We start from the raw sequence: 63,327 nt of genomic DNA, 5'->3' as shown, positions 1-63,327 counted from the left end.
ATGAGGATGACCCAGCCAAGCAATTCCTACCTTGATCCTACCCTCGGGGCACATTCCTTAATGCCGGGGGTAGGTCTACTTAGAAAGCGGGGTGGGGGGTAACATAGGCAAAACTCTGGTCGATAGAGAGGAGATTACCAGTAACTTCTATAGAAAGTAGTTCTCGGTAAGTATGTTAGGAAAAATAAAAATTACTTAAAATTTTTGATTTTTGAAAATGTGATGAACACCAAAAGAAATATAGCAATGAAAAGTTAATTCTTTATGAGACTTTTGATATGGTTTTGCACTTATGTAAACAGATGATGAGGTTGTCATATTATATAGAATGTTGCTTTATAGGCTATAAACCAAAGAATTAGAAATTTAATGTTTATGGGGGTGACCTTTAAAGAATAACCTAAACATACTTAAGCAATTGTGTATGAGGAAGATATTAGGAATAAAATGGCACATATATAATGCGATTTAGAGAATGGACGTATTGGAGAGGTGGAAAAAAAATAAAATGACTTTACTTTAATTTGACGGATGTTTTCCGGTCCTATACAGTTATGTAACTCTCACTACAGGACCTCCACTGTCAATTTATCTTGTCCGTTCAGTTAAACTAGCTGCACAGGCAACGCTATTCACCAATTCGTGATTCCAATAACTCACTAAATGTTAAAGCATCAGAATTTTATGTGTCATCCTTCCAAAAATTGAAGTCTCCACAAATAACTCGTTAATTTTTCTCCATGATAATTATCTCAATGAGTTCACTGACTTCTTCAAAGATACTGGCATTTGTTCTCGGAGATTTATAAACTTACAGTGGATATTTTTCTATATTTTCCCCAAAAATTATTTCTGTATATTCAAAGCTTGTTACATTAGTTCTTTTTAACATTTTGAGACTTTTAGTAACTTTTATGAATGAAGAGCCCGACACCCCCACCAGACTTACATCTACCCTCTCTCGGAATGTGAAAGAAGGTGTGTGTGTGTGTGTGTCATTTCAGTGATCTTAGCCTTGTCAGTTATTTAACCATGTTTCAGATAATGCTAGTATGTCCAAATATTTTCCATTTATCAATTCTCGAATTTGAATAGTTTTGTTACCCACAGATTGTATATTTACATAGCCACAGTTTATGACGTCCTTCGTATCCATGGTCAGTATGTTCTGTTAGTCTTTTCAATTCCAAGTCAAAAGCTTTGCAATCTCCTTGTTCATTTTAAAAGCCAACTGGCCATGTGATAATATCACTTCCTATGTTCTGTTGGCAACCAGTTTCAACACGAATATCTTGAATATTAAGGTTAATGTTGGATTACACCAGGGGTCAGCATTAACCCGGTTTTATTTGTGTTGGTTGTGGATGTGTTAAGTGAAGGGGTAAGAAATGAAGAGTTGTGGGAGTTACTATATGCAGATGATTTGGTGATTGGCTGAAAATGGAGAAGAATTACAGAGAAGGATGGTAGTGTGGCAAGATACTTTGGAAAGGAGTGGATTGAGGGTAAATGCTGACAAGACTGAAGCTATGGTGACCAGTAAGGAAGGTAGGGATAGGATAGCCATACACGAAAGTAGAGGAGCAGTTATAAAACAGGTGGAACAGTTTAGGTACCTGGGTCTCTATAAATCAGGAGGATGTGAGGCTGAAGTTGAGAGTAGGATAAAATTAGCATGGGGAAAGTGGAGGGAGGTAAGAAAATGCCGGTATGAAATAAGAAGAATAGCAGGAGTAGTAAAGATTACAGAGGTGATTGGAGTGTCACGACTGAGATGGTGCGGGCATGTGTTGAGGATGGAAGGTGGGAGGGAGTGAAGAGGATTTGGGAAGAACCTGTTAAGAGAAGATCAAGAGGAAGACAGAGAATTAGATGGCGAGATAAGGTGAAGGATGATATGGAGAGAAGAGGTTTGGTGGGAGACGAAGCCTTTTGATAGAAGGGATTGGAGAGGACGCATCAGGCAACCGGCCCCTTAATGTAGGGATAATGGTGGGGAAGAAGAAGATTAACTTGCATGGATATGGAACGAAAGCGCCGTTGTAAAGGCAATGCCTCACCCCAGAACCTGAACCTGAACGAAATTGTATAGTTTGCATCACATATTCATGTATCATACTCCACTAAATTTCCGTACTTCGAATTATTCGGTTTTTTCAGTTTCATTTAACTTTCCTTTGCACAGTATCTTGTAGCTGTGTTTGTACTCATTTGCATTAAGGTAAGCAGAAAACATAATTACAGTATCTTAAATTGGATTAAGTTGGCGTCTCGTAAAGAGGCACTAATTGGAGAAGCGACAAATCTTATCGTACTGAGATAAAAGGTGAGAAAAATCCAATCTGTAGTTTGCTAGAGCATTATCTAACAACAACACTTTCAACCAAATATGATTGTGTGATGAAAAATGCTATACATTAACAATTTAACAGTCTCGTCTGACCATTAAAATGTAAAAACACGAACTAAGATTTTGACGAGCACGAAAAAAACAAAAAAAATTTAGATACGATTAGTACGAAATTAAATAATGTAAATTGGTATTCATAGCTGTATCCTAGATAAGAATGGATATTTAAAGCATTTCAGAAAAATATAAAACTATTTCATATTTTACTCTGACAAAGAAACATGCTTGCACGCTAAATTACCATCATTAACACCGATGTGTTTTTGCTTGGCATATTCTTGAGCAACGTACCCTATGACGCAATGAGTAAGGAGTTGAACGCTGCCAAACGCATTCTAATGTCATCTTTAAGTGCTCAGTACACAAGAGCTATTTTACCACACGCTTTTCCGGTAGGTTTCTGATAACTTATGTGAACGTGCTCTTTTCCAGCTGTCTGTGCACGAGAATGGCGCATGACAGCGCTGCAGACAGTGTTGCCAACTTAGCGCTGAATGCGCTAGATCTAGTGCATTGGCATCACAAACAGCTCATAGATTTTGTATTTTGCGCATAGCGTATTTTTTGGCGCAAATTTGATTGGTTCGGTGCATTTTCTAGTGCATTTCTAAAATGTGTGTATATATATATATATATATATATATATATATATATATATATATATATATATATATATATATATATATATATATATATATATATATATATATATCTATCTATCTATCTGTCTGTCTGTCTGTCTGTCTGTGTGTGTGTGTGTGGGGGGGGGGGTTTAAGGTTCAATCAATTCTTAATAAGGTGAAGTTGAGTATTCCAAGATGAACTTGTTCTGTACTCTCTCTCTCTCTCTCTCTCTCTCTCTCTCTCTCTCTCTCTCTCTCTCTCTCTCTCTCTCTCTCTCTCTCTCTCTCTCTCTCTCTCTCCTGTGAAATTTCTGAAACCATTGTTGTTACTCGAAATTGTAATTTTGGAGCTAATAGTATTATAATATCTACAAAAGTTTTACAGAATTTATAATTTTTATTTATATTTCATTACAAATTTTGATAAATTACATTCCTCAAGTCCGTAGTTAATAAAGTTTGAACCTATGACAATTCTATAAGGCAATAAGTGTACCAAAGACTATATACTGAACCTGATTGCACTGTATGTCAGCCGTATTATTCGTGTAATAAACCCATATCCAACATTCGCAATAGTTGCAAATTGTTGCCTTGACTTTGTTGTTGTCAGTTCATCTTTTATGTGAAGAACATCATCACCAAAATTCACACACAGGAAAAAAATCTCTTTCTAGCGCATTTCTAGCGCACTTCAGACCTCAATGGCTAAATCAAACTCATTTACGTCCAACACAGTTGGCAACAGTGGCTGCAGACGAGAAAGTCCTGTGGTCGAAGTAACATCTCCGTCTCTTTTTAAGTGAATTTTCGTCAACCCTCCACCAAAAGTATAGCAAATATGGCAGTCGGTGGCACTCGAACTTTGAATCTTATGCGGCAGAACTTGGGAGTTATCCAGAATGTGTCATCGAGGGCCAGGTGAATATTATTAAGGTTTTAAATGATGGAGGAAATTGTCCTGTTGGTACTGTTTTTTACGCAACCGGTTGTCAAGCACAAATGGTTCTTGTGTCAAGGACATATAAAGGTCGACTATTTATGATAACATGACAGGTAATGAGGCATACCGTCTCATAACAACGTTATTATTAGTAATACGAGATATGCAGACATTTAGATCATTTTATTTCGGTTATTGAAGTTGCAAGGCAGCTGTTACAGGTACCTTATGCCCGTCGTCTACACCGGTGTAGCAGGAAATTTTTCCCCCCTGGCTGAAATTCCCCCCGGGAAAATTAGCCTAGGATCGATTTCCCCCCCGGGATAAGCAGCCTGGGCTGTTATTCCCCCGGGGGGAATTTCAGCCCTAGGATATTTTTCCCCCCCTAGGCCATTTCTCCCCCACCCTCCCATACAGAGAAACCATTTTGATGAATTCAATAATCAACGGTAAGTTTGACAAAATATTAGGAAATATATATATATATATATGTATATATATATATATATATATATATATATATATATATATATATATATATATATATATATATATATAATGAAAACCTTACTCTTCTTTCATACTGTCCAGCATGAAATAAAAAAAGTACACTTGATGCTAAGAAGCACTATGGATGAGAAAGGAGATGATACCAATTCAGTTGTGTTACCAGAGATTATGGGGGAACCGAATGGGAAACCTGGGATTTTAGGGTGGGGAAATGTCATAAACGAGTGATTTATAGCAATAATAATGGTCAGAAATGCTAAATGAGAACAAGGTAACCAGCTGGTAAAACATATGGATCACGTAAGTGGCTGAACATAGGCCAAACATGATTATTTAACACATTTGAGATTTTTAAAATGGTACAGAACCTAACAAACCCACCTAACCTAACCTAGTAGTTCCCAGGTCACAACCCCTAGACGGGGGCAAGCCCCCGGACCCCCTTCCCAGGTCACAGCCCCTAGCCGGGGGCAAGCCCCCGGACCCCCCTTCCCAGGTCACAACCCCTTGGACTATCCCAATATCAGCCTTCATCATAAAATCTTTAAACAAACCGGCATTTTTTTTTCTTCTTGGCATTTGGAGGTTTATAGTTACGTCTGCACAAATTTCTTGAATTGAGGATATATATACTAAAGAATTTGATTGTTCCCTCACATCCTTCGAAATCAGCAAGTTTGTTTTCTAAGCAATATTGCATGGGGTTTGATACGGATTCACTAAGAAACTGAGCAGCACGTTTAAAATTCATTGTCCTTTTTTATCCAAGCAATATGTTGTGACCTCAATTTATTGCCTAAATGTAACCCTTCATAGTCTTGCAATTTGTGCAGCTTTTCTATGAAATCCCAATGAAATTCATTTCCATGGCAAACGAAAAAAAAAAATAATAATGGTTACCTCCACCAAGCAAAGGGGGAATCTTGGCCCAGAGGGGGGAAAATTATCCTGGGACAAAGTTCCCCCGGGGGGATATATATCCTGGGCCATATTTCCCCCGGGGGGAATTTCGGACGGGGGGAAAACCAGACCGTTACACCGGTAAAGCATGTAACCTGGTAGGGATAAATTACATGAGACCAAATTATTTCAGAGAACCTGGTTTTATGGATTAAAATTACGGCATTAAACTACGCGACATATTTCTCGCTCTATCGACTTTGCCATTTCTACCCGAAATCGTTACCGTGATTGGAATTTATTGGTAACGGCCTGGGACAGAGTAGGAGCCTTTGTAGTTCGTTGGGACCGACCAAAAAAACCACACGTTGAAAGGGAAACAGGCTCAATAATACCCTTAACTTATGGTTTCATACAACCCTACCTAGGTTGGCTAGAACACCAGCCACCCGTTGAGATACTACTGCTATTTTTATTATTATTATTATTATTATTATTATTAGCCAAGCTACAACCCTAGTTGGAAAAGCAAGATGCTATAAGCCCAAGGGCTCCAACAGGGAAAAATAGCCCAGTGAGGAAAGGAAATAAATAAATTAACAATATATCATTCTAAAAACAGTAACAGCGTCAAAACAGATGTCCTATATAAACTATTAACATCAAAAACAGATATGTCATATATAAACTATCAAAAGACTCATACTAGCCTGGTGAACATAAAAACATTTGCTCCAACTTTGAACTTTTGAAGTTCTACTGATTCAACTACCCGATTAGGAAGAACATTCCAAATCTTGGTTACAGCTGGAATAAAATTTTTAGAATACTGTGTAGTATTGAGCCTCATGATGGAGAATGTCTGGCTATTAGAATTAACTGCCTGCTTAGTATTACGAACAGGATAGAATTGTCCAGGGAGATCTGAATGTAAAGGATGGTCAGAGTTATGAAAAATCTTATGCAACATGCATAAAGAACTAATTGAACGACGGTGCCAAAGATTAATATCTAGATCAGGAATAAGAAATTTAATAGACCGTAAGTTTCTGGCCAACAAATCAAGATGAGAATCAGCTGCTGATCACCAGACAGGAGAACAATATTCAAAACAAGGTAGAATGAAAGAATTAAAACACTTCTTCAGAATAGATTGATCACGGAAAATCTTAAAAGACTTTCTCAACAAGCCAAATTTTTGTGCAATTGAAGAAGACACAGACCTAATGTGTTTTTCAAAAGTAAATTTGCAGTCGAGAATCACACCTAAAATTTTAAGTCATACAAATTTAAAGAAACTTTATCTATACTGAGAGTGTTAATTGGCCATTTGACTGGTCAGACAGTACTACATTGAATCCCTCTCTCTGGTCATGGCTCATTTTTCCTTAGCCTACACGTACACTGAATGGTCTGGCCCATTTTTCACACATTTTCCCCTTTCCTCATACACCTGACAAGTGAGATTACCAAATAATTCTTTTTCACTCAAAGGGTTAACTACTGTACTGTAATTGTTCATTGGCTGCTTTCCTCTTGATAAGGGTAGAAGAGTGTTATTAGCTGTGGTAAGCAGCTCTTCTAGGAGTGCACTTCAAAATCAAACCATTGTTCTCTAGTTTTGGATACAGCCATAGCCTCTGTATCATGAGCTTCCACTGTCTTGGGGTACTTATGTTTGAGAGTACACTTGAGCACTTTCTCATACTCTTTAGTTTATTTAGGAAAGATCCATTTTAATGTTAATGTTCTTAAAATATTTAATTCTAATTGTTCACTATTTTTCTTGTAGGTTATATATTTCATTATTTACTTTCCTCTCTGGGCTATTTTTTTGGCTTATGGCATCCTGCTTGTCCAACAAGGTTTGTGGCTTAGCTAGTGCTAATAATAATATCCTCCCCTACTGAGCCTTTATTCCCCCCCTTTAAACTACCATATTCATAGCTTACCCTGATCCAACGAACTACGTTCATCCCGTAGGGGAGAATAGTTTATTTTCTTTGCATATGTCTCTGAAAAGAATATTTGAGGAGTAGGCTTAATGTAGGAGGTTGATATACATGGCTGCAATGTTCATTATTGTATTTGATCTTAAGGCATAACTTAACCTGTATGCTATTCAGAGATACCTTGATGTTCGACACGTAAAATCATGACATTTTAGGTTAGTGTAAGTACAGGTGGGACATACTACCCTTACCCTTTAATGAGTAAGAACACAGCCTTTGGATAAGCTTGGGGTAGAAAAGTAGCTATAAATGGTTATTTGTGACTGTACTGTATGTCTAAAGATTTATGTAACCTAGGACTGTGTATATTGATACTGACCTTCAATAGTGATAGATATTAAACTTTTAATGGTAATTATAGCTGTTAGATTGGCCAAGACACCAGCCACTGGGTGAGATACTACTGCTAGAGTTATTGGGTCTTTTGACTGGCCACATGATGCTACATTGGATCCTTCTCCGGTTATGACTCATTTTTCTTTTGCCTATAAATGTACTGAATATTCTGGGTTATTCTATACACATTCTCCCCTTTCCTCATACACCTGACAACACTAGATAACCAAAATATTCGTCACTCAAGGGGTTAGCTACTGCACCATAATTATTCAATAGATACTTTCCACTTGGTAAAAATAAAGAGATTCTTTAGCTATGGTAAGCAGCTCATCTAGGAATGCTCTCCAAAATCAAATCATTGTTTTCCAGCCTTTGGTAGTGCCATAGCCTCTGTACCATCGTATTCCACTGTCTTGGGTTAGAATTCTCTTGCCTGAGGGTACACTCAGGCACACTATTCTATCTGTTTCCTTATCCTTTCATCCGTGGGCTATTTCCCTTGTTGGAGCCCCTGGGCCTATTGCATCCTGCTTTTCCAACTAGGGTTGTAGCTTAACTCGTAATAATGATAGTAATAGTAATCTCTGTAGGAGTCAAGTTTGAGTCATTGGGCTGGTAAATCTCATCCCTTTAATAATAACTGATAGTACTGCCTTTTCTTTTATGATGACCAATACTACACAGTATTCTTGAAGTTTCCTTCCAGAAGTGACCAAATTCTGGAACTACCATCCCAAGAAAATACTGTTGTTGAATAGGTAGAACTTCAGAAATTCTCAACTTGCTGAATTTTCTTGTGAAGGTTGACACTAGTCGTATTTCATAGTTTGTTACTTAGAAATTTGATGTTACTTAATGTATTTCATTATTTGTTTATTTCTCGTGTATAATTTTTTTTAGTATTTCTTTTCTACCGGACCCATTCGGGTTCTAGTATACTTTTCTAACGAAGGTTGCAACTTGGCTAGTAATGATTTTATGCAGCCAATACTTGATATTCATATTCCGTATAATTTCTTGTCCCAGTTTTTAATCTATCAAATGAAAAGTATTCTTTCCAGCCTTGCTCGATCTGGATCAGCAAGTAAATATCAAGCAATAAGTTTAAGTTTTATGTAAACAGGTGTGATGCAGCAAGAATCATGGGCTAGGGAAGAGAGTATTTATAGCCTATGATAAATCTATTTTTAGTGGGCTGAGCAAATGTGAATTAAGCTTGCCTGGTATTTTTCCTCATAGGTAGCAAGAGAGTTGTGGTCAGGGCAGTCGGCAAGCAATTCAGGTAGGGGGAGGATTGATGAGAAGTAGGATAATCAGCAGCATTTGTTTGAGAGCAGGCACAGGTGAATGTGCAGACGAATATGAAGAAATTAGCAACTTTGATTTTTTAACCCTTTTACTCCCAGGCTATTTGGAACTTTCCAACCCTTAACCCCCAGAGATTATTTTTTTGTCAATCAGATTTTGCAGTTTATATTTTTTAAGTTGCTCTAACAGTCTTAATTTTCGTCATAGAGAGGTCAGGTTGGTCTCGTTCTCTTGGAAAAGGCCTGAAATTTCTCAAAAAATTATCAAAAATATGCAAAAATAATTGTACATAGCAGTTTTTTGCAAGGATGTACCGGTACGTCCATGGGGGTAAAGGGATGTGTTTTGTGAAACGTACCAGTACGTCCTTTGGGGGTAAAAGGGTTAACATATCTCCTGTACATCCCCTTCTGAAAGTAGGGGGACTGCTAATGAGGCTACCAATTGCATTATGTCGTGCAAGTTGGAAGTGGTGAGCATATTAACTGCAACAATTGCAAAAGAGGCCAGGGTCCTCTCATTAGATGACATGAAAGCAGGTCAGGCTTAGGTTAGTGAATCGTGACAAGTAAGGCAAGTCTAAGTAAGAAAAACTATAAAAGCACATAAAAATGACTAAAAAATTGCAATAGCAAAGCAAAGCAGTTATGAGTTAGGAAAACTGCTGCTATACAAAATCTACAAAAACTACTTGGCAAAATGCTTTTACACTGAAAAAAGTTATTTGTAATTTATTGTACTGTAAATGGGGGAGTCTCACTGTAATGGGAAAACTTTGATACTGAACTGTGTGAAAATTAGATACAGATGAAGTATGGGCAGAAAAACTGCAAAAATTTATGGTTTGAGAAAATTATAATTCTTGGAAAATATGGCTTGAAAACAAGTTGTGCAATACAATACAGTATATTATATTGAGTAAATATCCCCCATAAAAATCTCCTGGAGAAAAGTGAACAATAACAAGCAAAGAATGCTTTTTCTCTGCATTTATTCACTCAATAAATGGGGTAAGGAGCTTGGGCAAACACTAGCAACAAACTCAGATTAAAACTTTCACCAAAATTTTTTATTTTGTTCTTCATTGGCAGCCTTTTAAGCATTAATAAAGGGTCTGCTATAACCCTGCCCTGTAACTGCACACTTTTAATTCTAAATAGTTTATGTTCAGATCTGAGAAGTCTTAAACTACATAAATGCTAATTCAGTGTTCAAAGGTCAACTGTTACTTAAAAATAGCTACATCTTTTGAAGCTTTTGATCCAAATGATATCTAGGTATCTGGAACCTTTATTACACACTAAATAAGAAGTAAAGGGAAAAAAGCTGAAGTAAATGATTAACGAAGATTATCCTAAAGAGTAAGTAAGGAATCCCTAGCTGTGAAACTGGGGTCTCTCTCTCTCTCTCTCTCTCTCTCTCTCTCTCTCTCTCTCTCTCTCTCTCTCTCTCTCTCTCTCTCTCTCTCTCTCTTCTCTCTCTCTTTTTTTTTTTAGTACAACAGAAAAGAGGGAGAGAGAGAGATATAGATAACTAGCATGATCAGTAACCAGTTCTTCACCCCTGGCTCCAATGTCCTTACATTGGGGTGTTTGGGATAAAAAAACTTTGGATTGTGATAGTATATCTACGAAAAGTATTATATTGAAAGATTAAAACCTCTCTCTCTCTCTCTCTCTCTCTCTCTCTCTCTCTCTCTCTCTCTCTCTCTCTCTCTCTCTCTCTCTCTCTCTCTCTCTCTCTCTCTCTCTCTCTCTCTCTCTCTCTCTTTTTTTTTTAGTACAACAGAAAAGAGGGAGAGAGAGAGATATAGATAACTAGCATGATCAGTAACCAGTTCTTCACCCCTGGCTCCAATGTCCTTACATTGGGGTGTTTGGGATAAAAAAACTTTGGATTGTGATAGTATATCTACGAAAAGTATTATATTGAAAGATTAAAACCTCTCTCTCTCTCTCTCTCTCTCTCTCTCTCTCTCTCTCTCTCTCTCCTCTCTCTCTCTCTCTCTCTCTCTTTGTACAGCAGAAAAGAGGGTGAGAGAGAGATAGATAACTAGCATATGATCAGTAACCAGTTCTTCACTCGTGGCTCCGATGTCCTTACTTTGGGGTGTTTGGGGGTAAAAAAAACTTTGGATTGTGATGGTATATCTACGAAAAGTATTATATTGAAATAATCAAACATTGAGTCAAAGGTTATAGCTGTCTGAATTGTGAATTTGAATATGAATAAAAGGAGTTAAATTGCAAAAGGGTGTCCAAGTATTCCTTCTCAGACATGCAGCTAAGTAGGTCTTGTGATATCTAGAAATATATAATTTGTGTTGCTTTTGTTAACTTTTAAATAAAGATGATTAAATCTTAATCTAACTTTCTGTGCAGTGTTATACATTGCAGAGGTTTTACTGAATGTTTTTTGTTTAAGGCTTTTGATATGTTTAGACTAACAATGGTATAATTTGCTTCTTTGTATAGCTCTTGGTGGAGTGGTGTTGAAATGGGTCCTCCTGATGCCATCTTGGGAGTCACAGAGGCCTTTAAAAGGGACACCAATCCCAAAAAGATGAACCTTGGTGTCGGGGCTTATCGTGATGACAACGGTAAACCTTTTGTCCTTCCATCAGTGAGAAAGGTTAGTCTTAAAAGCAGCTGTTAGAAAGTTTGTTTGCTATATTACTTTTATGTATATTCCTTCTCTTGAAGACATTTTTGTGATGCTGTATATTGACGTCCAGGTCACTATATATTTCTGCATACAAGATGTCCTTTAGATATGACGGGTAAAAAATTATGGTCAATTTTAATGTATTTAACTCCTGTGTGAAATATAAGATGATTTGTAAATTACAAAAACATCTGTGCATGAGCTAGCTTTTTCAACAGTTATCCTATTAATTATTGGCTATGCCAAGATAATTTTATCACAATTATGGTTTTACTATACAGTATCATTAGAAATTCAAAATAAACTGAATAACAAAGCTAATTCTATTTCATGTTTGTTCTTACATAAATACAAAACTGTCCTTTAATTAGGAGGTTGATTCAAGCGCAGCTGGAACTAGGCTGTTAAAACTTATAACGAGGTGTCAGTGATAGCCAGCAATTACTTACTGGTGGCAGAAACCCCTTGCTGGCACGTTGAACAGTCACTTTGATTCCTGCCGCTGAATAACACAGATGTGCCATTGACTTCCTTTCAAACTCTGCTTTTAAAATTTTCTTTCTATAACTCTTGTTTCCCTTAGTAAAACATGTGAGCCTCTTAAAGTTTCATGCTGTATCTTTTTACCGTTGATGATGATGTGTTATGCCTGTGTACTTGATTACTGGAAGAGGAATAAAACTTCAGCGCCTTGTGACATTTTTATTGGGTCTGAACTTGGGCGTCAGGCTATTGTTCCACCCTTGAATCATGCACGTTTGTAAATAAAACGATATTGGGACTAACAAGGTCTCGTTCCCGAAAGACAGACGATAAACATTCTATGTATGATACGTGCACTCATGAGTAATAGATCTTTTAGTCACTGAATCATCGCTAACCGATGAATGCATTACAGTACTGTACTTCGCGCAAGTAACCTTCTCCAAGTAGATTGGAAAACCATGTCTTGCCAGACCTTCAGATACATTTGCCCAACAACAGCTCACTCACACTAGCATACTTAACATTAGTAAGCCTGTGGCATGCACAACAACAGTGTGCTCCCACATTAGCGCACACAGTGACAGGGCTTCATGCGATCCCATGGATTAGCAAATGCCTCCTTTAGCGCACTCCCCAAGGGACAATGTTTATGTCCTGAACGCGGTATCCCGATTACCCGTGTTTTCGGTGATTGCAAAGCTATACAGTGATGACAAGCCTGTTCATTTGAAGCACTCACTTTGGCGCAGTAGTGCGTTCTCCAATTCCCTTACCAGCCAGGGTACAACTTCTGCATGCATTCAGCCTATATGATGATGGTCACTGAACAGAGGGAAACAACTTGTACAGTAGAAGTGTTAGTTCATACTCTGTGGTTGGTCTGGGCATGTAGTCAGCTGACTTTGTACGCACTGCCAGTCAGAAGAAAATGGGGCTGCTGTCCTTTCCTTTCCCCTTTTAGATGATTATTCCTTTACGTCCGATCAGTAGGAGTTTCATACGTCACTCCTACTGTTTCTCTTCTTTGTGGGAGTCAAATTATTCCCAAATACTTCTCCGAGGACGAAGAAAGAGATGGCAAGATTACGCGTTACTTTATTTTCACCTCGGCTGTTTGGGCTCGCACGCATCTAGGCAAGCACCACCAAACATGCTCGCGATTGTGCATCTTTTGGGGATCATTTGCTCACCCATTAGAGAGGTATTAGACATGCTACTAGGTGTATGCATGTTATGTAAGAGAGCACCATCTCGGCTGTTCTTGATCACATGCCGCAACATTAACTACTCTCCACATGCCACGTACCATCCAATTTGCCTGTGATGAATCGCACACCATCTTACCTGCTTGCTATTGATCTCTTGCCATCTCCCCTGCTCACAATCAACCCCACACCATCTCACCTGCTGGTGATCAACCGCTCACTATCTCACCTTCTTGCCAGAGCATGCTCCTGTGGGAGAACCTCCGCTAGTGCTCTCATTTTTATTTGTAGTCTTATATAAGGGGATGCGCCTATCTATTCTTACTCATTCATATTACACTACTTAAATCAGTCACTTGCTTATACTCTTCTGTCTATTTGTACACAAGGTTCTTTGTATTAATATGCTAGATTTAAAGGCAGATTATTATTATTACTACTACTACTACTACTACTACTACTACTACTACTACTAGCTAAGCTACAACCCTAGTAAGAAAAGTAAGATGCTATAAGCCCAAAGGCTCCAACAGGGTAAAATAGCCAGGTCAGGAAAGGAAATAAGGAAATAAATAAACGATATAAGAAGTAATGAACAATTTAATTTAAAAACATTAACAACATTAAAACAAATATTTCATATATAAACCATAAAAAGACTTGTGTCAGCCTGTTCAACATCAAAGCATTTGCTGCAAGTTTGAACTTTTGAGTTCTACCGATTCAACTACCTGATTAGGAAGATCATTCCGAAACTTGGTCAAAGCATGGAATGAAACTTCTAGAGTACTGTGTAGTATTGAGCCTCATAGTGGCGAAGGCCTGACTTTTAAAATTACCTGCATGCTTATTATTACGAACAGGATGGATCTGTCTGAGAAGATCTGAATGATAATTATGGTCAGAATTATAAGAAATCTTATACAACATGCATACTGAACTAATTGAACGTTGGTGCCAGAGATTGATAAATAGATCAGGAATAAGAAATTTAACAAAGTGTAAGTTCCTGTCCAACAAATTAAGATGAGAATTAGCAGCTGAAGTCCAGACAGGAGAACAATACTCAAAACAAGGTAGAATGAAAGAATTATAACACTTCAGAATAGATTGATCACCTAAAATTGTAAAAGACTTTCTCAATAAGTAAATTTTTTGTGCAATTGAAGAAAAGACAGACCTATGTTTCTCAAAAGTAAATTTGCTGTCGAGAATCACACCTAAAATTTTAAGTCATACAAAGTTAAAGAAACATTATCAATGATGAGATCTGGATGTTGAGGAGAGCCACTGTCCTTGACCTACTTACAATCATACTTTTAGTTTTATTTTTAGGATTCAACGTCATACCCAATAATTTTCACCATTCACTATTTTAGGTAAATCTCTATTAAGGGATTCGGCAATCCCAGATCTATATTCAAGAGATTAATTGATGCAAAGAGAGTAGCATCATCTGCATATGCAACAAGCTTGTTTTCTAGGCCAAACCACATGTCATGTGTATATAGAATGAAAAATAATGGGCCAAGAACACTACCCTGAGGAACACTATATATCACATTCCTATACTCACTATGGTGCCCATCAACAATTACTCTGCGATCCATTGCTTAGAAATTCAACAATGATGCTAAGAATCGACCCATCCACTCCCAGCTGTTTGAAAACAAGGACCACATGATTAACACGGTCAAAGCAGCATTAAAATCAAGGCCAGTCATATGAATTTCCTGATCACAATCAAGTGATTTAGTACAGCATTGGCGATTGTAAGAAGGACATCACATGCTCCAAGGCCTTTACAAATACCAAATTGCAAAATAGGGAACAGAGGATTATCTTTAGCAAACCTATTAAAATATTTTGCCATAAGACATTTAAAAACTGGCTCTTCAATATTTTCATCATCTAGTAGGTTACTCTACTCGGTTACGTGTATGAATGATAATGCAACCATGGTGACATGCGTTAACAAATATAGGCACAGTATCGCAGACACTACGTCAAGTAGCAGTGTCAGTGCATGAATGGGTAATCCATAATTCACTAAAACTTTTAGCCCAATCCATTTCCAGGAAGAAAAATGTCAAGGAGGACACGTTAAGTCTGTGGGGTCAGATTAGCCTTTTCATGCCCATGGAGAATTACAAAGCCTATGACTTATGTGGTTCCCTGATAATTAAAATTTTTTCTACAAGCCTCAAGAGGAAACTGCCAGGTTACTGCTCACCAGTCCAGACCCAATAACAGCACTTGAGGACACGTTCCAGCATTCATGGGCCGACCATGACGTCTATGCTTTTGCACCCTTGTCTCCAAAGGATGATAACAAGGAGCTTTCTTCCAAAGACAACTCTAATAACTGAAATGACTTCGAACAGAATGGTACCTAGGCTTTCTGCATCTATTTATGGAGGTTCTGGGAGAGCTTCCCATTGGCACAACCTGCTTTGTGAGCCCCACCTGCAGAGATTTCACAACTAGATGGAATCCCTATCATATCACAGCTGGAGGTTATTCAACTCCTCTTTCAGGAAGCAGACTTTTCAACTGAAACAGCACAAAACGTGTCGCGATGCCTTAGAAAATCCTCCATTGACGTGTATCTAGTGAAGTGGGCCATCTTTTGTGGTTGATGCTGTGCAAGGAATACTTCTCTTAGAGCTTCTATTCCACTAATGGCAGATTTTATAGCTTGCTTATGAAATGAAAGACCTCTCGATCTTTGCTTTAAAGGAGTATTGTTTGGCTTTGAGCCAGGAACAGAGATATAGTGGAGTGGATATTTCTCGATCATGGGAATTATCTGTACAGTACTTGTAAGGGGTATACTGTAAAGCAAACCTGTCTTCCAAGTTGGATTCGAGCAACTTCTAGGGATGTAACCAAGGTGCTGCAGTCGTTGAAGAGAGCTCATTACAAATTGATGAGGTGACCCTGAAAAAGTTTCTGCTTGGCCTGTTTTCAGCGAAGCAGGTCGGCAAATTACACGGGCTCTTATTCATTCCTTCATTCTGAACACTGGAGGCAGGTCTTTTTAGGCTTTTGTTCTGGATTTTGTTGTAAAAATGCAAAATCTGTCTGTCCTGGATTCCAAGTGTTCATCTTTTGCAGTATCTTCATGAAGGGAAGTAACCAATGATCTGGGGCTACCTCAAAAGAACCCAAGCTGCAAGCTCCAGGTTACAGAACCTGTTCATAAGTACTGATTTGAAGGTTTAAAGGTCGCTCATGAATGGCAGAGGCAAGGGACAATGACAGTACCCTAGAAACGGGCCGTATATACATATAATTAATGCCCAACACCCCCTCTCCACCCAAGCTGTGATTAGGCAGTGCCGGGCAGTGGCTGCTGATAACTCGGCATGTAGTCCTATGGGCTCCCACAAACCTGCAATTCTTAGCTCACAAGGAGGGTGAAGTTGCAGACACTACAGGGGACTATTGAGCTTGAGCTTGTCTTGAACCACAGTCCAGTACTGTAGATTGCCAGGCAACGACAGTTCCAACAGCCTACCACAACCCTATAGAGTAAGGAAGTCACCAAAATACAATATCCTTTTGCCAGCTGGAGACTTTTAACAGAGCATTACACCCTATATACCCCGGCACATTAGAACAAGTCAAGGTACGTGTCCATGAGCTCAGAGGAGTTGGTGCTATTCTCTCCTTTAAGAAAAATCTTTGTGATCCAAGGGTTAGTTCCTGAAGTATGGTATAGAAATGTCAAACTACCTTTATTGCATTTTTTGCAGTAATGCACTCAGGTCTTTAGATGTTCAGGCCTGTGATTACTACTCAGCTAGTGGTGTAGCAGCTCTAGCTCCTTTACAGGGCCAAAGGTATTAAGTTTAAGATATCGGTAAAAACATAATTCTAGCTCGAGATTTGCAGAAACCCTCTGCAATTGATCAAACTAAGAAGAATCCACATTTACAGTAGGGACCCAGATGGAATGAGGACACGATGTTACACCAAAGCTCGCTGTGCGCTACACTACAATATATGGTTTGTCAAAGCCCCAGTACAGTACAAGGAATTACACTGATTTGATCCCATCAAAATGGCAAGAACAAAGCATTCTTGATGCATCATTTAGATGCCCCATGGGCTTTTTGAAACCCAAGGAAATGGAATACGAGTGCCTCCCACTTCGCCAGACAAGGAAGTCATGATAGTTAAATACCTTACAGAATGCTCTGGTATGAGTTGCATCCTGGTTCTCACAGAGGGGACAACATCAAGGTGGTAATGGTGAAGGAAGGCACAAATAGGTCTATTCCACCGAATGGTTACCGATAAGGGCCCAGACCCTTCAGTGATAATTGTTCAAAAATCCCTTATCTAGCCTTTATCTAGCACTGAGAAAACTTGGCCCTCCAGATAGAGGGATAGAAGAAAATGCAGAAAGGATCACGGAATTCAGTTGCTTCTTCAGCTTCCATGAGTGAATACATGCTGATTAGTATGAAGAGTGACACAATGTTCCAGACCTGCTAGCCAATTTTGCTAATAATTTACCAAAACTTGCCCCTTAATGGCAAGAATGGAAGTGACATGAAGGCTGCTGAGAAGGTTCATGGACTTCTACAATCTACTCTTACGAATGGTATAGTGTACGGGGATTTGGTAGCCAGTCTTCATTCTTCATGTTCGGTTCCCCAGAACGTAATTCACACCGGCCTCGGCTGGCTGTGTATGGTCAATCATAAAAATGATGACAACTCCAGTCCTGTAGACTAGAAGGACACGTTATCTTCGGATCCATTTCCTGTTCTTAAAGGAGCATTACTAAACTTAGTCTTTGAGGAAAGTAGCTACCAATTGAAAGCCTGGTGCTTCGGACTAGTTACCACTTCTAAAGTGTTAACGCTAGTCTTTTGAGCACTTTCACTCAGCACCCTTCTACCCATAGATCTTGGTGATTGCTGACTTTTACTCCTACAAGGAAACCATGTTAGCATCGAGAGACACACTACCTCTAGGCTCAGTCTGTTGATTCAGACATTGAATAAGGTTCTTGGGACTCCCAAACAGTGGTTGAAATATCTGGGACAGCTTTAACATGAATCCTAGACACTAAAGCCTTTCTATGGCCAATTCTTTCCCTGTCACTGATAACTCAAGTCTGTACAGTTCAAGACAACAAGATTCAGAAAGACCCTGATTGCTCTCCAGCAGCCACAGATTGAATGGTACCCAGGTGAGCTGTTCATAACTTCTTTTATCGAGGAAAGTTCCCAATTTCCGCAGTAGAGATACCGCTCAGTTCTCGATCCAAGAGTTAAACTTCAATTCAGACCTGGAGAATCGACTAGACTCCTCTCTTTACTTTCTGAGAGCTAAAGCTGCTTTGAGCATTTCCAATAGTCCTCAGGTCTCTTAATTGGACCAACTCGAGCTCAGGTTAGCCCTCCAAAGCGAGTAGGGAAACAACAACAACTTTTCCTGTGTCATTAACAATTCAGAAGAAATGAGGATGATATCCATCTAATTGGTTCAGCAGTTCATATTCTCCTCCCTAAAAAGTTGACTAGCAGGGCAAGAATACCACCTTATTCTTGGAAGGAGGCGCCACAACTCTTCCTTCAATTTGGGAAGAAATGAGAGATCCTGAAATGCTGTTTTGTTCTGGCTTCATGGGAACAACTTAACACATGCTCTCACGACGGGACCACCCTGGACGCAATCGCACCAAGCCAGAATATTAGATCTACCCTAGCCTTGAGGAAGAACTTGTCAGAGATGCAAGTGCTAAAGGCCAGAGTCTGGAAGCATCAGGCAACCTTTAAAGCTAGCTATCCATTGGAGTATACCCATAAGTCTTAGGATATGTTTTCATTGTGACCTGTGATAGATACTCAGCAGGTTATGTAGCTTAGCTCCCTATGAGACAAGAAGCATCGCATCTAAGATAACTGTTGCAATGTTAGTCTACGATCAGAGATGGAGTGTCTGGCCCTCTTCATCTATCCCTTCCTCTCTCTCGGGGTCCAGCATTTGTTCCATTATTTGCTAGATTGGATGATACGGGTGAGCTTCCATATCATGCAGCTGTTCTATATGAGTCAGTTATAGAAGTATCTCCCCTATCATCCTTACGTGGGGGAGGATGGATAGAATGTAGGGTACATTACACCTAATTGGTCATATATTGTTACTTCATGTCCTTCCAAGGATATGGGTTTGTCCTTGACAGTCTGTCAGCAGACAGAAACCTATTCCAACCCATGAGAATCTATTCTCAAGTGCTGGAAAGTTGTAGAATAAGTTTTACTTCCTGCCTTAACCACCCCGCAAGCCCTAGATGAAGGTCAAACTGGCATCTGAGAGAACTGGCTGGGGGCCAGACGCTCCTGGCTACCCACCCTGCAAGCCCTAATTGAATTTCAAAGTGGTTTCTCAGTGAAATGTCTGGGGGCCGGGCCCTCCCCGCCACCCACCCCGCAAGCCCTAGTTGAAGGTCAAAGTGGCATCTCAGTGAATTGGCAGAGGGCTGGGCCCTCCCTGCCACCCACTTCGCAAGCCCTTGTTGAAGGTCAAAGTGGCTTCTCGGTGAACTGGGTGGGGGCCGAAGCCTCCCAGCTACCCACTAGTAACTACTGACACCTCGTTATGAATTTTAACAGCCAAAGTTCCCGCCAAGCTGAAAGCATACTCCTATTAATGGACTCGGGTTTGTATAGTTAGGAAAAATACAAATTATTTTTGAAATGTTTGATATTCAAAGGTTTTCTTATATTGTTTGATATTTAAAGGTTGTCTTATATACAGAAAATACGATGAATTAAATGGTTATTAAGTTTCAGTTATTATTGCTTGCTTTCAGGCTGAAGAGTTGATTGTAAGTCAAAAGTTGGACAAGGAGTACTTGCCTATTTCTGGTAATGCTGATTTTTGCAAGCTTTCTATTGGACTAGCTCTTGGAGATGACAACCCAGCTCTTAAAGATGGATTGGTAAGTGTGCTGTGTGAATTTGTTGAATGTGCTTTTCATAGAAATAAATATGAGGCTAATCCATGGGTAGTTTTTTTTTTTTTTTCACCAAAGCTTTGTTACTTATTTTTTCATTTGTTTTGACTGATATCATCCCTATCAACTCCGTGTTTGGATATCCATAGCTTTAAAAGTACTGATAAGGAACAAGTACAGTACCGTATACTTGACCTCAGTTGTTTCTTTTATGAATTAGCTAAAGTATATGATATACCTTAGTTGGTATTTTATGAATTAGCTAAAATATATGATACTGTATAATGTACCTTAGTTGGTATTTTATGAACAAGCTAAAATATATGCTATACCTTCGTTGGTATTTTATGAATACGCTAAAATATAAGCAAAGCAAAATGGTTAGTTTTTTTCAATATTAAACTTACCCGATAATCATGTAGCTATCAACTCCGTTGCCCGACAGAATTCTATGGAGGGATACGCCAGCTATCACAATACTAGAAGGGGGTGTACTTACCAGCGCCACCTGTGGCCAGGTACTCAAGTACTTCTTGTTGACACCTCCTCAATTATTCCTCTGTCGTGCTTCCGGCAAGACGTTCTGGGATACGCTTATGATCTTCGAGTTTGTTCACGGCTAATTGGTGAAGTATTCTCTCAGATTTCGGCTGTCGCATTACTGGAAACCTTCTTATATTAGCTAGATAGCTTTTATATAGTCCTGATTAACGGTTAACGATCTTTTGCTTGATTTTGGAAACCCCTTTGGCTAACTCTTTGGATTCAAGATGTCTGACATTTCGCAAGCCCCCTCCCATAGACGATGTAGGTCTTGCAATAGGCGTATTCCGAAGGCCTCGGTAGATCCTCACACCGCTTGTTCTGACTGTAGGGACAGGCCCTGTCAGTTAGAAAATCGATGTGAGGAATGCGCCGGACTTTCGGAACTGGAATTTGTCCGTCTTTTAAAATATTCATCTAAGTTATCGAGAGGTAGAGTTAGGAGGAGTTCTTCTCACTCTTCAATGTTTTCCTCACCTCATGATCCCCTACCTTTTCCTACCCCTGTAGTGGCTACCCCCGAACCTACTGTTTGCCCTCCGCCTGATATGTCTGTTGTTTTGCGTGCTATTCAGGCCTTAGGCGATAAAGTAGAGTCAGTGGTAAGTGACCATAAGTCTCTGATGGCCGAAGTTAAGGAACTTAAGGTCAAGAGTGCAGTGGGTGGAGTTAGTGCCAGTGCTGTGACGAGTGCTAGTGTCAGTGCAGTGCCAAGTGCTAGTGTCAGTGCCAGTTTGGTGCGTGAGGATTCTTCTGTGCGAGCCAGTCGTCCTCCCAGTCCGGGACCTCTTGCAAGCTCCCATGCCCAGGGGAGAAGCAATGTCGAAGGGCATAAGGGTTCGGCAGGCCTTGTTAGGCGCACAGAAGTTTCCTCGGTGGTTGCGGGCGTGTCTTCCAAAGACCGTCACTCCCACCCGCAGACGATTGAGCCCGTCTTTTTCTCGTCTGCTGATCATCTGTCAGGGAAGAAACGTTGGTCTCAGGTCTCGAGACCACTTAAACGCAGAGTCCAGTCCGCGAGTGCTCAGCCAGGTTGCAGTCATTGGCTCAGCTCTGACTCGCCGCAGTCATCTGTCGACTGCACTCCGCCCAAGAGGAGTAAGGTTCTGCCACAACAGAGCTCGACTGTCGACCCTAAGTGGACTCTACTACAGTCCATGCAAGCACAGCTTTCGGACTTGATGCGTGAGTGTCGGGCTGAGAGTGTTGCTCCTCCGCCTCCGCCTACACTCCCTCCGCCTGCGCTCGCTCCGCCTGCGCTCGCTCCGCCTGATCGCAGTACCACCTGCCAGGCGTACGATGTTGAGCCACGGTCTGAGTTTGCTGTTCCCAGTGGTGTTCAGCCTCCGCCTTCTTTAAGGCAACCTTTGCTATGGGATCAGGAGGATTATACCTCTCTTCCTCCGCCTCCCTTTGCTGCTCCACCAGTGGTGCAACTCTTGGCTGAGGTACAACAACCTCTCCCGTCCATGAGTCAGTCTCCTCAGCTCTCGCTGCAGCGAGCTCAACCATCCACAAGGCAAGCTCCACTACATCTTGGCCTTGCGCCTCAGGAGCCTCAGCTTGCGAGACATTTACCTTGTTCTGCGCAGCCTCAACCTCATCACGCTCCGCTCACACCACAGGAACAGGAACTTGCTACTCCGCTTCCACCAACCGCTCAGCAAGCGCAATCCTTGGGTTCAACCGCTCATGCTAGGAGTCAGCCTCCTCCACCCATGCGCCTTCCTTCTGCTTCGTCTGCTATTCAGCCTTTGCAGTCTGAGCCTCAGGTTCTCCCTCAACAGTTACTTGAAGAGGAAACCACTACTATTGTTCCTACTCGTTCTGACTCTGCTGTTCAGCATTCTTGTCCGATACCTTCGCTACACTCTGGTGATGAGGCGTCTGATGATGAGGAGGCACACCTGGATCCCTCATCAGACTTGGATGAATCCAAGCCTTCTCCACAGTCTATTGACTTTCGTAAGGTCTTGGTTCTGCTTAGGGAGGTTTACCCAGACCACTTTGTCTCTGCTATTCCCCGCTCTCCGCCATCTGAGTTTTCGCTGGGCTTACAACAAGCTAAGTCCTCCTATACTAAGCTAGTCCTAGCAAGGTCCTCTAAGAGAGCATTAAGGATCTTAGGGGAGTGGCTGCAGTCTAAGCAACACCTAGGCAAGACTTCTTTCATGTTCCCGCCGACCAAGCTCACTTCGAAAGCGAGCGTTTGGTATGCCACAGGAGAAGCACCAGGCTTGGGAGTACCTGCCTCTGCCCAGGCTGACTTCTCAAGTCTGGTGGACTCGCCTCGGAGAACTGCAATGAGGCGCTCTAAGGTTTGCTGGACCTTCTCAGACCTTGATCACTTACTGAAAGGACTGTTTAGAGCATTTGAGATGTTCAACTTTCTTGACTGGTGCCTGGGGGCCCTCAGCAAGAAGACCTCTCCTGCGGACAAGGATTCTGCCATGCTATTAATGTCCTGGATGGATAAGGCCATTAGGGATGGATCTGGTGAGCTTGCGTCGATGTTTGTATCAGGGGTTTTGAAGAAAAGGGAACAGCTGTGTACCTTCCTTTCCTCCAGCATTACACCTTGCCAAAGGTCACAACTCCTTTTTGCTCCGCTCTCGAAGTTCCTCTTCCCTGAAGAGCTGGTTAAGGACTTGTCTGCTGCCCTGATACAAAAGGACACACACGATCTTGTAGCCTCATCGGCTCGTAAGTCTAAGGTTACTACCTCAGTCCCCAAGACTTATCGCTCACCAGTGGCTGATACCCCTGCGACGAGGTTCATACCGCCCTTTCGTGGTAGAACCCCCAGCCGAGGAAGCTCCCGTCCAGACTCTTTCAGGAGCAAGTCCAGGAAAGGCTCCAGGACATCTAAAGGTAAACACTGACTCTCCGCATCTCCAGACAGCAGTAGGAGCCAGGCTCAAGATCTTCTGGCGAGCCTGGGAGAAGAGAGGTGCAGACGCCCAGTCTGTCAGTTGGCTGAGGAACGGTTACAGGATTCCATTCTGCCTCAAACCACCTCTGACCACATCACCCATCAACCTCTCTCCCAACTACAAAGAAGAGGACAAGAGGCTAGCATTGCACCAGGAGGTGTCGCTACTTGTGCAGAAGAAGGCAGTGGTTATAGTCCGGGACCATCAATCCCCGGGCTTCTACAACCGTCTCTTTCTTGTGGCCAAGAAGACAGGAGGTTGGAGACCGGTGCTGGACGTCAGCGCGCTCAACGCGTAAGTCACCAAGCAGACGTTCACGATGGAGACGACGAAGTCGGTCTTAGCAGCGGTCAGGCAGGAGGACTGGATGGTCTCGTTGGACTTGAAAGATGCCTACTTTCACGTTCCTATTCATCCAGACTCCCAACCTTTCCTGAGATTCGTTTTCGGAAAGGTTGTCTACCAATTCCAAGCCCTGTGTTTTGGCCTAAGCACAGCTCCTATGGTCTTTACTCATCTGATGAGGAATATAGCAAAATTCCTACACTTATCGGACATCAGAGCCTCCCTCTACTTGGACGACTGGCTGTTGAGAGCCTCCACGAGTCGTCGCTGTCTGGAGAATCTCAATTGGACTTTAGACTTAATCAGAGAACTGGGTCTATTAGTCAACATAGAAAAGTCTCAACTCATTCCCTCCCAATCCATTGTGTACCTGGGAATGGAGATTCGGAGTCAGGATTTTCGGGCTTTTCCTTCGGCCCCCAGGATAAGCCAAGCCCTAGAGTGCATCATGAGCATGCTGAAGAGGAGCAGTTGCTCGGTGAGACAGTGGATGAGTCTCACAGGGACCCTTTCATCACTGGCCCTGTTCGTCGAGCTAGGGAGACTCCACCTCCGCCCTCTTCAATTCCATCTTGCAGCTCATTGGGACAAGGGTTCGACTCTCGAAGCAGTCTCTATCCCAATCACCCAAGAGATGAAGACCACTCTCCTGTGGTGGAAGCACAACCTCCTTCTCAGGGAGGGTCTATCGTTGGCTATTCAGACCCCCAATCTTCATCTCTTCTCAGATGCATCGGACTCGGGCTGGGGTGCGACCTTGAACGGACGGGAATGCTCGGGAACGTGGAACGAAGAACAGGGATTACTCCACATCAACTGCAAGGAGCTACTAGCAGTTCATTTAGCCCTGTTGAACTTCAAGTCCCTCCTGCTAGGCAAAGTGGTGGAGGTGAACTCAGACAATACCACAGCCTTGGCTTACATCTCCAAGCAAGGAGGGACCCATTCGAGGAGCCTATACGAGATCGCAAGGGACCTCCTCATTTGGTCAAGAGGTCTAAACCTCACTCTGGTCACGAGGTTCATTCAGGGCGATATGAACGTCTCAGCAGATCGCCTAAGCAGAAGGAATCAGGTCATTCCCACGGAATGGACCCTCCACAAGAGTGTGTGCAACAGACTTTGGACCTTGTGGGGTCAACCTACCATAGATCTGTTTGCCACCTCCATAACCAAGAGACTTCCGCTGTACTGTTCCCCTGTTCCAGACCCTGCAGCAGTTCATGTGGATGCTTTTCTACTGAACTGGTCCCATCTCGACCTGTACGCATTCCCACCGTTCAAGATAATAAACAAAGTTCTGCAGAAATTCCTCTCGCACGAAGGGACACGGCTGACGCTGGTTGCTCCCCTTTGGCCTGCAAGAGAATGGTTCACAGAGGTACTTCAATGGCTAGTCGACATCCCCAGGACTCTACCTCTAAGAGTGGACCTTCTACGTCAACCTCACGTAGACAGGTTGCACCCAAACCTCCACGCTCTTCGGCTGACTGCCTTCAGACTGTCGAAAGATTCGCTAGAGCTAGAGGCTTTTCGAAGGAGGCAGCCAGTGCGATTGCCAGAGCGAGAAGGGTTTCCACTCGTAGAGTCTACCAGTCTAAGTGGGAGGTCTTCCGAAGCTGGTGTAGAGCCAATTCAATATCCTCTACCAATACCTCTGTGACCCAAATAGCTGACTTCCTTCTACATCTTAGGAATGAGAGATCCCTTTCAGCCCCTACGATTAAAGGATATAGGAGTATGTTGGCTTCAGTTCTCCGCCACAGAGGTTTGGACCTTTCTTCCAACAAGGACCTTCAAGACATTCTTAAGTCTTTTGAGACGTCTAAAGAGCGTCGTCTATCCACTCCAGGCTGGAACCTAGACGTAGTCTTAAGGTTCCTTATGTCTCCTAGGTTCGAACCTCTCCAGTCAGCTTCCTTCAAGGACCTTACCCTCAAGACTCTCTTTCTCGTCTGCCTTGCAACAGCTAAGAGAGTCAGTGAGGTTCATGCCTTCAGCAAGAACATTGGTTTCACGACCGAATCTGCAACATGTTCTTTTCAGCTTGGATTCCTAGCAAAGAACGAACTTCCTTCACGTCCTTGGCCTAGATCGTTTGAAATACCTAGCCTCTCCAACATGGTAGGTAACGAACTAGAGAGAGTTCTTTGCCCTGTCAGAGCTCTCAAATTTTATCTTAAGAGGTCTAAACCTCTTCGAGGACAGTCAGAAGCCTTATGGTGTGCCATCAAGAAACCTTCGAGGCCCATGTCCAAGAATGGGGTTTCATATTATATAAGGCTTCTGATTAGAGAAGCCCACTCTCACTTAAAGGAGGAAGACCTTGCATTGCTGAAGGTAAGGACCCACGAAGTAAGAGCCGTAGCTACTTCGATGGCCTTTAATAAAAACCGTTCTCTGCAGAGCATAATGGATGCAACCTATTGGAGGAGCAAGTCAGTGTTTGCATCATTTTATCTGAAAGATGTCCAGTCTCTTTACGAGAACTGCTACACCCTGGGACCATTCGTAGCAGCGAGTGCAGTAGTAGGTGAGGGCTCAGCCACTACATTCCCTTAATCCCATAACCTTTTTTAACCTTTCTCTTGAATGCTTTTATTGTTGTTTTTATGGTTGTTACGGTAGGCTAAGAAGCCTTCCGCATCCTTTTGATTTGGCGGGTGGTCTATTCATTCTTGAGAAGCGCCTGGGTTAGAGGTTTTGTAGAGGTCCTTTAGTAGGGGTTGCAACCCCATATACTTTGGCACCTTTGGGTTGATTCAGCCTCCAAGAGGAACGCTGCGCTCAGTAAGGAAGACGAACTTAAAAAAGAGGCAGAGTAACGGTTCAATTCGACTTCCTTACCAGGTACGTATTATTTCATTGTTATTTGAGATAACTGTTATATGAAATATGGGATACTTAGCTATCCTTTAATCTTGTACACTGGTTTTCACCCACCCCCCTGGGTGTGAATCAGCTACATGATTATCGGGTAAGTTTAATATTGAAAAATGTTATTTTTATTAGTAAAATAAATTTTTGAATATACTTACCCGATAATCATGATTTAATCGACCCTCCCTTCCTCCCCAGAGAGAACCAGTGGACCGAGGAATAATTGAGGAGGTGTCAACAAGAAGTACTTGAGTACCTGGCCACAGGTGGCGCTGGTAAGTACACCCCCTTCTAGTATTGTGATAGCTGGCGTATCCCTCCATAGAATTCTGTCGGGCAACGGAGTTGACAGCTACATGATTATCGGGTAAGTATATTCAAAAATTTATTTTACTAATAAAAATAACATTTTTATGAGATGAATTGCCACAAAATCTAAGGTCTTCACATCAAGATTTATGTCATCAATTACTTTTGGAAATGCCTTGGGTAGGAGAAAGCCTACTGTAAACAGGTAGTCGTTGACTTAAGACTGAGATAGGGAACGAGAGACGTGTCGTAAGTTGATTATATCAAATTTAAAAGAAGTTTCTGCAGATTTATTATGATACTGTACATCATGATTTGGCAATCATCTCTGTCATATTTTATCAATATTGTTTTACTGTATATCAATATGTTTATTTTCTTGTTTCATAGGATATCATATGCTCTATTAAAACATTTTGGTATTCTATTTTTCAAATTCGGAAGCATTTTATCAATCGAGAACTACTTCATATTTTGTGTACCTTTGGTTATGATCAGCTGATCTGAAGGTCCCTCTACTGTATCGAAAGATTGCACATACAGTATACGAATGGCGTAATTTCTATGTAATTTCTTAATTTATTCGAAATATCTTCACGATGAATATTACATCAGGACGAATATGTTACAGGATATCACAGTTTTCATACAGTTTGTTTATAGTCATTATTATTTGTAAATATGTGAATACGTTCTCGCTCTTTCTCTGAACATGTGTTTGTGCGCACAGGTAGTTCATTTTTAAAGCTTCATACAGTACAGTAGTTAATTTTTAGTTCATTTTGATAATGAACTAAAAATTAATTGGACATTGTTTAATTGTGGTTTATCAAAACATGTTTGTTTTATTTTTCAATTTCTTGAGCATTTTAACAATCAACAATTTCTTTCGATAAACTATCGGAAGGTATCAGCTGTTCTCAGGTCATGCTACCGTATTTCTATTATGCGCACATACAGAACAAATAACAGAGTTTTTTTATATAATTTTCTTAACATTCTAAATCTCTTCATAATGAATATTACATCAGCTGTATATTACCAATAAAACTAAATACTAACTTACCAAGATAAATCATTTCATTTTTATTAAAGAAAATAGATTATTTCCAAGGAAAAATTTTCCATATAGTCTACTATTTCCGACATACTTGTGATGTCATCACAGTGAAAAAAAATGGTCGTAAAGTCGAAGTCTTAAGTTGCATAGATCGTAAGTCAACGACTACCTGTACTGAACACCGTCGATCAAGTTTAAACATTATTGGTATGATAAATTTGTAAGCGAATATTTGCTAAATTAAGGTTGAAATTGCAAATGCTTGTTTAGAAGAGAGATAATGTAATATACTAGGAGTACTTTGGGGACCATGTGCCATAACTCCTATTCGAGGTATTTCCCGACATAACTATTGATGTGGAGACACCATAATTTGTACAGCTTAGAATTGCATAAGGATAAGGGTTAAAGTGGAGGGATTTTTTATTTTGTTGCAGCTTTTATACAGTTAATTATTTTTGTATTTAGTTCAGATTTTTAAAGGTGTGGAGTCTTTAGTGCAGTATCTCATCCACTTTGTGTACAGTCATTTTAGTATTATTTCAAGTAACCATATCCTTTTTTTTATGTGTTAGCAGAATTTCATACAATAATGTTAAAAGTTTTTTTTATCTGAAAAAATGCAAAGTTCTGATATTTTGGAATTAGCCAATATTTTATTATGAACAAGACTAGGTGACCTTTATACTAATCTAAAGTGAAAGTAAGTTTAGAACTGTTGTATGGTACAGCAAATTATATATCAAATAGTAACATTGATAACCTTAATCAGCTATGAAATGTTAAGTCATCCCAGAGATAAGACTATAATTTCCAACGAAAGGGATACACTGTTTTAATATTACTCTATTCAGCATTTGATTTAATGGTAAAATCTTACACAATGGCACATATTTGAAAATTCAATATTGTTACTTAATCACTTGATAATGTATTATAGCAGTTCATGTTCTAGTTTTTTATTTTCATTTTTTTTCTTTTTTTTTTATTTGGACAAAGCTATTGGGAGACCTCAGTCTTTCTGTCCCTAATATTTTTGTTGACTCATCTTGTCAGATGATAATTTTATTTTCAGATATTCATATCCTCCTTGTATCATAAACCTGAACATTAAATGATAGTAATGTTAGGGAAAATTTATATTTGGTATAATGTGTTATGAGATGGTTAAGGTTTTAGTTTTTTGATGATTATCATTTCATTAACAGGATTTTGTTCATCAATTAAAAGGAATCATTTGAGGTTCTGTCTACACATTTATTTTCTTCTGGTGACATAAGTCATTACTCAGGTAAATTTATGTATATAACCCAAAAATAAGAGATACAGTGGTACCTTGGAGATCGAACATAATTAGTTCCAAAACCGTATTTGAGCATAGAATGAATTTTTCCCATAGGAATGAATGGAAAAGCATCCAAAGATGCTCCTGTTATGGGCTGGTTTTACCTAAAGTTTACATTATAAAAATACAATACAGTTCTTAAAAACAGAAACAAGGAAAACTTTTAAGATAATAGAATAAATGAATGCTTTTAATATGTAATAAATGAACATGAAATTCACTTTACTTGTATTAAAGTGAGTGGTTTGCTTGAGCGGAAGCCGGTAGTGGTGTAAGGATTGCTTGAAAGGAGAGCCCTTTCTCTATAAATACATTGGGGTTCTTTTAGTTTACTTTTTTTCTGGAACTAACAGCAATTTACATGAAATTTTTACTGAAAGCTGGTCGATAGAGGAATGTTTTAAATGCTTCCAAAATTATTCAGTGCAATATTAGTATGAGAATTGCCTGCTTGCGGGCTACTCCCTTATCTAGATTTTTCTAAAGAAAATTAGTAATTCTGCCCATATTTTCCATCATTGTATAGGTGTTATTCGAGACTATTTTAATTGTAAATGTTTATTGTTATGTTTATTGTTATTGATTTATTGCAGAATGTGACAGTGCAGGGTATTTCTGGCACAGGTGCTTTGAGAATTGGTTCCACCTTCCTTTCAAAATTCTTCCCTGGACCTAAGGTAAAGTACTGTCTTATAGGTAATTCTATTTGCTATATATTTTTTTTATATTTAATTCTATTGCTGTCCTTCGCTTTTCTGCTGTCCTTCCCTTCAGAAAAGCAAGAAACCAACCAGTTTATTTTTCCTTGAAAGATATTTCTTACTAATAATGTGTGTTTTAGTCTTTATTTATCAACCATATTTTTAAAATTTATTTTTATAAGACTATGCTCTTGTACCTTTGGAGAAAATCAGAATGAATGGGGGAGAATTTTATGTTACAAATACAAGTAATACCTTGGTGTACAAATACAAGTAATACCTTGGTGTACAAATACAAGTAATACCTTGGTGTACATAATTAGTGTTAGAAGCCTTGACATAACCCGAATGTTTATGTACATCACATATATCTTATGAAGAAAGCTTAAAATGGCTTGTAAAAGAATTTCGCTACAGTATCAACAAACTGCAGAACTCCATATTTTAGTCCTATTTTCTAAAGTATAATGAATGCAATTATTATAATGATTTTTCTTGTGGTTTTCCCATAAAAGGGCTTATCATAACAAACTACTTATGAGTAGTGTGAACAACACAAATACAAGAATACTGCACATATTCTCTTTGCATAACTCTCATTCAGGCATTAAAGAATTTAGGATATTTTAAACTTACTTTGTGAAAATTATAAATTAAATCTGTTTTCAACCTTAAACTTGACATCTCTTCTGCATGCTTGATCCTGGGGTTGAGATTGTGAGAGAGAGAGAGAGAGAGGCTGGATGATGAGATAAGTTAGGTAGCTGGTCTCATTAAAAATCAAGCCTCTTTTCACATTTATGGCAACAGTTTTTCAGCGACAAGCATAAATAGATTCTCCATTAAAACCAATTGTTATTGTTGACCATGGCATCCCTAATACCAGTGCAGTCACAGACTCTTTTTCCCTTATTATATTTTACCTTTTTTTTTTTTCTTTTTTTTTTTCTTCCACATAATGCTTGGAATTGCTAATAAATTATGCTTGGGATCACTAGCACTATCCTTTTTAAGAACCATCGCTAAACCAAGATAGTAAAGGAATATCATAAAAGATATGCTGTGACAGCAATAAGAATGCAGGCACTTGAATGCAGTAAAGGTAAAATTGCAAATAGGTTCACTTATTTTGAATGAGAATCGCCAGCAATTCTGCCACATGATGAGAAAAAGACGTAAAGTTGGATGTTATTTAGTTCAGCTGTCTCATATGTACTCTAGAAAAGTAGCAATATTTGAAATTAACCCAGGGCAAAACAACATGAAGCACTGTACAGTATAACTGTAGTATAGGAGTGTTCTTTATTTTTTTTTTTTAATTACTGTACTTTGATGTTAGCATGTCTGATATGGCCTTATGATTTTATGAAGTTTGTATACATTGTGCATTTACATGCTGAGTTTTATTATATGCACTGTGATGAGACCTTATCATTAGCGGATTTGGAATTCACGAATTTGATTATATGTAGGAAGACCCTAACATTCCATAGTCTTTTTAGTATTCATCACGATTACACAGGGCTTAGACATTTATTCCATTAACAGTACTGTATAAGGTCAGTCTTAAATTACTCCTATTACAAGAGTTCACTGTGCTGATTTTGGCCTTTAATAACTTATGCTTGTATGTGTCATTAGTTAGGCACTCATGTAATTGTTAATGTGCTTTAACTGAGAAGACATAAGTGCATTGAGGTATATAATACTAAATAGCACAGTAGATTCTGTTATATCACGGGAGGTTGAAGTTGGTGCTGGTGCTGTAAATGGAAGTGAATTTTCAACCCTTTGTTAATAAAAGCATATCTTTTCTATCAAGGTACTTTTCTGTATTTAGTGTTAAATATTTATGAATGTTTTCCTCTATGTGGTGTTATATAACTAGATATTTTCCTGTATTTGGTGTTATATACCTGAAAGGTGTTCTGTATTTAGTGTTTTATAACTAGGAATGAGTGTATTATTTAGGGGAAGTCGGTAGTTTGGGAATATCATTAAGGGAGCAATAATTATTCTTGGATTTCCAACATTTGATATGTGTCAATTACCTAACAACATCTGATGCTAAGGTCTGAATATTTTCGTATTGAGGTATTTTCCATTTTTAATGAAGTAACTTAATTTTTGCATTTGAAACAGGTTGTCTGGCTGCCCAAACCCACATGGGGTAACCACGTCCCCATTTTTAAGCATGTCAACATGGATGTACAGCAGTATCGTTACTATGACCCCAAGACTTGCGGCTTTGACTTTGCTGGTGCTCTAGAGGATATTTCGGTAAGTGCTATGCTCAGATTTCACTTTTTCTATTAAAAGTAAATGTCATAGGAAAGATTTATGTTTCTTGTATTAGATCACAGTAAAACTGAAGATATACCTGCGCACTATTGATGGTCCACAACTAAAGGTTATTCAAGTTACTCTTGTTATACATGTCAGTTTCATTTAAAGATGGAATAAAAGTTTGTAATATATGAAATTGTTATTGATTCAAGAGTTGAAAAGGTAATGATACTTGTAAATTTTACTGATGATGGGAGATGTATTTTCATCACAGACCAGAAACAGTTTGTCAAGTACTGTATTGTTACTGTATTGTAGTTGTGAACTTTATAACTTCATAAAACTAGAGTTGGAGAGCAAGTCCTTATATGTGACAACATTAATGGTTCAAATCTTTTATTGCAGAAAGAAAGATTGATTTTGGCAGGGTTTTTGTAATTCCTTGACATTTAAACTATTTTAGGTTTTCATATTTTAATTGACATCTTGGAATTGCTACTTAATGTCTCCCAGTTGTAATAAAGTATTATGAGAATAAAAGATCTTCAAAATTTGAAGACATCTGTTAATTGAATACAGTACCTAATATTTTAAAAATATAAATTCCCTTATCAGTATCATAGATTTTCATCTTCATGTATTAATCAATTCTTGGCAATGTATAAGGGCTGATTTTTAGTTACTGCGGTGTCAAAGATTGTTTTCTATAAACAGTATTCCATTTTATAGTTTCAACAAAAATGGGATTTTTACACCATTAAATATATTTACTGTTGGAAATAGAGAAAAACTCCATGTACTTTTATATCTTGGACACTGCTTACATCAAATAACAAAAAGTAAAATGAAGATTTTTGCAGATACATCTGGAAGAGAAGAGAAACAAGGGAAATGAGAATGGTACAAGAGAATATTACATTTATTAAAGATCACAGTCTAATTCTTAAAACAAAATGAAACCCACACTGGAATTTAAGCAGTCCTAAGTAAATCTTGAATGCTTGTAGAGTTGTTCTGAAGTCCAAATATACCTAAATTCGTTATTTCCTCAACTGATTGGTGGATTAGGTTTTGTTGTATGTTTGCTGATTTCAGTTTTATTTTAAAGATATTTCATCTCTCCCAAACTTAGTTTCAAAATACATTGTTGGGTATAAAACAGTTTATATTTGTTCCAACTCCATAATACAAACCACTGTCCTTTACTATATAAAATAGAAAACGGAGAAAGCTTGTCCTAGCTTTCACTGTTTTCTATCTCCTATAATAAAGGACTCAGGTTTGCATAGTAAAGAAAAATTAAAATTATGATTTTTTATGACAGTATAAGTATTGTAATTCGTAGGTAATTGCCAATCTTCAAAGTAATTTCTAACACTGAAATGTGAGATTTTACTATTGCAATTTTTCAGAGACTGAAATAAATATTGGCAAAGTTTATTATTTTATTGTAAATGTCTACTTATAAAATATTCTCTTGCAGAACATTCCTGAGGGAAGCTTGATTATGCTTCATGCCTGTGCACACAACCCAACTGGTGTTGACCCCAAGCCTGAACAGTGGGATGAGATGAGCCAGCTTATAAAAAAGAAGAACCTTTTCCCATTCTTTGACATGGCATATCAGGTATGACCAAGTTGAATTTTTTTTTATCAGATTCATTAAAGTAACATTGAGGAATATCCTATTTATGCCTTTTACTCAGTAAGAGGGAGTTCTTCAGTGAAGTATATTTCATGTTACCCTTTTTGTTGTTGCTATTTACAGCATTTTAGAGCAAGGTTATTTTTCACAGTAAAACTCTCCTTGTTGATGACCAGATAATCTGGTAAAACTGTCAAAGCTTTAAACATTTGTGAAAGTCTATTGAGGACATCAGTAAATGGGTCGATAGACATGGTTGACATTTTTAACATCCAAAACTCGCTGAAAGGTGGAAGGTATTTTTCACTGTGAAAAGGAGCTGAAATGTTTAGACATGAAATTGTATTTAAAACTGGCATGGTCTCATTTCTTGATATTTTGTATGAAGATCCCAGCTTCAAGTAAGTCTGTCAAGGATATTCTTCTGCGTGTAAAAGAAATCTATTTTGTTTATAATATGAGCCTTGGAATATACTTACGAATTAAAAACCTACAGTACCTCTGTTGAGAAAAATTCTGTAGATGATAATGAATTACAGAGTAACTTAAAAAAGGAAGGTGGTATATGGTACTCTACGTGTAGATTTAAATATGCCACCAGTAACCCTTCTTTCATTGTCTGAAAAGAACCTGGTGATTTTAAGAGGTTCAGTGGGTCCAAGATAATCAAAGGTATTCCAGTTTTATTGAAATTATTGAATTGGGAAATATAGATGCAGAAGTCCAGAAAGGTTACCATCTTCACATGCACCCCTGGATCACACGAGTTTCCCTATCTAAACAAGACTCGCCCTATTTATAGGTTTCCTCCAGTTGCACCTGCTACTGATTGGCCTCCCAGGTCTCAGTATGGGGCCATATGACCCATGTTCATAAATCAATCGGTCCTTGTCAATAATAAAAGATTTAAAAGCACTAAGGCCCCTTGATTGCAAGTTTTGAGTGTTACCAAAAGGTTTAAGTTGTCAACTAGGCTTAAGGCCCAAGCATACCTACCTCGCTCTCTTTTTTATTATTATTAATGATATTATATGGGTATTTTTATTTTAACAGGTTATTGTAATTCAAGTTCATTTAGACTTGATATATAAAAAACCAAACTTTAGTAATGAAATTATTTCTATATTTGCCTGTTCATGTTCCTCTATCAAAGCTTGGTTTGATACTGACGTTTCCCCTAAACTAGAAATTTTCTGTTTTCTTTCCTCATAAAGGCTTAGGCTGCTAGTACAGTTTTTAGACAATCTGTCTATTAATGCTAATGATTCAGTTTAGATCCTTTGGGTTTTCAGTCTCGAAGTTGAAACTAATCTGTAACCTCTTGCCATAACAATTGAGTTGGAGCAACCCCCTGTGTATGAACATTGGTGAGCCCAGTATAGAAATTACATTATTATTAAAGTCTGAAAATAAACTTATCTAGCATGCGAGACTGTTAGTTTAATATCAAGGTAACCAATGTTGTCAAACTGTTCTATAACTTAAGCCTCAAATACAACCCCATTATCAAACTGTACACCAGGTTTCTCTTCAAATAATGCCTAGCAAAAACCAATTTGCTATTCAATTAAACCACTGCTAAGATTACAGTAATTAAATGTAGGAGTGCTTTTGATGTGTACTAAACTTCAAATCTTTAAACTGACTTGTGTCCAGTTTTCTGTGAGGCTCTGCAATTTAAATTTTTAACAAGGATGTAGGATTTTTTTTTTCTTTAAAGAAGACATGTCTAAATCCTAACCCCACAAAAGAAACCATTCTCAGTCTGGAATATAGGTCGAGATAAAATAATCAATTATTTTCTCCAGAACTTAGGTTATATGAAAGCTTTTAGTTCACTCATGTATTTAGCTGATGCTAAAGCTAACTGGAAGTCTTGGCTATGAGATCTTTCAAATGTTCAGAATCCAAACCATTTAAAATTGATAGTATTACCTCTAGATTCAAAATAATTGAACCAAAGGCTTCTCAATATTAAAAGGCCAAAATAATTCAGCAATAATAACAAAAGTGGATAATTTCAAACTAAATAGGTCTGAGTATGGTATTCAGCATGGATATATAGCCTTCAATAACTGACTGTCATTTCATTATAAAAGAAAACTTAAAAGTATAACAACATAATAATCCTGCCACTATTGTGGGTGTTATGTTCCAAAACTCCTGTGATAGGTTAACATCTGTGAATTAGAAATTTTATATATTTTACTTTTTATAAGCACTCCCCACTCATAAACCTTTTCTAATCTTGAAAACTTTTAGACATCCGTACGTATAAAAGAAAAAATTAAATATGATGTACTACACACCTGTGAAAATACTTTAACTTTGATGATGATGAATAGCTGCTGCTGTACTCAACAGTGAAGTTGTTGGTGACGATATAAATATGCTGCACAGCAAGAAGCATTACAGCTCTTCTGAAGGCACCACTTCTGTGGGCACTTCTTCAGGTAGTGCAGTATCTTTGCCGTCTTTATCGGTTTCTGTTAAGGCAGGAGTGCCCTTGTCCTCTTTTATGTTGCGGATGAGAAAGATAGTGATGGGTAGTTAGTTGCGCTGCCTTTCATCCTGCACAAATAATCTTGTCCACTACTCTAACCCTACTCTCCACTTATTCTATAACACCCGCACCATGCTAAATCCACCAACTGTCAACTCAAAATTGAGAGATGTCTTATCAGTTGTTTTATGCTTTACTATTACATGATTTTAGTGGCTGGTTTTGATACGATTGACCAAACAATAGGAACAGTTACCTTGGAGTTTATCTTTCATGAAGGAAAATTTATTCAATGTTTGAATGTTTTAATTAATATATATATAACGGATAATCATTTGGCGAGTGCTGTATTGAAATTTACTCAGAAAAGGTTTAAAAGTTTTACTAGGCACAAAAATTTTAGTTCTTGGTCACTTGGATTAAAAAAAAAAAAAAAGACTGAATATACTGCTATGGGTTAGCAGTTTTTCAAACGTTTTTTTTAATCACTACGTAATTTCAGGGCTTTGCATCTGGAGAGGTAGCGAGAGATGCGTATGCAGTTAGAAAATTTTTGGCAGATGGACACAAGATTTGTCTTTCGCAATCATTTTCTAAAAACATGGGATTGTATGGTGAGTTATGACTGATCTTTTTATTAAAGGGATAACATCTTATGGTTGCCTTACACTGTAACAATGATAGTCTTTTACAATTTTTATTTTGCCTTCCAGTAATATTTTTCTTAATTATCTCTCAAACTTGGTCCTATGTAGTTGCTCCAAATTGAATTGCCTTGCCTCCTCAAATTCCCTTGTTTTGTATTATCATACTTGACCTTTCTTTGGTTATTTATTCTGAATTTGAGGAAATCTGTTCATTGCAGTTTGATTTTAATAAGTAATGTAAACCCTAAAAATAAAAGGTGCTGTATTGAATTTTATTTAAAACTTTTCCATAGGTGAGAGAGCTGGTGTTTTCTCAATTATATGTAATGATAAAGATGAAGCTGCTCGTGTTATGTCCCAGGTGAAGATCCTTATTCGTCCATTGTATTCTAATCCTCCTCTTCATGGATCTCGCATTGTTGCTACTATTCTTAGCAACCCTGAATTACAGTAAGTACCTGCATTTCATTCTATACTTTTAGATTTTGATTTTTAGAATTTGGGATATGGCCTGACATGGGCTTAATGAAGTTATTTTAAAAGGTTAGTTATCTTTTGTAAATTATAATGCCTAAACAGTAGCTATAGCTACATGGTAAATTATTGATCCTAGTTTCTATTAAGAATAATTTATACATTTAAGAACAAAAAATGTACATTGAAGCTAATTTTGTGAAAAATGTAAATTCCAGTGCTATTTGGTTGGAGGATGTGAAGGGAATGGCAAATCGTATCATTACTATGCGTCAGAAACTTAAGGACAATCTTGCTAAAGAAGGATCCATCAGGAACTGGAGTCACATAACAGAACAGATAGGCATGTTCTGTTTCACTGGGATGACACCAGATCAGGTAAGAACAGTGTTTATTTATATTGGCACTTTATGAAGTTCTTGTTCAGTTTTATTTTATTGCCAATAGACAGTAGACTTTAGTAGGGAAAGTCAAAATTTATAGAAGGCTGTGATGTGGAAAAGGCAAGACTGTTAAAACTAACTATACCTAGTACTACGTACAGAATGGTGAATTTATTTTCACCCAGTACTTTCTTCTGGTGATAGTAAAAATTGCAAAAAAATCTACATACTATTTGCCATCAAGGGGAAATAATGATTAATGTTTTCATTAGTTTCTACTGTACTTGTCCATACTGGAAGAGTTCTCTTTATTGTCTTGTGTATGTTTTGACTGAATTCCATTTTAGTCTAGGTCTTTATTTTTGCTCCACGATTTTCTGGGCTATCCTTCTGGTTTTCATTTTGCTACTTCCACATAACTATTTTACCAACTATCTGCTTTCCCTTCTCATCACATGTACAAGATCTCACAAAACCTCATGAAATTAATCACTCATTTGTAATATGCTACTTTTTTTTTTAACCTCTAGCCATGATTATTAGCAAACTGCAGCACTCATTCGTAATATGCTAGTCTCTTTCTGACCTCTAGCCGATTATTAGCAACCTACAGCATTACATTTTCTGAAATCTCATAAATGTTTTGTTGATGGAATAAGTTTATTTTCCAGTTTCCTAGTAATCTTTTCTACCTCACTTAAGATGTTATGGAAGTTGTTACTGTCCTCTTAGTACCTGTTTCACAGAGAAGTATGTCAATAAGGTTAACAAAAGCATCTATTCTATCTGTCATGACACTTTCTCCAATTTTGCGAGGTAACCAACATGAAAAAAAGAAGGGACATTTTATTTCTTACCATTAATCTTTGCTTGAAGGACTTGCCTAGTTTGGTACTACTAGGGGTGCCACAGCCCACCCTCCTCCGTTTTCCCACCACATATGAAGCATCATATGCTGTTATCCCTACTGCTAGGTAGCAGCAGGGCCTATTTAACTCGATCACAATTGCTTGCCATTCATTTCTATTTCTAACACACACTTTTGCCTCTCGCATCCATCCTCCTGTCTCCTAGGGCTGTCTTCATCCATCCACCCTAACCTTAGCCTTCCCCTTACACTTCTCCCATCAACTCTTTGCATTCTTCACTTTCTTCAGGAGACAACAATTTTCCATCCCCTCTACATGGCCAAACCACCTCAACACATTCATATCCAGTATAGCTCCTAATTCATTTCTCACACCCATTACCTTATTCCTAACCCTATCATATCAAGATAAAGCAGCCATACTCCTCAGACACTTCATTTTGAATACATTCAATTTGTCTCTTCATCGCTTTCATTCCCCACAACTCAATTCGTACATCACAGTTGGTACAATAACTCTCTCATACAAAACTCCTTTTACATTCATTCCTAACTCTCTATTCTGTATCATTCCCCCCCATCAATTTACATTCTTCATTCACTCACTGACATACATCTGCCTCCACTCGACCATCTGCAACAACAGAACCCTAGTACTTCAACTGATCTAATTCCTCAAGTAACTCGCCATTCAACAGGACAGTCAATCTACCTCAAGTAACTCGCCATTCAACAGGACAGTCAATCTACCTCAAGTAACTCGCCATTCAACAGGACAGTCAATCTAGCACCACCCTCCTTTCTTGTGCTTCTCATAAACTTACTCTTACCCACATTAACTTGCAACGTCCTTCTCTCGCACACTTTGTTGTCACTAATCGACACAGCTTCTCTGAGTCTGTAACCAATGCAGTATCTGCAAACAACTGATTCACCTTCCACTCATAATCACTCTCATCTTACTAGTTTAAATCCTTGACCAAGCACTTCTTACAGCTCCATCAACAACCATGGCAACATCACACATCCCTGTCTTATCTCACTCTCACTGGAAATCACTCGCTCACTGCATTCCCTATCTCAACACATGCTTTACTGCCTATGTATAAACTCATCACTACTTGCAACAACCTTTAAACAATTCCATGTAACCTCCTCACATTCCACATGTGGCTGAAAAATTAAAAAAAAATTAGTGTTTCCATTTTGGCCCTAGAATCTTTCAACGAGTCATTCTAGTGGTATTTATGGCGACTGCACACATTCACTTCAATCCGTTATAATTATTGAGACTATTTGAGGAATTGAAGTTTTGCTTCCCTATCAACTATCGTGAGCTTTCTCCTGATCCATAAATGCAACATATATCTCCTTACCTTTTGCTAAATATTTCTCGCATATCTGCCAAACTTTAAAAATTGATCCATTCATTCCCTACCTCTTCTAAAGCTACCCTGCACTTCTAAGATTGCATCCTCTGTTTTATTCTTAATCCTAGTAATTAGCACTACCATACACTTTTCCAAAGAACCAAACCCAGCAAACTATTACCCCCAGAATTACAACGTAAAACCAACCTTTCCATTAGTCACATCACCTTCCCATAACATCTCAGCCCCCAAGCTATTTTTACCAGGTGCTCTTTTACTGCTTTTGTTTCATTTAGTGCTTTCTTCACTTCTCCTGTAATCTCATTTTCTCATCTCCCATCAATGGTACCACAACACATGCAACAGCAATTATATCTGCCTCCTTATTATTCTCAATATTCAGCAACCTTTCCTTGTCTCATTTCCTCTCAACAACCTTCCATTTTCATCTTTCTCTCTTCATTCCTCAATCCACCCTCTCTTACTATCTAAACTACTTCCTCTCTTCATATAAACTACCCAATCCATGAACCCACCTCCAGTGAGCCTCCCTCTTTGCCTCAACCACCTTCCATTTTACTTCATTATTTTTCTCTTTCATACTTCTCTATGCTGTTACTCTGCAGCCATTCTTCTAAAGCCCTTCTTTTATATTATTGTCACTGGGTATTCGATAAAATATTTTCCACATACTATGCCTGTAAATAATGTTACTTTCCCCTTTTTCCAGGTTGAAAAACTGACCAAAGATTACTCTGTGTATCTCACTAAAGATGGACGTATCTCTGTTGCAGGCATTGCATCAAGCAATGTTGAATACCTTGCTCATGCTATGCATCAAGCTACAAAATAAGCCGAATTCTTGTTATACTGTTTTTAAGGGAACAATATAATTTTTTCCTGGAGTTTTGCCACTATATATTTTGAAGACCTTACTCACTTTTTAGTAAGCGGGGCATTGTGATATGCTCACAGATTCCGTTATCTTAAGAATCTGTGAACTATTGTAGATAATAAATTATTGTATAAATTTATTGAATCATGACAAAAGTTGGACATTATATGAAATATAATACATACCAACTATTGAATGATTTGGGTGTTTTAGTTCATTACCTAAAGTTATGTAGAATTTCTGTAGAGATATATGATTTGATTTTCACCAATACTAAGATATTTGGATTTACAGGTTTAGATTTGAAACTTTCTTGTTAATCAATGCAAACCTCAATATGCTTACCTGTAATCCCCATTCTTTGCATTGTCAGATTATTTTAAGTCACCAGAAGTAATTTTCTGAGGCAAATCAAGGAACCAGAACTGGCATCAATTTTGAAACCCTATGCTAAGGAACAAATGTGTGGCTGTTAATTATTTGTAAATTTTGAAGAAATTTGACAGATACCTTTAGTGTGTCCCTTCACAAAATAAAAACCTGTTGTCCTTTGATATAAGATAACTTTTGGCAGATACTGGAACAATTGTTGAAGCTTTGAAGAGGTGGCATTTGTTGGCAATTGAAAGTGGTTTGCCTTACACTCATGATGCAGGTTCTTCAATATTTGATCCACTGTCAATACAAATGTGATTGCTGGCTGTAAAAATGTTTTTGTGTGTGGTTTTAATAACTTTTTAGTAGAAAATTCTATACTAGTGAGGATACATACTGTGCTGTATGATCTTTCACATCATCTTAGTGTTCTTATGGAATATCACATTTTATAAGTAACCGTATTTTTTTAACAACAAACCAGTCCTTAAATAGGAGAATGATTTCGGTAAAGCCGGAAACAGCCGTTTAAACTTTTAACAAGGGAGTTGTAGTTAGCAAGCAGAGGGTAGGCCCAACCCACTTGACAGACACTGCAATCTTCACTTTAACCTTAGACCAAGGACTGTATAGTTGGGAAAAATACACATTGAGATTTGTTCCTACACTACTAGAAAATACCTTACTTTTAATAGCAGGGTTATCCGTAGGAGGAAAGAAGTTCCTATTATCAAACTGGCTGATTTATTAACCTGGAAAATATTAAGGCACTTTGGTCCTGTACTGGAGTGAAAAAGGTGACTACTGTCGACCTAATAACCCAAGCATTGAAATGTTGCAGGTATTAGGCCATGTCCCTACCAAGTGACTGGTCGTCGGCGCCCGCTCGTGTCCGAGTATTGGATTCTGTCGTTAGCCATCAGCCTCCTATCTTTGGGGTGGGTGCTTATGTCTGATGTGGCTGTTAAGTCCTAGTCTGTGGTGGAAGAGTTGCGGACAGTGTTCACAGGGGAGGGTAGGTGGTGGGCGGGGCTGTTCTAATCGCTCTCTCCTTCTCCTCCTAGCCTCGTCATTTTGTCTCCTCTTCTCCTCAAAGTCCACGGTGCCATGGTATACTGTACTCCTCCAGGTTTTCCTGTCCCTGGCTGTTTCTTCCCATGAGGAAGGATCGATGTCAGTTAGAGCCAGGGTGCGCTTTAGTTGATCTTTATAGCGCATTTTCGGGGCTCCTCGTGGTCTGGTTCCCTGGGTCAGTTCTCCGTAGAATATCTTCTTTGGGAGCCTAGATGGATCCATCCCATGCACGTGTCCTGTCCAGCGGAGGCGGGGGTGGATGATGGTGGCCTCCACGCTGGTCAGCGAGGCACGTTCTAAGACTTCAATGTTGGTGGTGTGGCTCTCCCAGGGGATTTTCAAGATCTGCCTCAGTTTCATTTGTTGGAAGCGTTCTAGGTTTTTAATATCGCTTCTATATAGTGTCCATGTTTCACATGCATACATGAGCGTGGCGAGGACTACTGCCCTGAACACCATTATTTTGGTGGTCATTGTCAGTGCGTGGTTGTTAAATACGCGGCAGTTGAGTCGGCCAAAGGCGGAGTGGGCTGCCCTGATCCTGTTCTCCACATTCTTTTTGCTTGTGGGAGCTGATGTTAGGATGCTCCCTAGGTAGGAGAACTGGTCCACCTGTTCTAACGGTTGGTCATTCACTGAGGTATTGAGGTTTGGGAGCATCAGTCCTGGTGGATGTTGGACGAGGGTCTTGGTTTTGTCTATGTTGACTTGCATCCCAAAACGTTCGTAGGCAGAGTTGTATGCATCGGCTAACGATTGCAGGTCCTCTGCCGTCTGACCTGGGGTGGCATTGTCGTCAGCATACTGCAGTTCTCGCACTGCACACAAGGTGGTCTTGGTTCTGGAGCGGAGTCTAGCGAGGTTGAAAACGCCTCCATCCATGCGGAAACGTAGGTCGACTGAGGGTGTCTCTGGGGGAATCTCGTTGAGCATTGCTGCGGTGTATAGCGAGAAACACGTTGGGGCCAGAACACAGCCCTGCTTCAGGCCGCTGTTGATGAAGAATGGGCCGGAAAGAGAGTTCTGGTGGCAGACTCTCCCAACCATTCCGTCATGGAGGGCACGCACCAGCTTGACAAAATCGGGTGGGCAGCCATATCTTGTGAGGACAGCCCACATGGCAGGTCGAGGTACTTTGTCGAAGGCCTTTTTCAAATCCCAGAAGATGAACATTATGGGCTGTTGTTGTTCGAGGCTCTTCTATTGTAGTTGTCGCGCACAGAAGATCATGTCTATGGTCCCGCGGAAAGGTCGAAAGCCGCACTGGGACTGGCAGGACATCTTCTGCGAGAATAAGGAGGCGGTCAAGGCCGCCTTCGCCGTAAGGATCATCGTCCGCTTCGCCGCAAGGGCCTCCCGTCTCCCTATAAGGGTGTCAAGAGGCGCCTTTTCGAGTCTTCTCCTCCTCCGTCCTCCGATGGGGACTCTCCTCGCCGGGAGCAGACTGTAGCAGCCGCGTCCTTAGACCTCTCCGGGGATCGTTCACGTTCTCCCACGCCTTCCAGACCTTCTACTTCCTGTGCAGATGGCCAGCAGTCTTCTGATCTCGTCAGCCGACGGGCACCGGTCCCTTCGGGGCAAAGGGATCCCTTGCGCGTCAGGGTTCTCCTGCGCGCCCTCTGCGCGTTCACGCGTAGTAGCGCACCAACGCTCTCCTGCTCGTCAGCGCTCTCCTGATCGCCAGCGCTCTCCTGTTCGCCAGCTATCTTCTGATGATCAACGCCCTACTGCTCGCCAGAGCTCTCCTATGGACAACGAACATCCTTCTGTTCCTGCTGCGCGCCCAGCGCGCCAACGGTCTCCTGAGCGCACTAGATCTCCTGCTCGTGAACGCGCTTCCAGTTCCTGACACGCGCCCTGTGCGCCCACGCGCCCTAGAACTCCGTTTCAGGACATGGGCAAGGACTCAACTTCTCCTCGCCCTCGCAATCCTGCTCGTCAGCTTTCTCCTGCGCAGCAACACGCGCGGTCTCCTGCGCGTACATCCAGAGTTCCTGCACGCCCACGCGCCTCCTCTTCCTGAGCCCACTCGCGAGCGTTCGCCTTTGCGCGTCGCGCCGATAGCTCCTGCACAGTCTTCTACGCGCCGTCTTCCTGCTCGCCAGCGTTCTCCAGTGCGCCGCGATCTCCGAAGCGTCAACGTTCTCCTGCTCATCAGCGATCTCCTGCGCGTCAACGATCACCAGCGCGTCACCGCTCCCTTGAGCGCCGGCGATCTCCAGATCCCCCACGTGATCCATCGCCTGCGCGCAAGCGCTCTCCTACGCATCAGCGCCCAGCAGATCCGGAGAAACATAGGTCCCCTGCGATCAGCTCGCCCACGCGCGGTTGCTCACCTGCGCGTTCTGCTGGCCAACGCGCCACCACGCTATCGCTCGCCTGCGCGCCATCGATCGCCGACTCGCCATCGCGTCACAGGTCTCCAGGACACTATGGGTCCCCTGGCCCTCAGCGGTCTCCTGAGCGCTCTCGTTCGCCCACGCGCTCACTCGCCAGCTCGCCCACGCGTTCACTCGCCCACGCGCTCACTCGCTCACTCGCCTACGCGCACGATCGCCCCCGTGCGATTGCACGCCCGCGCACCAACAGCCCCTTGCGCGCGACCCTTTTGTATCACCCTCGCGCGAGTGTCAGCATGACCCCCGTTCGCGTCGGGTTCCGTAGCTCGCGGCAGCAGCAGGGACGCGTGTCGCCAGGTCGCAGTCGGGATTGCCTCCGCCCAAGCGCAGGACTCTTTTGCAGGACAAGGAAGGACCTTCGGGAGGTCAAAGCAACTTTCTTGCAACTTTCTTCCCCTTTTTTTTTGCAGGCAGGTCCAGTGGTGTCCACTCCGAAGGATCGCCTGATCCCCTTCCCTCCAGCGGGAATTTCGGACTCTGTGTCCGTGTCTCGGCAGTCTTGGTTTGGTCCTCTGATGCGGGCGTTAGTGAAGGCTATGAAGCCGGCACTCGCCGATCTAGGACACAAGCCAACGACAGCCTCGCCCCCGCTGAAGAGAAGGAGAGGAGTGGACTTCGTGGTGACTTCTCCCAGGGAGAAGTTGGTTCCTAAGAGGTCCGTCAGGAAGGCTCCGTCCCCTTTGCAGTCGTTTTCTCCTTCTCCCGTAGACGAGGCCTTTCCGTCCTCGGGAGAGTCCAGTGAGGCGGCGGTCTCCCCCTCGGCACCAAGGGGGGAGTCACCTCCTCCTGGAGGAGAATAGTCTCGCGCGGAAGGTGCCTACCAGACCTCTTTGCTGGAGTCTTGTATCCCGCCCAGGAGGGAACCCAAGGACTCCAAGACGATGCCGAAGTCTTCTTCACGTATTCGTCAGGAACCAGCCAGACCCCAGGAGAACGTCCACGTGTCTCCCCAGGAAGAGCTTCCGGGGACAGGAGACTTAGCTGCCAGTCCGCAGGGAGGAGAGCAGCAAGAGTCTGAGCATGCCTTCTGGCAGGTCTTGGGCCTGATGAGACAGCTCAACGGGTTCATGGACCCTGTGATTGCACCCCGTGAAGGCAAGGGCACGGTCCTGGATCAGGTTTATGGAACTCAGAAGCCCCCAAAGGCCAGCGCGGCTCTGCCCTGGTCCCAGGGGCTGAAGAGTGCCAGAGCCAGGGCCAACGCTCAGCTCGCAGTACTCGCTTCCTCCAGTCGTTCCTCTGCCGGGAACAAACTCCTCCCACCTCCTCGTCTCCAGCAGAGGAGGTATTTTGAGATCATGGGGGAGTCTAGCCTCGCTCTTCCCCTCCACCATTCGGTGGAAGAGCTTACTAGTTCCTCTTGAGAAGTTCTCCGCCCGGCAGGTGACGTTCTCGGCGTCGGAGATCCTGAGACATGAGAAGGTCGCTAAGTGTGCCATGCAGGCCATTTCGTGGCTGGATGTCTGGCTAGGTTCTCTGGGCATCCTATTGCACTCCGAGGATCTGTCTAAGGAGAGCAATAGGAAGGCCCTGGAGACCTTCCTCCTCTCGGGCACTCGCTCCATCGAGTTCCTGGCACATCAGGTTACCAACCTGTGGGCCAACTCGGTGCTGAAGCGTCGTGATGCGGTGACCGAGAAGATCCATCCGAAGGTCCCCGCCGTGGATGTCTGCAGGCTCAGACACGCCTCCCTCCTTGGGGGGAATTTGTTTGAGCCCCAAGATATGGAACGAACAGCTGAGAGGTGGAGGAAGTCTAGCCAGGACTCCCTCCTCCAAAGGGCCCTTGCATCTCGGCCCTACAAGCCTCCAGCTCCGCAAGCAACATCAGCAGCAGCCTCGCAAGACACCGAAGCAGGTGCCGGCAGCTAAGAAAGTGGTGTCTAAGCCCCAGCCCTTTCCTGCCAAGGACAAGAGGGGCGGTAAGTCCTCCAGGGGAGGCAAGACTCCTAGAGGGAGCGGCCGAGGCCGTAAACGCTAGGAGTGGCAGTCCCCCCGCGTGTCCATCTGTGGGGGGATGCCTTCAAAGTTGCGTGCACAGGTGGCAGCAACATGGGGCCGATGCTTGGACAGTCTCCGTGATCGGCCAAGGGTATCGCGTCCCATTCACGACATCTCAACCTCCCGACAGCGAATCCAGTGTCGTTGAGCTCCTATGCCATGGGATCAGTAAAGGGGCTAGCCCTTCGGGCGGAAGTCGAGACCATGCTCAAGAAGGATGCTCTCCAGGAGGTCGTCGACGGCTCCCCAGGCTTCTTCAGTCGACTCTTTCTTGTAAAGAAGGCGTCTGGAGGCTGGAGACCCGTCATCGACCTCTCAGCTCTGAACAAGTTTGTCAAGCAAACTCCGTTCAGCATGGAGACAGCAGACACGGTCAGACTTGCGGTGAGACTTCATGTGCACGCTGGATCTGAAGGACGCGTATTTCCAGATCCCAATCCATGCGTCTTCCAGGAAGTACTTGAGATTGAGCCTAGACAGCAAGACCTACCAGTTCAAGGTGCTGTGCTTCGGTCTCTCCACAGCACCTCAGGTGTTCACCAGAGTGTTTACCCTGATTTCGTCTTGGGCGCACAGGAACGGCATCCGTCTCCTCCGTTATCTGGACGACTGGCTGATCCTAGCAGACTCGGAGTCGACCCTTCTTTGACACCGAGACAGGCTTCTGGGACTTTGCCAGGATCTGGGGATCGTGGTAAATCTCGAGAAATCCTCTCTGCAGCCGTCCCAACGACTGGTTTATCTAGGCATGTTGTTAGACACCAATCTCCACAAAGCCTTTCCATCAGACAACAGGATAGCAAGGCTGAGGAGGGTGGCGGAACCCTTCCTCAGGCGGGAAGAGCTTCCTGCCCAATCGTGGTTGCGTCTCTTAGGCCACCTGGCCTCCCTGGCTCGTCTGGTTCCAAACGGCCGTCTCAGGATGAGATCCCTGCAGTGGCGGCTTAAGTCCCGGTGGAATCAAGGATCCGATTCCCTGGACTTCCTGGTCCCGATAGGACCTTCGGAACAGGCGGACCTGCGGTGGTGGCTGGTCGACGAAAACCTGCGAAAGGGAGTAGATCTTCTCGTCCTCCCCCCGGAATTGACAGTTTTCGGACGCGTCAAAAGAAGGGTGGGGGGCGCACATTCTGAACCAGAGGACCTCGGGCCTTTGGTCAGAATCAGAAAAGTACCTGCACATCAACCTGCTAGAAATGTAGGCCGTTTTCCTGGCTCTTCAACGGTTCCAACGGACCCTGGCGGGTCACTCTGTGGTGGTGATGAGCGACAACACCACGGTAGTGGCTTATATCAATAAGCAGGGAGGTACTTTTTCGTAGCAGCTATCCCATCTTGCAGTAGAGATTCTGAGGTGGACCGAAGTCCACTCGATAACACTATCAGCTCGCTCCATTCCTGGCAAGAGGAATGTGCTCGCCGACAGTCTGAGCAGGGCTTCGCAGATAGTGAGTACAGAGTGGTCTTTGGATCCTCAGATAGCCAACAAAGTCCTGACTTTGTGGGGTTCCCCGACGGTGGATCTGTTCGCGACAGCTTTGAATTTCAAACTGCCCCTGTACTGCTCCCCAGTCCCGGACCCCAAGGCACTCTGGCAAGATGCTTTCCAACAACGGTGGGACAACATCGACGTGTACGCCTTCCCACCATACTGTCTGATGAGAAGGGTGCTCAACAGGACCAGACTATCGGTCAACTTGTCAATGACTCTGATAGCTCCGCTATGGCATCACGCGGAATGGTTCCCGGACCTTCTGCAGTTCCTGACGGAGCTACCGAGAGAGCTTCCCCCACGACACGAGCTACTCAGACAGCCACATTGCAACATCTTCCACAAAGCCGTAGCCTCGCTTCGGCTTCACGCCTGGAGACTGTCCAGCGTCTCCTCACGGAGAGAGGCTTTTCGCAACAGGTTGTAGAGAGAATGTCTCAGCACCTGCGAAAGTCCTCTGAGGGAGTCTACCAGGCGTAGTGGAGTGTCTTCTGTGGTTGGTGTCGTGGGAGGGGTATCTCTCCACTCGATGCCACTAGTCCAGCAATAGCGGAGTTTGTTTATTTGCGGGAGGAAATGCGCCTTTCGGTCTCAGCGGTGATAGGCTATCGCTCAGCCTTGAGCTTGGCTTTTAGGCTGAAAGGAGTGGACATTTCTTCCTCGCTGGAACTCTCTCTACTCATACGTAGCTATGAACTTACCTGCCCTCAGTCGGAAGTGAGACCTCCTCCATGGAACGTGGTTCGGGTTCTCAGGGCTCTTAAGAGACCTCCCTTCGAACCATTACGCCAGGCCTCTGATCGCCACCTGTCTTGGAAGACGGCTTTCCTGCTCGCTTTGTCCTCTGCCAAACGAGTTAGTGAACTTCATGGTCTCTCGTACGACGTCGCCCATTCAAAGGGATGGGGGGAGGTAACGTTCAGGTTCGTCCCTGAGTTTGTTGCCAAGACTCAGAACCCTGGAGTGCCGGACCCACGGTTCGACTCTTTCAGGGTCACTAGTCTCCGTTCTGTAACAAGCGACCCAGACCAACTGCTATTATGTCCAGTGAGGAGTCTGAGGTGTTACTTGAAGAGAACAGCTGCAGTTCGTCCTCAGGTGCAAGCATTGTTTGTTAGCACAGGCAGGACGAAGAAGAGGGTCACCAAGAACACCATCTCGGCTTGGATTCGAAGGGTTATCCATCACGCCTTGAATCCGGACCCTCCTCCGTCACGTCGCCCTAGGGCACACGACGTCAGGGGCATCGCTACGTCCCTGGCCTTCAAGAGAAACTTCTCTGTGACGCAGGTACTTCAAGCTGAGGTCTGGAAGCATCAGACGACCTTCACAGCCCACTACCTGCAGGACGTGACCCACAGGATCCTCGATACTTTTTCTATCGGCCCTGTGGTGGCTGCACAACAGCTGGTCTAGCCTCAGGCTCCTTTATGGACAAGTAGCAGTAGGTTGAGGGCGTTGTTACCCGGTTTTAGTCTGCGTGAATGAAAGAGTATGTCTGGCCCTTACTTCTTTCTTCATCCTCCCCCTCTTGGGGAAGCAGGTAAACCATGCTTCCTTGTGCTCCTAGTTTTAAGCTTAATACTGTCGCGTCCCCCTTACCCTGACGTGGGAGGTGTTATTGGGAACGTCCTATCCTGGATTCCTATCTAAAGGTCTCAAGGTCAACTTCATAGGACGAGTCACGCTCTTTCCTCCACACACAACTTATGTAGGCCACACGTTCCTTGCGAAGCGCGGAACTTGTGAGGTGCAGGGACTCCTTTTCTCGAGTGCTACTTACTTGGAGTCGGAGTCCCCGGGTAAAGCCAAAGTCAGTAAGGCTGGGGACTTTCCACCCTTCCTAAGGGGTAAGTCACCCAATGTAAATAGCGTGGTTTGTATTTGGGTTACAGAACAAATGACAAATTCGGAGATAATTTGTATTTTTCCTAACCATACAAACCTTAGCTATTTACACATATTTGCCTGCCAGCCCTGTCCCCCAAGTCAAGTCCTACCTTTAAGTGAAGTGAAGCAAATCACCGGTGTATGGGGTGGGGGAGGGGTAGCAAGCTACCCCTTCCCCTACCCCCGTTAACTAGCGCGGGGGTAGTTAACCCTCGTTAAAATCTATTGGCTCGTCAATTTCAGCTACGCCGAAAGTAAACCCAATGTAAATAGCTAAGGTTTGTATGGTTAGGAAAAATACAAATTATCTCCGAATTTGTCATTTGTTCCAACACGAATACTTACCTCGAACTACTTTCTTAGGAGTTACCTGTAACCTCCTCTCTACCGACCAGAGTTTTTGTGTAGTTTACCCCCCCACCCCGTTTTCTAAGGAGGCCTACCCCCGGCATTAAGGAATGTGCCCCGAGGGTAGGCTTATCGTAGGTTGATGTCCGCCCGGGTCAGCATCTTCAGTAAGTTCTCTGGTCGCGACGTGTAAACACGTCGCCCTCGTTCTCTATCGATCCTTTGTGTGCGTTCTAAGTGCCCCACGTGTTCCCCGCGTGGTAACTTGTGTTTTCCTGTGTACTTTTCCCAGGTGTTCCTGTGTGTTCACCTTCCACCCGGGTGCTTACCCAGTGTATTCCTTGATTCCCTTCGTGCTTGTGTCTTGCGTGTGTGCATTATGGAGCAAATCCGACGTTGTCCGGGGCCTAGGGCCGGTAAATCGTGTGGAGTGTTCCTCTCCAAGCCTGAAGTGGACCCTCACTCCCTTTGCTCCTCCTGTAGGGGAAGGGTTTGTTCGTCAGCAGATACGTGCCCCGAGTGTATAGACTGGAGTGATATCCAGTGGGTACGTTACGGTACGAAAAAGAGAAAATCGGCTAAACGTTCCCCCAGAAAAGCTAGTGTTACTTCGCCGCTACCATCACCCAGCGAGAGGTCCGACGGGGCCTCTGTTTCGCCGTCCCCTACGCAGAGTAGGGGACGAGGTAAGTCTGGCGTAGAGAAGGAACAAGGCGACCTTCCCCAAGAACCTAGTGAAAGTGCAGTGCCGATTGCGGGCCCTTCTAGGGCTAGTGAAGAACCCAGTAGTGCGTCCGGAGAGTCGGCCCTTGTGCTCGGGGGGCACGTGTCCTCCGATGACCCCTTGTGGAGTAGTAACGCGGTGTCTGTGTCTTCGCCGCCCTCGTGGGCCTGTGCTTCAGGGTCTTCGGTAGGCGGAGACAACCAGAAGAAGTTACGATCTTCGGGTAATGATGCCTTCGGTTGGAGGCTTTTGAAGACGCCGGGTAGGTCACCCTTAAGGATGGGAGTGGGCCTGGACCCCTGGCTCCCTAGCATGGAGCGCCTTGAATCGTTCCCGGCCCCCCTCACGTAAGTCCCCGAAGATTTCCTTCAGCCGTCGACCTCGGGCACTCAACGCGTGAAGAAGTGCCCCGCGGTTCCCGCTACCGGCCGACATACAATAAGTACAGTGTCGTCGGGTTCGTCGGATGATTATTTCTCGTCGGGTGAGGAAGTCAGGAGAAAACACCGTCGTCGGAGGGAGCGGTCCAGGAGCAAGCGTTCCCGTTCTAGGTCGCGCTCCAGGTACAGTAGCAAGCGCTCCCGCTCCCCAGGACGTAAGTATAGGAGGAGTAGGTCTCCTGATGGCGACTGGGTCTTCGTACCCCGGGACTCAAGGGTGCTTTGTTCCCCGGACCGCCGGTCCAGAGAGTGTTTGCCAAGGATGCCATCCTCAAAACACGACCTTGACCCTCGCAACCAAGCTCGCAGAAAGGACTCTACAGGAAGGCATAAGTCCTCGAAGCCTTCGGTTCACCCCGCCCAGCGGGGGGAAACGCGCTTCTTGTCGGGCGGCCTGGCCGAACCAGCCCAGCTGGTGCAGCCTTCGGGTCGGAAGGAACGGTTCCCGCTGCCGGGTCAGCCCACGGGAACCGCGTCCTCGGCACCCAGAGCCCTTGAGCGGACGAGAGTCCCCGCTGAATCAGCGATGCCTGCGTTAACCCAGGCCCCTGGTGCGGACGTCCCCGCAGATGAAATCCAGTACCTCGGTAGGACGGCACCCCTGGCCCCAAGAGCTAGACGTCCAGTCGGTGTGCCCGGTAACCCAGCTCCCCGACCCCAAGCCGAGACCTCGGCTGACGGAAGGGAGGGTTCATCAACGGAGGACTCGGCCTATAGGAGGGTGGTTGGTCTTATCAGAAGACACCACAAAATTGAGGAACCTACAGCTACGAACAAGGATTACTGGAGGTCAAGCCTGTTAAGGATTATGCAGACCCCTACCCAACCTAAGACATCTCTAGCGCTTCCTCTAGCCCGAGATCTGGTCCTAGGGCAGGAGTATGTAGACAAGGTGGTGGCTAGTAATGCCGAAGCCCCCAAAACCCAAAGTTCCTCAAAATTGCTCCAGGGCCTCAAAACTCAGGGCAAAGTATATGTGCCGGAGGGGCGTCGCCCAGGCCCCTGTAAGGTGGAGTCATCCATCGACATCCTTAACAAGGGCCTCTCAGACGATAGGGCCTCTTCGGCCCCGGTCTGTTTCTCGCCAGCAGAGGCCTCCATGATGGAGGAAATGTTGAGAGATTTAGTGAACGTCTCCTCTTGGCTGGACTGGTGGGCTTCCACCTTAGTAGGGGTACAAGCCTCGTTCGACCCCGCGGACCCTGACCAGCAAGGCCTCCTGAGAGACCTTATTACCTCCGGGGGTAAAACCCTAAAATTTATAACTTGCCAGTCGCTCGCCCTAACGGCTAACTGGGTACTCTGTAAGAGAGACACCGTACTGGCGAAGGTGTCCCGGAAGGTACCAGACAGGGAAGCGCGGGCCATACGGAGCTTACCCTTGTGGGGAGAGTCCTTGTTTCCCCTGAAGGAACTAGAGACCATCATGGAGAAGGTCTCGAAGAAGAAGGAGTCTAACAACCCCAGGCCTACACCTTCTAGGAGACCGCTCTACAAGAGGTCCGTCTCGGATAGTGCCGCGACGTCCCAAGCCTCTCCCAGCACTACGAGGAGAGAGGCTCCCTCTTCCATCTGGTCCTCAACACCTCAGCCCCCCCGTAGGGGAGCTCCTTCAGGTCGGGTTACTCTGCCTCTAGTAGAGGCCGATCAGGCCGCTCCTCCAGAAGAAGATAGAGTGGGAGGCCCACTATCCCCACACAAGCCTGGGGTGGGGGAATGCCTCAGACTTCATTGGCAAGCATGGAAGGCTCACGGAGCAGAGCCTTGGACAGTGTCCGTACTAAAGGAGGGCTACAGACTACCGTTCTTAACGGAACCATCCCCTCTTATCCCGGCCAGCCGGGCGGAATGGCTAGCTCCCAGAGACCCGTTGAAGAAGACCGCCCTTCAAGAGGTGTCCTCCATGTTAGAGAAGGGCGCCATGGAAGAAGTTCTTCTCCCAGGACCGGGTTTCTACAGTCGTCTGTTCCTGGTAGAAAAAGCGACGGGGGGGTGGAGACCGGTTATAGATCTGTCGGCTCTCAACAAATTCATCAAGAAGACGGACCTCAAAATGGACACTCCGAAGTCAGTCCTGCTGTCCTTGAGGGAGAAAGATTACATGATGACCATAGACCTCAAGGACGCATACTTCCAAATTCCGGTCCACCCCTCGAGTTGAAAGTTTCTCCGGGTGAAATGGGGTTCCCAGATCCTGCAATTCAAGACCCTTTGCTTCGGATTGTCAACAGCGCCCCAGGTGTTCACGAGAGTCTTCACGACTGTCTCAGTGTGGGCTCACGAACGAGGCATTCGCCTCATCCGATACCTGGACGACTGGTTGCTTCTTTCCGCCTCAAAGGACCTCTTGGAGGAACAAGGGATGAAATTCCTCCAGTTTTGCAAGGATCTGGGCATCGTAATCAACCCGGAGAAGTCAAACCTATCCCCATCCACCAGAATGAACTACTTGGGAATGACATTAGATACCATTCTGGGAAAAGCCTTCCCTTCGGAGGACAGAATAAACAACCTCATGAATATCATTCAGCCGTTCCTGTCAAGAGCGTCCCAGGAGAGCGAAAGACTGGCAGAAACTGATAGGTCACCTGGTCTCATTGGAGAAACTAGTTCCCCAAGGGAGGGTAAGGCTCAAAGCCGTACAATGGAACCTGAAGAACCTCTGGTGCCAACTGGACTCACAACAAGTTCTAATCCCAGTCCTACCAAACACGAGACCCTCCCTGGAATGGTGGCATTGCCGGTCGAACTCACTCAAGGGGATGCCCTTCGGGAGCGACCCCCCCCGAGTTACTACTGTTCACAGACGCCTCCAACCAAGGGTGGGGAGTCCATCTCCTCGACGAAACAGCACGAGGGACCTGGTTGGACGGGGAAAAGGAATTCCACATCAATGTCCTGGAGTTGAAGGCAGTCCAGAAGGCTTGCCTACACTTCGCGAGTCTGCTAAAGGGAAACACCGTGGCGTTGATGTGCGACAACGCCACGGTAGTGGCAGACATAAAGAAACAAGGAGGCTTGAAGTCGAAGGAGTTGTGCGATCTCACCATAAAAATTCTAGATTGGGCAGAAGAGAACCAAGTGGTGTTGTTAGCAAGGTTCATTCCCGGGAAGAAAAACGTACTGGCCGACGGCCTCAGCAGAGTAGGCCAGATAGTAGGGACAGAATGGTCCCTTCTTCCGGAAGTAGACAAGCTCATCATCCAACGTTGGGGTTCCCCGGTGATGGACCTCTTTGCAACAAAACTGTACCAGACCCGAAAGCAGCCTTAGAAGACGCCTTTCAGCACAAGTGGGACAATCTAGATGTGTACGCTTTTCCCCCTTTCACGTTGATAAGGCAAGTGCTCAACAGAGTAAGGACAGCCCAAAACCTAAAGATGACTTTGGTAGCGCCCTGGTGGCCGGAGAGAGAGTGGTTCGCGGACCTAAAAGACCTGGCGAGTCAACCACCGTGGCCTCTGCCCGACAGGTCAGACCTTCTGCATCAACCTCATTTTCTCAGGCTCCACGACAACCCACTCTCCCTACGTCTTCACGCCTGGAGACTATCGAGCGGCTCCTGAAGAAAGAAGGATATTCTTCATCCACGGCTAAGAGAATGTCGCTATACCTGAGAAAGTCGTCAGCCGCGGTCTACCAGGCTAAGTGGGCCTCCTTCACGAAGTGGTGCTCTGAGAAACGCATTAAACCTCTTAAGGCCTCTGTCCCAGACATAGCAGATTTTCTGGTGTTTCTTAGAGACAAGGTGGGAATGTCAATCCCAGCCATAAAAGGGGTTCGGGCCGCCTTAGGCCAAGTCTTCCTCCTGAAGGGCATCGACCTAGGGGCCTCGAGGCACATAGCGATGCTTGTCAAGAGTTTCGAGCAGTCCTGCCCCCCACAGGCGAGTAGGGTGCCCCAGTGGGACTTAGCCAAGGTCCTGAAGAGGTTGTGTGGTCCCCCCTTTGAACCTTTGAAGGATATCGTGGACAGAGATCTCACCCTCAAGGCCGTCTTCCTGCTGGCCTTGGCGTCCGCTAAGAGAGTGGGTGAGATCCATGGTCTGTCATATGACGTTTCTCATTCGGAGGGGTGGAAAGAAGTATCCTTCAAGTTCGTGCCTTCTTTTGTGGCTAAGACTCAGAACCCAGCAGTCTGGGATCCGAAGTTCGAAGGTTTTTCAATACCTGCCATCCCTAGGACGAGTAATGCAGAAGATTTGAAATTATGCCCTGTACGGACAATTAGAAAATACCTGGAAAGAACAGCTCATCTCCGCCCAGGCATCAAGAGCCTCTTCGTATCCACAGGTATTAATAAGAAACAAGTGCCCAAGAACACCATTTCCTTCTGGTTGAGACAAGTTATTGCCAGAGCCTACAAGGAAGAAGGCATAGCAGTGCCAGGCACCCCCCGACCTCATGACATCAGGGGCCTGAGCACCTCCTTAGCCTTTGAGAAAAACATGGCAGTGGGTCAGATCCTGCGAGCAGGTACTTGGTCGAACCAGTCAACCTTTACTGCCCATTACCTCAAGGACTACTCGAGGAAGTCCTTAGACGGGTTCTCCATTGGAACAGTCATCTCCGCCCTCCAAGCGGTGTAACGGTAAAAGCCCCAGGCGCAATCACGGCTAGCAACCGGAAGGCACAAGTGCGGTTTCCTTCCATCCTACCCAGTTGCTTCCTAGCCTCATCGGGGAGTACCAACTGGTACCATTGGATAACACATTCTTCACGACTACGCTACTGGAAGAAGCATCAGAAGAAGTTTTTCAAAGGGTGAGTACTTAGACACTAACGTGAACTCTTATGTAGTTACCCTTGCATCCGTTTTCTAGTAGGTACCGTTATCCCTGGGCCTCTTGGCCTCCGCTTCCCGGGTCAGGGGGTCAGAATAGCACTCCCGCCTCCTAAAGTGTAAGTCTCCTAAGAAAGTAGTTCGAGGTAAGTATTCGTGTTGGAACAAATAAAAAATTTTAAGTAATTTTTATTTTTCTTAACATACTTACCGAGAACTACTTTCGGGTAATGGCCCTCCCTTCCTTCCCCGAGTGCCTCTCTTCCCTTGCAAGCATTGTGCTAATCCAATAGAACTTACTGAAGATGCTGACCCGGGCGGACATCGACCTACGATAAGCCTACCCTCGGGGCACATTCCTTAATGCCGGGGGTAGGCCTCCTTAGAAAACGGGGTGGGGGGTACACTACACAAAAACTCTGGTCGGTAGAGAGGAGGTTACAGGTAACTCCTAAGAAAGTAGGGTCAGCATCTTCAGTAAGTTCTATTGGATTAGCACAATGCTTGCAAGGGAAGAGAGGCACTCGGGGAAGGAAGGGAGGGCCATTACCCGAAAGTAGTTCTCGGTAAGTATGTTAGGAAAAATAAAAATTACTTAAAATTTTTTATATTTCTGCAGCTTTTCTTTGCCACCAGGTGTTCTGGGCTTCACGAATCCCTCTTTGGCAATCAGCTTCAGCCACCTTGTGAGCACATTTGTTAGCTGCTGTTGGTTGGTTTTCTAAAGTCAGGCGTGCTTGTCGTTTGGTTTCAATGAGAAGAGAGATGGTAGCATCATTCTCATCGAACCAATCCTACAGTTTCTTGGTGGTGTAACTCTGTTTCCTCCGTGGCACGGGCCATGGCGTTTCTGAGGGTGGTCCAGTGGTGCTCAACAGTGGCCTGACCCGCGGGGTCTGCGAGGTGACGTTCGCAGGCCTCCTTGTAGTTCTGTGCCACCTTTGGGTTGCGGAGCTTGCTACAATCAAAGCGTTGGTGTGGTACGCTGTCAGGTGCCCTTCTGGGTGGTCGCAGGGTCGTCAGGGAGAGTCGGGAGATGAGGAGTCTGTGGTCCGCCCAGCAGTCGTCCGATCCGGGCATGGATCGGGTGATGCGGACGTCTCCTCGGTCTCTGGCTCTGGTCAGGACGTAGTCCAGGGTGTGCCAGTGTTTAAACCGTGGGTGTCTCCATGTGGTCTTTTGTCGCATTGGTAACTGGAAGATGGTGTTGGTTACCACAAGTTGGTGTTCTGCACACAGACCCAGTAGGAGTTGGCCATTGGCATTGCAATTTCCAATGCCATGGCGGCCAATGATTCCCTCCCACAGGTGATGGTCTTTGCCTACTCGGGCATTAAAGTCGCCAAGCACAACGAGCTTGTCGTTGGCGGGCGCTGCCTGGATGGTGCGGTCGAGCTGGGTGTAGAAGGCAGCTTTGTCATCATCGGTTGAGGTCATAGTCGGGGTGTAGACAGAGATCAGGGTGAAGTGTCTGTCCCGCATGATGGGGATGCGGACAGTCATCAGGCGCTCACTGATGGCCTTGGGAGCGAGGTTGTGCTGCTGCACCAGCTGGGAACGGATGGCGAAGCCGACACCGTGGATGCAAGGCTCCTCTAGTGCCTTGCCTTTCCAGAAGATGGTGTAGTCTGTTCCAGATTCCCTGATGTTGCCCACTTCGGGTAGTCTGGTCTCGCTAAGAGCCGCCACATCAACATTGAAGCGGGCTAGCTCCTTGCAGACGAGGGCTGTATGTCGTTCCGGGCGGTTGGTGTTCGTCACGTCTTGGAGGGTGCGGATGTTCCACGCAACTAAGGTTAATATTTTTTTCTTGTTTCGACCGCATTAGTGGGATGTCCGCCAGCCGCGGTGAGCTGACCAGACGGGTTTACCGTGTCTGATGTTTACCCCACCTTTTCTAGGGGCCTCCCCATGTCGGGTGGGCTGCGGTGTCCTCAATAGGCCAGCCCAGTCACGGGTCCAGCTGCCGAACTCTGGTGTCACAGCACCGTCACCAGAGAGCGACTGAATCTTAGACTCGCCGCCTGTGTGCAGTCGTGGGCTAAGGGCTTCCAGCTATCCAGGCCTGCCCCCTTCACCCATGGTGCTGTCGCCTCAGGACTTGGTGATGATGATGGTGAGAAAGAGATGAAGAAGGGTGGAGGAAATGACAGAATGCCAGTAGCTGGGTATATTGTTTTGGGTGGTCGTGGCTTTGCAACGGCCACGCACACACACTTGGCCCACATCGTTTTCACCGCGGCTCAAGATATATGAGACAGGCGGCTTCTCCGATGTTGGTTGCATCGGGCTGCCGGGTTCTTGTTATGTCAAGGCCCGCCTTGTTGCCTGCCCGACAGGCATTGCCCTCTTCCGCCGGCGCTGGGAAGCTCCGCCGTTGGGGTCTTGTTTGGTTTGATTTTTGAGTTTCCCTTCTCCTAGCCTTTGCCTAACTGAAATAAAGGAGAAGGCCTATAGGGGTCCAGTCTTGGTCTGGTCTCTCAGAACTGGCCTTAGCGGTATGGTTGAGCCTGCCAGGGTGGATAAACTACCCCGCCAACATTGCCCAGCCCATCATTGAGACACTCAAGCCCCTCTACTGCAGCAAAGTGCTGGACCATCAGCACAGGGGAGGGTAGGTGGTGGGCGGGGCTGTTCTAATCGCTCTCTCCTTCTTCTCCTCCTAGCCTCCTCATTTTGTCTCCTCTTCTCCTCGAAGTCCACGGTGCCATGGTGTACTGTACTCCTCCAGGTTTTCCTGTCCCTGGCTGTTTCTTTCCATGAGGAAGGATCGATGTCAGTTAGAGCCAGGGTTTCATGGCATTTCGTATGTCACGAGTCATTCTGAATGAAAGTTCACTTTCACCTTTGTCTCAGAGTTTGTGGCCAAGACCCAGAACCCAGCCATTCAGGTTCAAGTACTTCTCCATCTCTTCTCTACTATAGGCAACCAGTGGGATGACCTGCTTCTCTGTTTGGTGAGTCTGTTACAAAGCTACCTAAAGAGAACCCATCACTTCGGGCTGGAGCAACGGAGATAAATCATTAGCACCGGAAGGCCAAAGACAATCAAATGCGCATACTCTGTAACCAACGAAAGGATGGAAGGATCATCCAGGGTGTGAGTACACAAACATTCAAGAAGAATCTGTTGTCGATGGTGCAGGTTTTAAAAGCAAGAGTCTAGAAACACCAGACAAACTTCACTGCCCACTATCTACGGGAGTATGTATATCCACAAATCCTTGGATACTTTACTCTTGGACCAGTGGATGGTGCCTAACAAGTTGTGTAAGGAAGCCAAGCTCCCTCACAGGACAAGAAGCATCTCGTCAAAGATAGCCGTCGCGACATAAAACTAGAAAGAAGTAAAAATGTTTGGGCCTTTTTCCTCCATTTTCTTCCCCTACCTTGGTGTGTAGCAGTTATGCTAGACCAGATACTAGATGCAGGTAAGTGTCACAACCTGGCAATTTTTCTTTACAGCAAAGCTTGCATTTAAGTATCTCCCCATCATTCCAGACAAGTAGGAGGACATATGGAGTGCATGCAAACCTATTTCTCACGAGCGTCATAAATTCAGACAACGTATCCTTACAGGTGTAGGTTCTTCCATGACTACCTACCAGTCACTTGTCTTGAATGTTTGTGTACTCACACCCTGGATGATCCTTCCATCCTTTTGTTGGTTACAGAGTATGCGCATTTGATTGTCTTTGGCCTTCCGGTGCTAATGATTTATCTCCGTTGCTCCAGCCCGAAGTGATGGGTTCTCTTTAGGTAGCTTTGTAACAGACTCACCAAACAGAGAAGCAGGTCATCCCACTGGTTGCCTATAGTAGAGAAGAGATGGAGAAGTACTTGAACCTGAATGGCTGGGTTCTGGGTCTTGGCCACAAACTCCGAGACAAAGGTGAAAGTGAACTTTCATTCAGAATGACTCGTGACATACGAAATGCCATGAAGTTTGCCTACTCTTAGCAGAGATTAAGGCTAGCAGGAATAGAGTCATGAAGGTCAAAAACTATCTGATGCCCTTCTCAAGGACATGTATGGGGCCTTCTTGAGAGACAATGGACTCGTAGTGAAGTCCCATTTTGTAATTCTGAATCCCCTAAGAAGGCAAGAAAACTTGTTTGAAGCTCCTCATGATCATCAACAATTCTCATGAAGAGGAAAGGTCTAAGCCCTTCAGTCTGATAGACTAGCTCACTGAGCAATAACCTTTCACCAGAGACTGAGAGGAGCTTCTTTTCATGAAGAAATCTGCAATGAATTGCAGAAGCTCCAACAAAAGAAATATGACAAATTTGTAGATAATTTGTATTTTTCCTAACGATACAAACATTAGCTATTTATTTAGGGGAATTACTTTCGGCAAAGCTGAAATTATAAGCCATTAGATTTAGCGAGGGTTAACTACCCATACCGCTAGTTAGCAGGGGCAGGGGAGGTAGCTTGCTACCACTCCCACTCACACACCGGTGATTCAGCTCACTTTGCTTGGAGGTAGGACTTGAAGTGGGGCTAGGGTTGGCGGGTAAGTTTGAATAAATAGCTAAGGTTTGTATCGTTAGGAAAAATACAAATTACCTACAAATTTGTTATTTGTTCCGTAACTGGAATACAAACCTTCGCTAATTATTTAGGGTTGACTCACCCATTAGGAAGGGTGGACCCCCCCCTCTCTCTCTCTCTCTCTCTCTCTCTCTCTCTCTCTCTCTCTCTCTCTCTCTCTCTCTCTCTCTCTCTCTCTCTCTCTCTCTCTCTCTCATATATTACAAAGAGATCTAAAAAAAATTATGAATGGGCAGAGATAAATAGGATGGTATTTAACTTTGATAAATTCGAACCAATAAATTATGGAAACAGAAAGAATGATATATGCATACAGGGGACCTAATAATGAGACAATCACAAGCAAGGAAGCAATTAAAGACCTTGGTGTAATGTTAAACAGGAACATGTTATGCAACGACCAAATAGCAACACTTGGCTAAATGTAAAGCAAAAATGGGAATGCTATTCGGACACTTTAAAACAAGAAAAGATGAACACATGATTATGCTGTACAAAACTTATGTACGTAGTACACTCAAGTACTGCAATGTGATATGGTACCCACACTACCAAAAGGATATTGCACAAAGAGAGTGTACAAAGGTCCTTTACTACTAGAATAGAAGAGGTTAAGGAACTTGACTACTGGGAAAGACTGCAATTTTTAAAATCATAGTCTAGAAAGGAGAAGAGAACACTACATGATAATACAAGCATGGAAACAATTCGAAGGAATTACTGTAAGCATCATGGAGCTAAAAATATCAGAAAGAGCAAGCCAAGGTAGATTAAGTGCCCAAAACTATACCAGGAAAACAGGAAGGCACACAGGACATTAATCCACTACGCACCAGCATCGATAATTCAGTGACTATTTAATGCGCTGCCAGCTCATCTAAGAAACATATCAGGAGTGAGTGTAGATGTGTTTAAGAATAAGCTCGATAAACACCTAAGATGCATCCCAGACCATCCAAGACTGGAAGATGCTTAAGCAACTCTGGTGGATATACGAGGTGCCTCACACTGAGGTACCTGGGGGAACCCAAACATAGAATAAGGCAATAAGGAAAGGTAAGTCTCTCTCTCTCTCTCTCTCTCTCTCTCTCTCTCTCTCTCTCTCTCTCTCTCTCTCTCTCTCCCGATGAAGATTCACTTGTACTGGATCTCTCTCAAATGGAGAAATTCTTCAAGATATAGATCTTGAGACATTTGTTATCAGATGAAGACTTTCTTGTACAAAATCTTTGTTAAGTTGACAAGTAGTCCAAATCTCTCTCTCTCTCTCTCTCTCTCTCTCCATATTTTGATTTTTAATTCCCTGTTAAATCTTCACATTTCTCTGAACATTATTAGAAATTCTTTGTATCATTACTCGATGTTTCGATTAAGAGAAAATTAGTAATACATCAAAAGGAAATCCCTGTATTTGCCATTCGCCTTCTGCAAGAAATATGACGCTATCAGACTATTTTTCTTAAATTTATGGTATTTAGTGCTATTCTCATAACTACTACAATACAGACCACTAAAACACTTGATATCGTTACGTTTTGATGATGGGAATGATACTGTAATAAGATTACTCGGTAACACAATGAAAGGAAATCATTCGGTTTACCAGCTCACCTTCCGCCAGAAATACAGTATGACCTCACAAGATACGTGATGTAAACTCGATAAAGAATTACTAGCAAAAT

The 63,327-nt window shown here is 43.2% G+C and overlaps 1 protein-coding gene across 1 annotated transcript; it reads left to right on the top strand.

The window, feature by feature from the left end:
* Window positions 1-3,777: 3,777 nt before the first annotated feature.
* On the top strand, window positions 3,778-41,763 carry LOC137633352 (aspartate aminotransferase, mitochondrial-like). Its single transcript, XM_068365604.1, has 10 exons — window positions 3,778-3,954; window positions 11,520-11,676; window positions 20,233-20,361; window positions 30,385-30,468; window positions 32,635-32,772; window positions 34,262-34,405; window positions 37,429-37,540; window positions 37,867-38,023; window positions 38,266-38,425; window positions 41,399-41,763. Exons 1-10 carry the CDS (start codon window positions 3,875-3,877, stop codon window positions 41,519-41,521), a joined length of 1,284 nt encoding a protein of 427 aa, XP_068221705.1. The 5' UTR covers window positions 3,778-3,874; the 3' UTR covers window positions 41,522-41,763.
* The last annotated feature ends 21,564 nt before the right edge of the window (window positions 41,764-63,327 follow it).

This window comes from Palaemon carinicauda, chromosome 42 (genome assembly GCF_036898095.1).
Source record: "Palaemon carinicauda isolate YSFRI2023 chromosome 42, ASM3689809v2, whole genome shotgun sequence".
NCBI lineage: Eukaryota > Metazoa > Arthropoda > Malacostraca > Decapoda > Palaemonidae > Palaemon > Palaemon carinicauda.
The sequence above is the reverse complement of the archived record's forward strand: the minus strand, read 5'-3'. Positions and strand labels throughout refer to the sequence as shown.

Bases quoted from the DNA above. Each gene is read 5' to 3' on its own strand.
- LOC137633352 (XM_068365604.1), top strand. From the start codon at position 3,875: ATGGCAGTCGGTGGCACTCGAACTTTGAATCTTATGCGGCAGAACTTG. The intron at 3,955-11,519 runs GTGAATATTATT...TTCTTTGTATAG, and splicing joins AATGTGTCATCGAGGGCCAG to CTCTTGGTGGAGTGGTGTTG. The intron at 20,362-30,384 runs GTAAGTGTGCTG...GATTTATTGCAG, and splicing joins CAGCTCTTAAAGATGGATTG to AATGTGACAGTGCAGGGTAT.